Raw genomic sequence first — 61,299 nt, 5'->3', positions numbered from 1 at the left:
TATGAACAGCTTCCTTCGCAGGCGACGATCACCTCTTCAATAGTGTGAGATTCAGATAATGCATGACCCTTGTCACTCAAGGTCAAGCAACTCCCCTCAGCACTTCCCATCTTAGTAAAAGATGGCATGAACTTTGCCTGATGTGCATCCACATACATGAGTACAAAAAAATTAGAACATTGATAGAAAAAACTGGATAAATTACTCCAAATAATTACCATGTTATTCAATTGTGAATCCTAGTGTGAAAATAAGTAAAAGAAGTTATGTGTTAAGTTTAAAAGACAGCAAAACATCCGTTAATTAACAATTAACCTTATCCGGGGTAACTATGGCATCATGGTCATGGAACATTGCAATGATGTCCAGGTCAGTGCAAATCCTCAAAATCTCAAAGCAACCTTCCTTGCCATACAGCCTCCCAACTTTTTTGTGGACCTTAAAAAGCATCTCTAACCCAGCTATATGGTCTTCAATGTCATCAGGATATTCTCCTTCCGGAATCACTTTCTTCTCAAGCTAACGTGTAAACGAAACAGATTGGTTATCAATTCTTTAGCAGTTGTAGGGAAAGTGTAAATAAAGGAAGAAACACTAATCAAAATCAAGAATCATGAAGATAATACTTCAAATGAATTCATCAATTCTTCACAGGAAAAACCAGCAATCAACTCTGCCTCAGGATCATGGAGAACAAAAACAGCGCTGTCAACACCGTCATAAACTTCAACCTTGAACCGAAACCTGTAATAGGTATAGTACCAACGTGTTAAATCATTAGGTAACTAAAGCATAACGTTAACAATTGAATAAATTTAAAAAATATGAATTCTTACAACATACCTGTTAATCATTTTATCAATGGTGCGTCCACACTTAAGACAATCATATTTAACACCATTGACTCTAAGCTCACTAAAACATCTGCATGAGGGGTAAAACCACGGTCCATCCTTAAGGACTCCAACTATTCCGGCGTGAACTATGAATATCCCTCCCTGAATATTGAAGTAGTTACAGTAGATACAAAACAATTGATCTAAAGCACAAAAAATGTAGCAAATCTACATAAATATGAAGTTGATAATATGTAGCAAATTTAACACCTCTTTGTTGTCCAGCAGCTGAGTTAAAGTTTTCCTAGGGTGAGTATTCAGCATATCATCCCTAAGACTTAGATTAGGTTGATCAGATCGAATAAAACCAACAGGACCATGGTAATTAAAACCAAGAGCATCCATTCTGCAAATAGACCAGTTAAATAAAGGTCAGAGATAGTACTATAAGGGGTACTTGTAATGAAAGATTAATCATGATGTAGTATATAGTTAATGCCTTTGAGTTAACTCAATAGCTTCTTCAATATCTGGGTTGAAGAGGACTTTTGACGCAACAGGGGTACCCTCAATAAGGAATTTGTCTACATATAGAAAAAGTGTGTATAGTTATTGAGAGACAAAAGATAAATTAGATTACATAGATTACTTGAAATTATATTAGGTAGAAGAATTCTGACTACTATTCAAAAGAGTTTGCACATACCTCTGAAGCTCTTCACCTTAACAAACTGTAATACAATTACAGGCCTCATAGTCCAGTTGGAAGCCAAGTACTCAGCAACAATGTTGACCAGACTCCCAATCACCATACATCTGATATTTCCCCTGACATATGAGGTGCTTGAGATGTAAGTCATAATAATGAATATACTAAATGTAAGCCATAAATTACTTTGGCAAAGATACCTTGTATCTTGCAGATCAACATATAACATCTTAGTGAGCTGACCATCTTTTATAAATATCTTTTCCTGAGAGGCAGCCAACATAACTCCCAAACAATCTGGAAAAAAATTATAAGATTTAGAGTTGTGTTATTTCTCAAAATAATATGGAACTTGTAACACATGGATTATTGGACTCGGTTCATTTTGAATAAAATATGGCTTCTACATACCAATCAGGTGGGTGAACTCATCACTCCTGTTGCGAATTATCTGAGTGTTGCAAAGGGACCAGCCATTTCGAGGAATGCGAACATCAAAACTTTCAGCAATGATGGTGCATGCATGGAAGATCAATCTGAATTGATGTGGCGTTAGTCAAATATCATCATTCAGAACAACCTTAAAGTTAGAGATCTGGTACACTCTGCCAGTCTGCATGGCACGAATAGGAGGGTGCCTCCTGCACACAGAACCCTGTATCTTGGTCCCCTAACAAAAATAGAGGAAATTTATGAGTGAAGAAAACAGCACAATATTTACTTTTATAAACTGTCCATAAAATGTTGAAGATGGAGGGATTTGAACTTACAAATCTGTCCACCAGAATCATGTCCATGCAGGAGGGTCTTAGTGTAACATGGTCAAATGGAACTCTCCACACAGCAATAGCACGAACCTTGATACTCCAGTAGGGACCCTGTTGATGAATGGAGGTAACATGGTCAATGGCTGACAACCGAGTATCCATTAGAAGTTAAGCAAATTGATCAAAAAATCAAATTTGCAGGAAAAGGAGTTTGGAGAACTCAGAGAATTGTGAATCAATTGGGAACATATGAAAGGTTTTTATAGCCAATGAAGATGACAATTCAAATTAACAGATGCAGTAGTGTCAAAGGCTAAGTTCAGTGAGGTCTTGGCTCTGGAGGGCTTCTTGCATCATAAAGTACATGAAGATCTTCCAAAACAGTGGCAAAATCAAAATACAGCCCAGACTGAATCCAGGAAATAAGGGGGGAACAATAAAAAATGAACATAGAATGTCTAATTGAAGTAGAGGTGATGATTAATTAGCACAAGAGTCTAGAGTTATGCAGCAAAAAATAAGAAGATACAGAGCCGGCGATAGATTCGGATATTACCTGCTACGTTCTGTTAAGGACATCTTCAGAATCATGGTTCCAAACCTTTCTATTTATAGGCACAAAGTTGATGATCTTCTAACCTTATCAGTAACCAGGAGAAGTATATGAGTATCCAGCAACAAAATCTACCTTTAGGGAACAGTAGTTGTGAAGAACAGTTGTTTCCCATCATGGAGTACAGGCGTCGAATTGGGGGGGTGGGAAAGGAGATTAGGTCAATAGATTTCAGTAGATAGGGGAGATTAGCTATCATCATACGACCCAGACACACAATTGACAGAGAATTGGCTTATTTTAAACTATCAAGTACATTGGAGAGCAATGAGGTGGCTATGAGCGTTAGAGGAAGAAGAAAGTAGAACACATAAGAAATCAACGCGTTCTAATTTTATTAAATATGTAATACGTTTTTTTTTCTTAACTTTCTTAATACATTTGTTTTGATTTACAAACAAATTACTTCAAAGATTGGATCTTTTAACAAATGTCAGGTACAATTAAATCACATAATATAAAGAAAAATAGATACTCTTAAATAACAAAAAAGAATTTCGTTATTTTAAAACTCATATTGATTTATTATTGAAACTAAATTAGTTTTGATTTGAAAACAAAATACTATAAAGATTGTATCTTTTAGCAGGATGTCAGTTACTATTAAATTACAAAAGAAAAAGAAAAATAGATAATCCTAAATACTAAAACAGATTTACAAAAAAATTAAGTTCACAAATACTTTAATTGTTGTTTATTTTGCTAAACTTAATAAACTTAAACGTGTGCTAGATCAAACTAATATTTGATTTGTTATTTGGATTTAATACAATTTTGGTTATAGTAAAAAATTAACATCTGTAATATGAATTGAAAACAAATATAAAATGTGGAAAAAAAAAAGATTTCATCATCTTACATGTATTTGAAAATGAATTAGTATTTCACACATGTCTTTATGAGAGCAATCCAAGATAGTAATTTTTATCTAGCCTAATTATTTTAAGTAATAGAGTTATACAAATATATCAATACATGTATATATAACATTAAAAGGCTTTAAAAACAACATATGAAAAGTGATTTTTTTTTTGCATATGAGCATTATGGTACATAGTTTAAGAGCACCGTCTTATGTAGAGATAAAATGGGAGATGCTTTTAAAAATGATAAGAGATGAAACATAGATTTTGTGGTAAATCTACAAAATAGCAATGGGATAGCCAAAATAGCAATGTTATAGTAATCATAGGTTGTTATATTGTAATCAACAAAGAATAAAGTTAACTAATAGATGAAAGAATAATCTGAAGAGTAACTTCATAGTTACAAATCTGCCAAAATATGTCAAAAAAATAATGGTTTTCCAAACATAGAACGAAACAAATTGAAGTTTGTGACAATGGACAAAAATAATTAAAAAGTCATGAGGAGGTAGTGAGTTACTAACTTACGAAGTAAATATCATCAAGCAGATCATTTAATTCAAGTACTTGAATGAAAACTACTGAAAGTATGGAACAATTGAAGATAGATAAAAAACAGCACTATGCATCTGGAAGGAAGATGAAGCAGATTTTGGGAAATAGCAGGAAGAAAGGAAATGGTTGGATGAAGAATGGGGTTGGAAGGAAGCAGCAGGGGGGAACTGATAGCTTTATGTCATTTAAAAGGTGATACATTAAATGCTATACCAAATGTTAGATGAGCTGAAGAGAGATAAATTTTATGGTAGGCAACAACACTGAATGTATACATTAATTAATGAAGCTTACTATTGGAAAAACTCAACCAAGAAATTTATAATTGAAATGTTAAAGAAACAATTGTGATAAAAGTATTTTGACAAATAATAGACAATGTTTGGACTTGATGTCTTTAACAAAGAAAGATGTCTTCAACAAAGATACATTCAATAGACTTCAACCCATTGTATAAAATAGGAGACTCTAACAACTGACCTTACAAACCACAACGTCTTAGATCTATGATAACAAAATGAAATACTACTAATATATTAAGAGTGCAACTTAACCAATCTTCCTACAGTAAATACATTACAAAAAGACTCCAATTAGACACATTGTTGGAAATTGCATCTCATATTATAATTATAACTATCTTATTCAGCTACAGTGCGTAGTCCTTCTCCAACTTCACAGGCCTGATCCTCAATCTCTTAGCAGGTTTGTTAGAACTCAGGTCACTACCAGCACTCTGAACAGAAGAGCAGATAACAGATCCATCAGTGGGAGAAATTTCATCAAGGGATACAACACTAGGGCCTATTTCAGATAGTTTTGCAGAAGAGTCACCGTTGTTATCAAGTTCCGCACCAGAAAACTTAGAAAATTTGGGGCTGCTGATCATCTAGAACAAAAGGAAAAGAATATCAAGATTTTGATATATATAGTCTATAACATTAAAAGTAACAAATACATACCTTGGTGGGAGTTTGAACTCTGGAATTGTCTTTGAAATTCTCAACCATAACGACATCAGTACATATTTTCTTCACTTTGTAGGAGTCATCAAAATTGGTACCATGGCCATTTGATTTCTGCACCTTAAATAAAATCTGTCTTCCAATGATGGACTTAATCTCATTTGGGTAATCTTTTGCAGCCTTCCCCTTCAAACAGATTTGTAAGCAGCAAAGAATCAATTATCACACAAAAAAAATCAGCTACATACTTTAATTTAGATCATGTAAAGAAAAGTTAGCAGGTGAACTACATTCACCTTGGAAGCCATGATCAGTTCCTTGCAGGTCTTGCTCAGCAATTGTTGGCAATCTGTGTCAAAAACAACAAATACACCGCAGCCAAGACCATCATCAACTTCTAACTTGATTCTGAATCTGCAATAAGATGCAACGAAATAAAAAATTACAGTTTCAAAGCAGTACATTATATTGCAAAATGGGCTTACAACTACCTTGGAGTAACACTTAGCACAACTTTGGAACAGCCAGGACAATAAGAGATTCCATCTTCCACAGTCACAGCCTTATGACAACTACAGGCAGAGTACCACCACTTTTCCCCTTCAACCAGACCAGATATATTCGCCATAACAATAAAAATACCATCCTACCAAATTAAAGAAGGAGGACATAAGAAAGAGGGGTGAATACATAAGATCCGTGCAGTGTATAAGAAGTGGTTTAAGGTATACCTCAGCAGTATCATTGAGTTCCCTTATGTCTTTCCTAGGATAAAGCTTTAGAAATTCATCCTCTAAGGTGATCACTGGTACATGATCAGAATCAACAGCTTCAGCTAGAGGCAAATCGGCATCGATTCCATGAAGGGCCAACCTAGAAGTGGAATAGTTACCATAAAAATAAATTAGAGGCAGCATATCATTAGCAATATCAATATAAGTTAGTAGTCATAAATAATACTAAATTATTCAATGTTAAAATGACATGAGATAAGTACAAATATCTCACCCATTATGAAATGAGACAGCTTCAGGTATAGCTGGATTCCATAATAGGACAGTAGCATTCATGACATTCTGAATTACAACATGGCCTACAAAATGAAAGAAATATAATTTCAACTAAAACACACCATGCAAATAAATCTACTAACAATAAGAATCTGACCTGTTTTACTTAATGAGGATTGTTAAAAAAAATGTCATGTGAATGATATCTGATATTAAGAAAATAGATAGCATAACCAACCCATGAATGTCTTGATCTTCATAAATTGAAGAACTACAACAGGCATTTGGCGATCAGCAGCAAGATGTTGTTTTACAACATCAACAAAGTGGCCAAATAGAGCACACTTAATCTTCCCTCTACAAAAAAAGGAAAGCTAATGTAAATACGAAGCCTCTCAGCAGAAAGATAAGATAATATGTACACTAAACAGTTTTGTAACCTCTCATTTATATCAAGCAACACTTTCAACAAAATGTATACATGATCCTTCAAATCAACACTTTATCTCCGTAGTAAATAAGTTAAAAGTTCACCTATCCTCGACATGCAGTTTTGCTACTAATGCCTCATGTCTCTCAAAACACAACTTCAATTTCATGGCATGATAAAAATTAAAGATCTCAACGAAAACTTGCATATGTTGACTGAACAGTTTTTGTGACATCTCACATATATCAAGCAACATTTCAAACCAAATATATATATGACCATTCAAATTAGAGCATGATTTCCAGCCTTAAGGTATACTCAGTGTAAGACCCAAGTTTTTAAGCTTATGTTAAGCGAATAAACTTCTTATTCACGATTAGGGTTGATGTAATGTGAAGGGAAACCTGAACGAAAGTTTATTAAATGAAATATATTTATGAAGGAGAAAGTTCAGGAAAAGTTCAAGGATTGCATTATGATCGATAAAAGTTATAGCACGAACGTTTTACGCTTAAACCTAGGTCAGAAACCCTAGTATATAGCTAATTTTCACTTTTAGGCACGCTGGCAGTTAATTCCAAAAATCTTCAGAGAAATGTTAGAATTTCTCTTCTTCCATATATAACAATCGTTTCGAGGCGAAACTCTAGGATCTACGAACGTCCGATTCCAATCATCGGAAGTTTGCCGAAACCGAATCCCTGGTATTTCAAAACCCTAGAATTTCCCGACTTTGAGGACTTTATCTATTCAGAGCTTCAAATGAATATTCCACACGCGTACACCCATTTCTCTTGATGATTTCAATCTTTCTTCAGAAGGAAGTTTTCCATTCCGACATTCGAGGCAAAAAGCAACTTATCGGGTAAAATAGTTTTACACCGACTTTGCACCGACTTTGCATTAGTTGCCAAAAATACAAGGAGACATCTTCTTAGCTTGGGAATTCCTTTGCCAAAACCTATCTTAGAATTCATGGTGAATGACGCCGGAAAAATCGGATTCGCGGAACTTTCATTTTCCCGCGAATTTCCACCTTCTATATATAGCAAACAAAGGAAGAAAAAACACAAATTTCCTCCATTTTCTCTCCTCTAAACCGCAGCCAAGAACAAGGAAGAAGGAAGAAGAGTTTTTCTTCATCGTTTGCTTGATCGTCGATCAATCAGTTGCTACTTCAAGGTTTCGAGGTATAGTCGCTAATCCTTACCTCCGATCGCTTTTTCCATAGCTTTTCTGTAGAGTTTTCTGAGCGGATAGTTTATGGGTTTTTGCAAAACTATCCTGAATCTTTCATTTCTGATTCTAAACCTCTTCTATGTATGCCCAAGATCACTTCTGCCGGATTAGATTTTCCGTTATGTCACCGGAATTCCGCCGGAATCAATTTGAACCTAAAATACCCATTTTATGTAGTTTTTGAGTAAAGTTCCAACCTCTAGGCTGAAAACTATCGCCTTAGCTTAGTGCTAGTAGGATTAGTTGTCATAAACGTCGTTGGTGACGTCCCTGCAAAATTTTATTTTTGGGATTTCAGTTTTGAAAATCCTAAGTTAAAAATCATGACCAAAATACCCCTGCGACAGTTTTTGATCCGATAATTTTTCCGAGTTCAGAATACCCTTAGTTACGGCTTATGAAAGCATAGGAACCAAGTTTGATCGAAGAAAAATCGAACCCTACAATTACCTATAGTGGCCGAGAGCTATAAGGGGGGAGGAGGAAATTTCCTTTTCCGAAAACTTGTCTTTTCGCGCTAGATTATCGTACCTTAGAGTATAGATTACTTCGAGTAACCTTAGTAAGTATCGATAGCTTAGTTTCCGATAGATTCTGATTGATTTTTGTGGTTTTGTTCTAAAGGTGATTTTGAGGAATTTCCTGAGGATCAACACCTTGCTTGTGAAGAAGAGTTTGAAGTTTTTGCTGGAGAACCTTCAGGTGAGGGCTTCTCACTGAATCTCTAGTTAATGCTTAGGGTCGATATTTCGACATTGTTTACTGTTTATGCACTGAGATTGTGTGTGATTGAAAATGTTTTCTGAGGCTTCGGCTGACAATGTAGATGATTCATCTACTGAATGTTTTTGAAGATTGACTTACATGCTATGTGCTATGTGGGTAATCTAGGATGTGTGGTGCATGCTTTATATGCTAAGTGCTAAGTGTTTATGATGCGATTTATTGATATATGACATGTTGTTGATTGTGATGATTTAAATATGCTTTACACTGAAAATCTGAGATTCTGAATGGTGAGAATAGCGGGCAGGTCATGCCGATTTTATTTTGAGAGTTTTGAGAAAGTTTGATAGGACGAACGAGGTTCGGGCCTTGTATAGGGTTTATGGATCGAGACATTCTCTGGAGTCATTTGGGGATTCGAAGATCCCGAGAACTTATAGGAATTGCGATAAGACTAAAAATGATATTATTTTGAAAAGAAAATTCATAAGACATTAAACAACCTCTAAATCTTTAAGTAAGGGTAATAATCTCGAAAGGAGGCTTTGGATGAAAATCATAGTTTGGAAAACGAGAAGTGTCGTCGGATCCAAGTGTTGAGTCTGTTGTTGTTGTGCTGTTGGAGCAGCGTTGGTTGTTGTGCTGTTGGAGCAGCGTTGGTTGTTGTGCTGTTGGAGCAGCGTTGGTTGTTGTGCTGTTGGAGCAGCGATGTTGTTGGGCTATCCTGGGGATAAGTCCGGGGAACCGTTAGTTCTCGAGTATGTGATACTCTTGTGCTGTTGGAGCAGCGATGTGTGTTGTGAAGTGTGTCTTTTGTCGCAGAATCGACTTTACCTTAGGGTAAGCTTTTAGAGACTTTAACTTCCCTAGAACACGTGGCGACGTGTCGAGTGAGGACGGAGACGTTGTTTGACTAATCATTTTGCATACATGCAACATTAATGAGGTATTAACACAGGACGTACTCTGGACCTCGTCGGTTTCCAAAATGGTCATAAGACCCGGAATGCCGTGAAAGAGCGTTTGTAGACGTCTCTTGTAGCAGACCGAAATGGCAGACCTACGGGTTACGGCTGATCTGGCTACCTTGGTTTGGTGTAAGAGACACGCGGGCAGAAATGGTCCCACCGTTGCTGGTGCTAGGATTGATCCGTTGATGTCCATCCCAGAGGCACGCGAGCGGAAATGGTCCCACCGTTGCTGGTGCTAGGATTGACTCGTTGTTGTCCATACCTTTGCTTGGTGTAAGAGGCACGCGGGCAGAAATGGTCCCACCGTTGCTGGTGCTAGGATTGATCCGTTTTGATGCCCATCCGTTTCCGGATTGCATATTGGTTGACTGGGTTAACCTGCATACATATCACGCAACATGCATACTGACTTAGTTGATGAGTGTGGTTGCTATTTGATAAACTTACTTGGAACATGCTAAATGTTATTATTGTCATTATGATTTGGTGGAACATGCAACCCTAGGAATGATATCTCTAGTTATAAGCCTAAGTGGCTATATATTATTTGTACCTATTGGGTTTATTATCTACATAGTTCTTTAGAGTTGACCCTCGCGTCTTCTGTGTGTGTTTTGGCGGACAACGCCTTTTGTCAGATGAGTATTGCGGACTGGTTCACCATGGTTTACCCTTCGGGGGAAACTAGGTTGGGATGCTGGAACAGGAGCGCGTCGCGGTAGCGAGAGGATGACGGATGGTGTACATAGACTAGGTCGTTCTGGATTTCGAATTCGGACGACGATCATGCTAGCATGTAGGTTTTGGTGCTGGTGTGAGCTCCTCAAGATGGGATTAGTGTAGGAGTAGAGTCTTAGCTCTGAACATCATTTGTTTCTTTTGGGACAGGGTAGCTTCCCACCTATAGCTTTTGTGTGGTTTCTTAACAGGAATCACAGAGAGTTGGTTGGACTTAGGAGGTCTTGCTTCAGGCCGATGGGCCAGCTGATTTTCAGTTTTGAGGGATGGTGTTGCGGACACTTCACCTTTATTTTCAGTCTGTACATATTGCCTTCGGGCGCTACACTTTTCTTTCCGTCACTGGAGGTTTACTCGTGACGAGGTTAGTACTACAGCGGGGGCTGTTTATGTATTATATATTAGTTCTGATTTTGTTATTGTTGGGTTTTATTTAATTCAGTCTCGTCTTAGTTATTATCAAAAAAAAATATTCACGTTTTTCCGCATTAAGTTTACTTTTGGTTACTAAAGTGACGCCACCGAAATCGGGGTGTTACATTGTGGTATCAGAGCACGGTCGAGTCTTTCGGGAGTTGTTGGGGAATAGGTCTTCTGTGCTAGGTTGTGTGACTCTGCAAAGAGTGAAAATTGATTGTCTGCAAGCGATTTTTCGCTTAAAAATTGATTGAAGTTATTGCTTAATCATATTGTATAGTTAAGCTAGATGCTATCTCATGATGAGTACTAACTGTTTGTTTAACTTAACAGAACATGGTGAATACTAACCAACTAGCTGCGATGATGGCCACTATGGCCCAAGCGGTAACAGCGCAGGCCCAAGCGGTAACGGCACAGGCAAACGATAATGCCATGAGGCGTGCTACTGAAGAAGCACGTGAACAGCATCAGCGCCAGAGGGAAGTCACTCTGGACCAGAACAAAGGCCTCAATGACTTCAGGAAGCAAAACCCACCAAAGTTCTCTGGTGGTACTAATCCAGACGCAGCGGATCTCTGGATCCAGGAAATCGAGAAGATTTTCGGCGTTCTGCAGACTGTAGAGGGTGCCAAGGTGGGCATGGCGACTTATCTTCTGCTGGGAGATGCTGAATACTGGTGGAAGGGCACCAGGGGAATCATGGAAGCCAACCATGAAGAGATCAACTGGGACTCGTTCCGGACCGCATTCTTGGAAAAGTATTTTCCAACAAGTGCCCGGGATGAGAGGGAGGCGCAGTTTCTGACACTCCGTCAGGGAGGTATGTCTGTACCGGAATTTGCTTCGAAGCTGGAGTCTTTGGCGAAGCATTTCCAATTCTTTAATGATCATGTTGACGAGCGCTACATGTGCAAGCGCTTCGTGAATGGACTGAGGCCCGATATTGAGGACTCAGTGAGGCCACTGGGAATCATGCGATTCCAATCATTGGTGGAGAAAGCCACGGAAGTGGAGCTGATGAAGAACCGGAGGTTGAACCGGGCTGGAACTGGAGGGCCGATGAGATCAGGTTCTCAAAATTTTCAAGACAAGGGGAAGTTTCAGAGCAGGAAACCATATCTGCGTCCTGCTGGAGGAGGGATTACTTTAGGATCTTACAGACCCATGACGGGTACTGCTGGTGGTTCTGGAGATCGGACTTTGAACAGGGAGGTGACCTGTTTCAGATGTGAGAAGCCGGGGCACTATGCTAATGCTTGTCCCGACAAGAGGCCCAAATGCTTTAATTGTAACAGAATGGGGCATAATGCCGATCAGTGTAGAGCACCCAAGACGGAGCCAACCGTGAACACTGCTCGTGGAAAACGTTCTGCTGCTAAAGCAAGAGTTTACACCATGGACGGTGAGAGAGCTGAAGGATTTGTCAGAGGAGAGCGCAAGAACGATGGTAACCTTCTAACCAATCTTTCTTATTTCAGTATAATATTGTTCCATTTCTCTCGTAACGTGTGCAAACACACCTATCTTGCTTACATCGTTTAAGCTTTGACCTTACAGTTAGTACGCCTATTAATACCTTACTTGACCGTAGCTCGTATTTTAACTATAGAAGTACACGAGGTTTAGGATAACATGCTAAGCCTAGGAAGTAGTCTTCCACCGGTGCGTTTAAACGGAAGTATATTGCGGATCTGACACATGCTATCGAGCTGGATGACAGTAAGTTGAAGTATAGTTATGATTGGATTCCTAGGGGATAAATCTCATTTTATGCGAAGTGTTAGGGATTTCAGTAAGTCTGAGTTGGTTTGAGCGAGGAGGGTTTTGAGGACGAAGACGATAATAATGAATTGTAGATATTAAGATGAAGGTTAGCTTATAAGTTATTGATAAGTTAATGTTAAAGGGGATGAGTCTTGTGATGCACAAGGTATTAAGACTCAAGTTGAGCATTCACTCCGGAGCATAGAGATGTACCGAGTTTCTAATCAACATTTTGGACGAACAAAAGCAAAGGAACGAGTGGTTAATGTTGTGCAATTGCACGAATGCCAACAAGTATTACTTCAAACGGAGACTCAACGCAAGTGGTCGAACCGGACAACATAGAGTTGGAAGATGATATGTCTTTTGAGACGCCGTCGAATCAACATTGGGACTAGAAGAGTGAAACAATCGAAGGGAAAGTAGAGTGCTTTAGTAAGAGTTATTTGGAACAAAGACACGGACGGTGCTATATGGGTATTAGAAGAAAAGATCAAGGAATAATATCCAGAACTTTTACGGACCCTTAAGTTTCGAGGACGAAACTTTCTTTTTGGAGGGTAGTAATGTAAGACCCAAGTTTTTAAGCTTATGTTAAGCGAATAAACTTCTTATTCACGATTAGGGTTGATGTAATGTGAAGGGAAACCTGAACGAAAGTTTATTAAATGAAACCTGAACGATCATGCTAGCATGTAGGTTTTGGTGCTGGTGTGAGCTCCTCAAGATGGGATTAGTGTAGGAGTAGAGTCTTAGCTCTGAACATCATTTGTTTCTTTTGGGACAGGGTAGCTTCCCACCTATAGCTTTTGTGTGGTTTCTTAACAGGAATCACAGAGAGTTGGTTGGACTTAGGAGGTCTTGCTTCAGGCCGATGGGCCAGCTGATTTTCAGTTTTGAGGGATGGTGTTGCGGACACTTCACCTTTATTTTCAGTCTGTACATATTGCCTTCGGGCGCTACACTTTTCTTTCCGTCACTGGAGGTTTACTCGTGACGAGGTTAGTACTACAGCGGGGGCTGTTTATGTATTATATATTAGTTCTGATTTTGTTATTGTTGGGTTTTATTTAATTCAGTCTCGTCTTAGTTATTATCAAAAAAAAATATTCACGTTTTTCCGCATTAAGTTTACTTTTGGTTACTAAAGTGACGCCACCGAAATCGGGGTGTTACACTCAGAAACATAGTTTACATCCTTCACAACTAATTATTCTTGAAACATTCAAATTAGAGCATAAAATTTGTAATGTGCTCATAGTCATTTAGAAATCAATCATAATTGTAAAATCTTGACATGAATATGTTACGTAAGATAGGGATTAACTTGTCATCTGTCAGCTCCAGCTCTATCATCCGTGTTACATTGCCAGCCTTAGGATATTTCTTCTCACTTGATACATTGGTAACTAATCCAATCACATCTACTAAACATGATTCATTACAAAAATTAGGATTCAACATTCGAAACTGAACAATAAACATCTTAACATATGAGCTGATAAAACAATAAAAGTAGCTGATGTAGTTGATGGTAGCATACCAATTAAAAAGTCAGAATCACCACCAGTAGCCAATATCTGATCAGTGTCCTTGAAGGAGTATTTAGTCATTGGGATTCCAATTGCTTCTTCAACTGCAGCCCTAGTTTTTTCATTGAACATAATCTTGTAATCATGCTCAGAAGCCATAAAACCGCCACTGTTTGAAAGAACTGAGAAATAAGTGATGGTGTAAACTTTTCCTTCACGGAGTTCGCTCTTGAATTTGGACATCAGACCCTTCCGAGCAATGGCTTCAATTTTGTCACCCTCGAAATAAAAACAACAATTATCAGAACATGAATAAACCAACATTTCATTCAAATAAAGAAGAAAAACTACAATTTAAATAACCACTGCAATGTAGTAAACATTCAGAAGAAAGGTATAAACCTCAGCATCAATTAGAACTATATGCAAGTCATAGGGACTCAAGGAATCGTTCACAGGGCATGCTTCCCACATCCGGATAACCCTAGTCCTAATTCTCAAAAAACTCTTCCCAGGGCAAAGACTCTTGACTGGAGTCACACCACCACCCATGGATCAAACACAAACTTTGAAAAAGTTGATCAAGTTTGAGAAAAAAAATGGTTGGGAAGAAGAACAAAAAACTGGCACACAATGTGGAAATTTGAGGAGAAGATGGCTCAATTTATAGAAAAACCCTCAGCAGTTTCGTAAACCAATTCAAATTGGAAATAAAAAACAGAAATTTAACATTTCAAATCATAACAGCTGTAAAGACAATAGAGGATACATTAGGGGATAGGAAAATTACTTGTAAAGTGATCTCCATAGGGTAGAGCAGAGATGAGAAAACCGAATAGCCCAGGGAAGGAGTAGAGGATTGTTGCACAGGCTACACGGTAGAGGCAATGAAGGGGGACGAGCGTTCGTACAAGGGAGACGGCCATGGTGCAGAGGCTACACGGTATAGGGAGCAGAGGGTCGAAAGTTCGTCCAAGATAGAAATCCATGGTTTGGGGAAATATTAGGCCCTTAGGGATCGGACATCGATAAATGAACGCTGGGACAGCTGGCGGGTGAGAGGGGTGAGCTCCTACCTATAAGCCTGACGGAGAAAGGCACAAAAGCTTCATTGGCGACGGCGGCGGCCGGAAAAGACGGAAAGAGGGAGGTAGGATACTGAACAACCTAAACCCTGACCCTAACTGAAGTGGAGATGCTCCAAGCAGCCCAATACTCCAACAGGCCCAAAAGCAAGAGATTTGTAACAAAAAAAAAAATTGGCTCTGATGAACAGTGACATTTCCTCTTGCTTTTTAAGTTAGTAGATTCTTGCAAGTTTAAGCTTCTAGCTTAGGTTTTCACTTAGGATAAATACAACACTTGGTTTGGGGTGGGTATTAGAATTCTTTGTAAGCCTCCTTGAAAATACCCTCTTGACTTTTCAAACTTTGTACTCTTTTTCCTTGCTAGGTTTTCCCAAGGGGGTTTTATCCTAGCAAGGTTTTAATGAGGCCTGTTTTGTTAAGTCTATTTTCAAGGAGGTATTAGGTGGGGTAGTTTTGTCATATTTAGGTTCTTTGTTTTTGTACTTGTTAGCTCTTAGCTTGTATATTTCTTCTTTTTCTCTCTATTTGTATTGGGTTGAAGTACCCCTTGTACTTCTATTCAATATAATTCTTATTGCCTATAAAAAAAAACATAAGATTTAATAGAAACTAAAGTGTCTAGAAGAATGTTTTCATAATTAAAAGAATTAAAAGGCCTAGGAAAATGATTTAAAATTAAGTTTTAAAGGAATTTTCATAGAAAAGACGAAAAATGTGGTTAATAAATTAGTAGATTCACGTGTCTTGTTAACTTTACATGAGTAAATCGCTTTTCACGGTCCCTTACATAAGTCACTTTATAGTGTCTATGGAGCATTATTTTTTTTATTTTCAAATTTACCTTATATTTATTGGTTCATCTTTAACATTTTAACACACAATAATTTTTTTTTCGGTTTTCCCATAAGGGGGGGGGTAATTTAAGAAAGTTCACATTTATTTATAACTTTGAGATTAATAGCTATTCTTAACGAATTCTATTAAATATGACTTATAAATCTATATATATAAGTAAAGCACACTTGAACCATTACATTAAATACATTAGTAAAGATTGCATGTATTATAATGCATTAAGTAATAACAAATTATCTTTGTCATAAATATATTAAATAATAAGATTAAAAACTGAAAGAGAAATTGTATTGTCAAAAGCTATTCAACTACCTACATTAAATATTCACAAAAATACATATACTAAATAATAATAGTTATAATTTAAAAAAAATAACTTGAGTTGACAAATATTAAGAATTAAAATTAATTAATTATAAATAATATTATAATTAACTAATTTAGATAAAATAGATTTAAAATTAATAAATATTTGTTATTAAATAATTATTGATAATTAAATTATTGTCAAAAGCTATTTTAACTACAAATATGATGATAAATAAATTAAACATATTAAAAACTAAGTTAATTAAATTATGAGATATATATTAAATATGTTATGCATGTCATGTTAGTTATAAAAAATAATAGAATAATTTAATTAAATTTATTTTCAAAATATTTTAATTTAATTTTTTTGGCTGATAATAGTTATAACTTTGATTTAAAATATGTTTTCTAATAATATTTAATATGAGTTTATAACCTCCTATGATGTTTATCATTGTTGCACTACAATTGACTAAAAATGTAGTATACAATGCATTAAGTAATAACAAATTATCTTTGTCATAAATATATTAAATAATAAGATTAAAAACTGAAAGAAAAATTGTATTGTCAAAAGTTATTCAACTACCTACATTAAATATTCACAAAAATACATATACTAAATAATAATAGTTATAATTAAAAAAATAACTTGAGTTGACAAATATTAAGACTTAAAATTAATTGAATATAAATAATATTATAATTAATTAATTTAGATAAAATAGATTTAAAATTAATAAATATTTTTTATTAAATAATTATTGATAATTAAATTATCGTCAAAAGCTATTTTAACTACATATATGATGATAAATAAATTAAACATATTAAAAACTAAGTTAATTAAATTAGGAGATATATATTAAATATGTTATGCATGTCATGTTAGTTATAAAAAATAATAGAATAATTTAATTAAATTTATTTTTCAAAATATTTTAATTTAATTTTTTTGGCTGATAATAGTTATAACTTTGATTTAAAATATGTTTTCTAATAATATTTAATATGAGTTTATAACCTCCTATGATGTTTATCATTGTTGCACTACAATTGACTAAAAATGTAGTATACAATGAAGTATTTAATAAACTTCCTAAATGAAATTATATTTGATATAGCTACAATATTTCTTCATTCTTAACTTTCACTTTTGCACATTATTATGGTACACGAGTTTAAGAATCTTTTTAACTAAGTCCTTATAACTTATTTATGTTAACCACACGTATCCTCTACTAAGGGAATATGTTCTGCTCAAGTAGTGAAAGTTAAAGGTCTATCATAAAGTGCATTTCTTAAGGATGAAATATCAGGGATCTAAAGAGTTAATTTTAACCATTGTAATAGACATTCATTAGGTTGAACGATTTGTGTTTGCAAATGTCTTATGAGGTTTTATATTTTTTTACTTTCTATGAAACTATAAAAATTTATCGAATAAGATAAATTATTATCTTAAATCATAATTAAGTTAAAAAATATATGCTCTTACAAACTGCATATTAACTAATTAAATACTCATTATGCAATAAATAATATAATTTTTATATGTGTCACTAAGAATATGTTTCGACATTAAACTTTCATTAGCACACTTCCCATAAAGTTTCAACTGAAAACACTACTTTTATTGCCAAAACATGAAAGCAAGAGATCTCACTATTAGAGACTCTCAATTACCGACTCTTAACTAATTAAGAAGATCGACACCATCAATTTCTGACAGCCCAGGCCATTGGAAACTAATCAAAATCCACATTAATGATATCGTTTAAGTTACCGAAGGTCTTGACAATTAGTTATCTGAAATATTTATAGATACCGATGACTTTATCCAAAAAAAAAAGACCATTGCTAATTGTAAATATTCGCCTATACGTCGTGATCTTCACAGCCTGCTTCTTTCTTTCTCTTTGCTTGTCATATACTATCTTGTTTTGAGTTATTTCTTTGAGCCTTTTGCTTAGGTTTTATTCTAAGTTTTTGTTTGATTGTTTTTTAGTTTAAATGCGTTTGGTTAATATGAGGTCGCATATATAGCGTTTTGCATGTCACCGAGACTAGTAAGAAATATATGTTTATTAACTTTTTTTACTATAATTAGGAAAACTGAGCATGTATAATCTATCTCAATCCATCCCAAATTTCATATCAACACGATGAACTGCTCTCATACGATACCTACTGTACTGTTAGCGGGCTTACAGCCTTTGTATTATGTGGGCTTACCTAATTTGTACTATTGGGCCAGGCGACCCATGACCCGAACGGGTCAAAACTCCATAATATATAAGGAGGACACCGCCCATGCGGTGGGGGATCCAACACTTTTTTACTCATTTTGCTATCTTGTCATTTTCTACCTTTGTTGCCTAATCGCTTAGCCCTGACCGGAGATTTAGACCGGAACATTGGCGCCCACCGTGGGGCCGAGGAATTCAATCCTAGGCTTCAAACTCACTGAAAATGGTGAATCGATCTGGAGCAAACGGAAGGGACAATCATGTTAACCATGAAAATGTTCCGCCCGACATTTTGCAACAGATCATGGCGGATCTAACTGATCTTCGTCAACACAATCAACAACTGCAAACTCAACTTGCTGAGATCAACCAAGATCGGGGCTTGCATGAGGGCGATCGTAGAATGGTAGAGATGGTGGTAGATTTCCAACCGTTCACAGAAGACATTGCAAACACAACCGTTCCAGATAATTTGAAGACTTTGGTTCTTGATTCTTACTACGGAGATTCTGACCCCAAGGATCATTTGGTGTATTTCAACACCAAGATGGTTATTGTGGGCGCTTCAGATGCTCTGAAGTGTAAAATGCTTCCTTCAACTCTTAAGAAGTCAGCAATGACTTGGTTTACAACGCTCCCACCGCGTTCAATTGCAGGGTTCATGGATTTATCCGCGAAATTCTTGTCCCAATTTTCAACAAGTCGCGCCCAGAAAGTGACTCCAGCAGCCTTGTTTAATTTGCAACAGAGGCATAATGAAAGCCTTCAATCCTTTATGGGGCGTTTTAATCAATTGTCCGTGCATTTGGAGGATAAAATGCCCGAAATTTGCATTGCGGCTTTTGAATTGGGTCTTCAATCAGGAAGTTTGAACAGCAGTTGGAGTCGTAAGCCCGTGGAGACAATGGCGGAGTTGCGAAGCAGGGTACAGGGTTTCATTCGGGAGGAGCAAAGTGATCGCATAAAGAGAAACCGTAAAAGTGCGGCGGTAACTGGCCAACAACAGCAGTTAGATTCGAAAAAGGCGGTGGTTAATGATCAGCGTTCGGGCGGAGCGGTTACAAAAGGAGAGAGAGGTTACAATAATTCAAGTCGTTTTGATAACCGCTCTAATTTTCGCAATCGCGCTCAGCCTTATGGAAATCGTGGTTATGGATCGATGACGTGGACCAGAAACCAACAAGACAGGTCGATCCCACTCGCAGTTAATTTAACTGAAGCATTGCACATGTGTCTGGAGGGGAACACAATTCGTTTTCCTAAACAACCAAAACGCCCATCAGGCAACGTGGACAGGAGTAAGTGGTGTGAGTACCACCGAATCGCGGGACACAATACAGATGATTGTTTTACCCTAAAGAAAGAGATTGAGGCATTAATAAAAGCAGGCTACATGCGTCAACTGGATGGGCGAAAGGAGTCGGACGGAGCTGGAACCTCAACGAAGCGTGATGATACAGGGAAGGAAATTGAAGAGTCTGAACCAAAGAAGCAAGCTGGCGCTGAAACTAAAGGGCGCATTCATTCTATATTTGGGGGATTTCGAGGAGGAGGTATGACTAATTCTTCAAGGAAAAGGTATGTTCATTCCATTAATGCTGTCTATACAAACGATTGGGGAAGTTGGGGAGTCAGTCAGCCCGATATTACATTCACTGTTAGAGATTTTGAGGGAGTACAACCTCATGAAGATGATCCCATTGTGGTGATGTTAAAAGTTGCTGATTACGAAATTGAGAGGGTACTGTTGGATCAAGGGAGTTCTGCAGATTTGATATATGGAGATGCATTTGAAAAGTTAGGGCTTACGGAAACTAATCTGTTACCGTACGATGGGGCATTAGTTGGTTTTTCTGGTGAAAAAGTATTTGTTAGAGGATATGTGGAGCTGAATACTGTGTTTGGTGAAGGTAAAAATGAGAAAGCCTTTGCCATTAAGTTTCTTGTGGTACAGTGCACATCGCCGTATAATGTGCTTATTGGAAGACCATCGCTTAACAAGCTTGGGGCGATTATTTCAACAAGGCATTTAACAGTTAAGTATCCACTGGATAAGGGCGGAGTTGGAACTTTGAAGGCTGATTAGGTGGTTGCTAGGAAGTGCTATTCTGACAGTTTCAAACAGTATGGTCACATGGGAAAAAGAGCAGTAAAGGAGGGACATAGAGTTTTTGGAGTTGATGTTGATCAAAATGAGGTTAGTTTGGACCCAAGAGAGGGCTTTTCAGATTTTAAGGTGACTCCAGAAGAGGAAACAAAGACAGTGAAGGTGGGCGAAAGGAATTTGAAGGTTGGGGTAAACTTAACTCCAATCCAGGAAAGCAGACTGGTGCAATTGCTAGCTGAGAACATGGACTTGTTTGCTTGGAGTGCCCAAGATCTTCCAGGAATTGATCCAGAGTTCATTTGCCACAAATTGGCATTGAACCCTGGAGTGAAGCCGATCGCCCAGTTGAAGCGTAAAATGGGCGAAGAGAAAGCATTGGCGGTGAAAACAGAGACTAATAAGTTAATTGATGCAGGTTTTATAAGGGAAGTGAAGTATCCTACTTGGTTGGCTAACGTTGTCATGGTCAAGAAGAGTAATGGAAAATGGCGAATGTGCACAGATTATACGGATATAAACAAGCATTGTCCAAAGGATTCATATCCATTGCCGAACATAGATAAGTTGGTGGATCGGGCTTCGGGATTTGGAATGTTGAGTTTGATGGACGCGTACTCGGGCTATCATCAAATTCGAATGTATGCGCCAGATGAAGAGAAAACAGCATTTATGACGAACCAAGCGAATTATTGTTATCAAACCATGCCGTTTGGGCTTAAGAATGCAGGAGCAACTTATCAGCGATTGATGGACAGAGTTTTTGAAAAGCAAGTGGGGCGTAACATGGAAATTTATGTGGATGATATGGTGGTCAAGTCAGAAGAAATGGGCGGTCATTGTACGGATTTGGCTGAGGCTTTTGGAGAAATCAGGAAGCATAACATGCGTTTGAATCCGGAAAAATGCTCTTTTGGAATTCAGAGTGGAAAATTTTTAGGCTTTATGATTACTCGGAGGGGAATTGAAGTTAATCCGGATAAATGCAAAGCAATTCTAGAAATGCAGAGCCCAACATCGGTGAAAGAAGTACAGAAGTTAACAGGAAGGATTGCGGCCTTATCACGGTTTTTACCATGCTCAGGGAGTAAGGCGGCTCCATTCTTTCAGTAATTGAGGAAGAACAAAGCTTTTCAATGGACAGATGAGTGCGAGCGGGCTTTCCAAACTCTAAAGGAGCATCTAGCTAAGCCTCCCATATTGTCAAAACCAATTCCAGGTATTCCGTTGTCAATTTTCATTTCCATATCAGATAATGCTGTGAGTTCTGTTTTATTGCAAGAATGTAAAGAGGAGTTGAGAATCATATATTTTGTGAGCCATGCTTTACAAGGGGCTGAGACAAGGTATCAAAAAATAGAAAAAGCTGCATTAGCTTTGATTATCACCGCCCGAAAGTTGAGGCCTTATTTTCAAGGTTTTCAAATCAAAGTCAAAACTGACTTTCCCTTACGTCAAGTACTTCAAAAGCCTGATTTAGCAGGGCGTATGGTTTCTTGGGCTGTTGAATTGTCAGAATTTGGTATAGTATTTGAGAAGAAGGGACAAATAAAGGCACAGGGCTTGATAGATTTTGTGAATGAGATGTCTCCGGAAGAAAAAGTACCAGAAGAAGTGGAATGGTTCTTGTCTGTTGATGGGTCATCAAATCTGAAAGGAAGTGGAGCTGGTATAGTTTTGGAGGGACCAGGTGGAGTAATTATAGAGCAATCTCTTAAGTTTGACTTCAAGGCGAGCAACAATCAGGCAGAATATGAAGCAATAATAGCTGGGGTGAGGCTTGCTTTGGAGATGAATGTACGTTGTATTGTAATAAAAACTGATTCTCAGCTTGTGGCGAATCAGATAAAGGGAGATTATCAGGCGAAGGATGTTCAGTTGGCTAAGTATTTAGTAAAGGTTCAAGAATTGTTGAAGCAGATGGACAAATTTCAGGTAAATCATGTTCCGAGGGAGGAAAATACAAGGGCTGACATATTATCCAAACTTGCAAGCACGAAGAAACCAGGTAACAACAAGTCTGTAATTCAAGAGACTTTGAAGGGTCCAAGTGTGAAGGAGGATGATGTTATGGTGGTTACGGGCGGAGCAGCATTAGATTGGATGGATAGAATTCGAATGTGCTTGGAAGCGGATGGGTCAGATTTAGCTCTGTTTTCAAAGGACCAAATACGAGAGGCGAGTCGTTATACTATGATGGGCGGACAACTTTACAGGAGGGGCGTAGGAGTACCGTTGTTAAGGTGTGTTAGCAAAGAGGATGCAGAAAGGATTATGTTTGAGGTGCATGAAGGGGTCTGTGCCAGTCATGTAGGAGGAAGATCTTTGGCTTCGAAGGTGTTGAGGGCAGGATTTTATTGGCCAACTTTAAAGGGCGATTGTATGGAGTATGTTAAGAAATGTGAAAAGTGCCAAGTTTTTGCTGATCTTCACAGGGAACCTCCTGAAGTTTTAAGTTCAATGAGTTCTTCATGGCCATTTGCAATGTGGGGCGTAGATATTCTGGGTCCATTCACTCCAGCAGGGGCGCAAGTCAAGTTTGTTTTGGTGGCGGTGGATTATTTCACAAAGTGGATTGAAGCAGAGTCAATGGCGAAGATAACAGCTGAGAAGGTTAAAAAATTTTATTGGAGGAAGATAATCTGCAGGTTTGGAGTGCCAGCAACCGTTGTTTCTGATAATGGAACACAGTTTACAAGCAAGAAGGTCAGGGATTTTTGTGCAGAGATGGGAATTGAAAACAGGTTCGCCTCAGTGGAACACCCACAATCTAATGGGCAGGTTGAAGCAGCAAACAAGGTGATTTTGAATGGCGTGAAGAAGAGATTGGGCGAAGCAAAAGGATTATGGGCTGATGAATTGATCACAGTGGTTTGGGCTTACAACACAACACCCCAATCCACTACTGGAGAAACACCTTTCAAGCTTGCTTACGGAGTTGATGCAATGATTCCAGTGGAGATACAAGACATGACTTTTCGAGTGACTACATATGAAGAAAACCAGAATCGGGAAAATGTTCTAGTGGACTTGAACTTGGCAGATGAGGTAAAAGCAGAAGTCCGTTTAAGGGAGGTTGCAGTCAAACAAAGGTCAGAAAGGCGTTATAATACACGAGTGGTGCCTAGGAGCATGAAAGTGGGCGATTTGGTATTGCGAAGAAAGGCAAAAAGTCCAACCGATTCAAAGCTGACACCTAACTGGGAAGGTCCCTATAGAATTCTGAGAGATTTGGGGCAGGGGGCTTACCACTTGGAGGAGTTATCTGGGCGCAGGGTTCCAAGGGCATGGAATGCACAACACTTGCGTTATTACTACAGTTGAAGTTGTGTTCTGTTTGTTTCGTTTCAGTGTGTTTTATTCTGTTCAAAGACTACGTCGTGTTCGTTGTTTGTGGTTTCTGTATTTGTTTAAGTGTCAAGACTATGTGGTTTGTCTATTAAGACTTGGTAGCATGCACTCTTTTCTCTACCCATTAGGGAGAGTTTTTAACGAGGCATGACGTTAATTGTTAATGAAAAAACAGGTATGCACTCTTTTCTCTACCCCAGGCGGGAGAGTTTTTAACGAGGCATAACCTTTAAAAATTTCTTTAGTGCTTTGTTAGCATTTAAGTTACTTTTCAACTTAGGTCTATCAATTGGGCGATTCCAGACAATTGAGAAAGAGTAAGTCTCTTAAAACTAGAGCGTTTGGCCACGAATTCATAAGCATAGCCTTAACTTGGATTAAGCTTGTCCAACTTAAGCACAAAGTTTCCAAGCGAGCAAGTTTCTATATCAGAACAAATTGCGCTTCTGATCTTTTTATTTTTGATTCACTTCAAAATGCAAAGGCCTTATGAATTCAAAGAATAGTTGTTAAAGAGAAATCAATTTTTTCTTGAAACAGAAAATTTTGAATAAGCCCAGGGCTTCGAGTTTTGTAGGAATTTGTCAAAGCCTTCTTCATAAGGTAGACAACTTGTTAAGATCAACGCCTTTGTGGATAAACGAATCCAGAAGAAAGGTATTTTCGCAGTACATTATTTTCATATTCTTATACTGTTAGAGCAGTACTTTAAGTTTAGAGAACACAATAACTTTCGAGTTAGATTACTGAGTTATTACTTTTTAAGAAGGAATGGGAGATTTTAGAAGAAGATAAGTGATTTTAAAACATAGTATAGGGGTGATTCTTAGATTTTGAACTTAAACTTTGTTGCATTAATATTAGAGGGGGGCGTTACATTTAATTAAAAACGGGAGATGCAGGAAATAAAAAGCAGGAAACTAAGTCAACCGTTTGGTATAAGACCAACGGGAACAAAACATCATTTCAACTTTTCTCAGGAAGGGTCAATTGCTTTCCCCTTCGCCCTCTTTGTTGTTGTTGTTGTTGTTGTTGTTGTTGTTGTTGTCTTTGTCTTCTTCTTCTTCTTCTTCTTGTTCTTGTTCTTCTTCTTCCTCATCAAAGTTGGGCGTGATTAACTTTCCTTCAATGATCCTAGCATAAGGATCAGCGCCTTCAGTCTTGATAGGCACGTCGGGATTTAGGAACAAGATTTGCTCTTTAGCTTTGTTAAAGCCAGCTTCAAGTTGGGAAAGAATGGAGGTTTTCAAAGATGCCGCTTCGGCAGAGAGATCATCAACAGTCTTGCTCAAAATTTGTTTTTCTGAGGCCAAGGAGTTCGCCTCTTCCTTCATTTTTTGTGTTTCTTCTTCTTTCGCCTTCAGTAAGGCTTCACCTTCTTCCAGAGTCTTTTTCAATTTTTCAAGTTCTAAAGCCAGATCCGCGGCTTTCTTCTCATTGGCCTTGTTGGATTTTTCTAACAGCTTCATGGTGGACTTCAATTTCTCATTCTCTTTTTCTTTGTCTTCAAGTTTTTTAGCGCTAGAAAGTCCATCAAAGCCGTTGGACTCAATTTCTATCATTTTGGAAATTGCAGCAATTTCCAAGCTCTTGGTCATGACAGCTTGACATGCCTCCTGAAGCCCAATTTTTCTTATCTTTTCCTTATCAGCTTCAAACACAAGGTTTGTTTCCACAAGGGAGTTGAAGTTGATTCGGGAATCCCATAAGGAAGTAACTTCCTCAGAAGTCATGTCCTCAAATTCTTTCAGTTCGTACTTCCACGAGGGCGGTGGAGTGCTGGAAGAACCATACTGATTCGCCCCTTTGGTGGCGAATTTCTCCAGTGAAGTTTGTATGGCGATTTTCTCGGCAGACTTCTCAGAATTCTGATTTCTTTTTCTTCTTTTCTGGGCTGGATTCTTCTCAGTTTCAGAGTGGCTTCCTTCAGGTTCGGTCAGGGACTTAGCAGGGGATTGCTTCTTCTTCAATGCCTGTTGCTCGCGGCGGAAGCGGAGAATGTCATCTTCGGAAAGGCGAGACATCTTCGCTGAAGAATACAAAAGAAAAAAAAAAAAAAAAAAAAAGCAGTTAGGATTTTGCATAAACTTTTGGGTGAGTCAAGATAAGAAGAAAAAATGTTCTTACCAACAAAACGGGCTAAGTTTCTTTTCTTGAATGCTTCATAGAAATCATAAAGGTTCAAGTGAATCGTGGACAAGAAATCAACTTCATATTTTTCATCAGGGCTAAGAGAGGATTCGGGAACATTGTGGATAAGTTGGGGCTTATCAGTCCAATAGAAAGGGAATCGTGGGGTTCCATCATCAAAGTAGAAAACATCTTTACTTTCTTCGGATTCTTTTAATTTGAAAAATTTAGATTTCCAGTGTTTAAAATTACTCCTAAAGAGAGTAAATACCCCACGCCCCCTGGCAGAGGATAGTGAAATATATTCGCCCTTTACCTTCATGCCGGAAGTTTCGAAAAAGAAGAAAAACTTCTTGCAGGTTGGTATTATGCCTAGGCAGACGCATAATAATTCAAAAGCTCGAAGGTAAGCCCAACCATTAGCATAAAGTTGGGTAGGGGCGATGTTCATTAAGGTTAAGCTGGAACAGGTAAAGTCAGGAAGGGGGAGTTTGTATTCAAGGTCTTGGAACAGGGTTTTAAAGAAGTAAGTGTGATTTTTACCATTAGGGTCAGGTTTACCGAAGCAACAGGGTTCATCAGGGGCGCAGGCGACTATGTCTAAATGTGCGTCATTACCATCAGCCCTAAAATTATATTGGGTTATCAGATCCATCACTTTGGGAATAGTGCAGAAGTCGCTGTATCTAGTAGCAATTGATCGTGAGATCCATAGGGAGTCGGCAACAGGAAGTTCTTTACGTTTCTTAGGTGATTTACGAGGATTTTTTGCAACCATTTTTGAGAGCGAAGTTTCCTGAAAATTAAGAGGAAATGGGGTTTGTCAGGCAGGAGTTTCCTGTGAGTAAGTGGTGAAGTAGGTTGGGTAAACAGGCTCTAAGTTTTGAGGAAAATTATTTATCTTTATAGAAGTGATAAAGTGATTTTAAGTTTAAACAGGGAAAAGGCTTAAAAGAAACGGGGGTGGACAGGATAGAGAAATAGAAAAGATGAATAAAAGTTGAAGGGAGGAAGAGATTACCAGGGAGAGGGATGACAAGACCTGGAAGGAGTTGGGAAGTGTTTCTGGCGAAATTCCCAGAAATTCTTCAAGCACTTGAGGCAGAGCAGCGAATGTTTTTTAGAGAAAGTTACTGAGAAATAAGAAGAGTGGAGAATGGTAAGAAAAAAGGTTTTTAGGGTCAAGCTTTATAGTGGGGTGAAGAGCAGGCGCGTCGATTCGCCCTGTAATGGAGGATGTAAGTTCCAAGACGTGTCTCTTGATGGTCCATCAATTTTTACCTATGAAACGTTTTCTGAAAATGAATGGGCGTGAAGGGTTTGAGTTAGATAATTATTACTTTTGTACCGTTTGATACAGAAATGTCAGTGGGAATTAAATGCTGAGTGGATATGGGTTTTGGGAAACTGTCAGGCGCCGTTTCATCATGAGGTATAATGGATAGTTTCAAGTTTCAAAATATTTGCATATCTTGTTTGTGATTATGACAGGAGTATGGTGGTGAAGTGACGGGAAAAGATCTCAATCAGAGTCTTAAAAAAGAGAGCAAGTGAAGTAACTTCAATAATTGACAAGGGCGAAGCTTCTTTGTGCTTATTGAAAAAGGCGAAGCGTCTTTTACTTGTTACAAGGACGAAGCTTATGTCGTTTTTTATGTGTCATCTTTTGCATGTAATAGTTATCTAAGTTTAGCGTTATTGACTTTATATGTTAAAGGGCTTTGAGTATTGTATTGTGGGCTTATCTAAAAGACACGTTGCACCTTAAAATGGCTTTTAAGATTAGGTGTCTTGTGGGCTTGTGTACTGTTAGCGGGCTTACAGCCTTTGTATTATGTGGGCTTACCTAATTTGTACTATTGGGCCAGGCGACCCATGACCCGAACGGGTCAAAACTCCATAATATATAAGGAGGACACCGCCCATGCGGTGGGGGATCCAACACTTTTTTACTCATTTTGCTATCTTGTCATTTTCTACCTTTGTTGCCTAATCGCTTAGCCCTGACCGGAGATTTAGACCGGAACACCTACCAGTTTCAGATGCCTTAAACGTCGAGCAAAAGACTATAAGCTTATACAGTAAGTATTTAGGTTGAAGCTCTTTCAAAATTGAATTTATTAGCTGTTAAATAATTTTCATCTATTTTATTGGTGAAAGACAATTGTTTTGTGGTGGTTCCTTGGATAAAGATAGAAAAAATGAGAGGATCACAATATCTCACTCATTTGTCAATGGGTTTCTTCTTTTAATTTACGTTATCTTCCTCTAATGAGAGGATGATGCTTCGGCTATTTGGAAGAAGGTTTGGAATCATGGATCCCTACCTCTCTGTAAAGAGCTTCTTCGGAGCCTGTGTATGGGCAATGTGTTGGTTCGTGCTAGTCTTCGGAAGTGGGATGTGGAATTTGATCTTTCATGCATTTTATGCGTTGTGGAACTGGAATCATTGGAACATATTTTCTTTGATTATGTCCATGATAAGCAGCTCTGGTCCGTGTTAGCCTTGGGATTACGTTTTGAGCCAAGGAAAGGGCAGTATATGTTATTCGCAAGTAGTAATTAGTGGTCTTTGTTATGGAAGGTGCCCGACATTTTTCCATTGTGATGTTCTACATATGAGAAGCTTGTACGTCACCGTATCTTTTTGTCAAGGTAGATTTCGATGCTTCTGTGATGGATACAAGACTGGCTGGGTTTGGGGCAATGCTAAGGATCATAACAGAATTGTGTTAGTTGCGACCTCTTATGCTCTTGTCGATGTTAAGTAGTGGTTGATGAAGCATTGGCTTGTAGATGGAACATGTCACTAGTTTTGGATCTTTGTTTCTATAGTGCTTGCTTCGAAACTAATTGCATGCAACTATATGATCTTTGTTTTGATTTATTTGATATTTCTTTCGTTCATAGGTGTGACAATGATGCCGTTAAAATTTCCTCGCTAAGGGGACTCACCCATCCTCAAACTCTATATAATGGTCTTGGTATCTACTTTTTTTTCTTAGTTAATGCAAAATCCTTAAAAACAATGATAATGAAAGTATCCATGTATATTATTTTTTAATTCCTCTATAATAATTTGTTTTACAGATATATAGATTTGAAAAATATTGTACTTATTTATTGACATTGCAAAATATTAATCGAAATTCAAAATGAGGGAAAATTACTACAATGTGGGCGGACAGAGAATATTGTATATAAAGAGATTTGCAGTTGAACGCCCAAAGATTTTGACACAGGCACCCACAGTTTTAGTTAGGGACTCAAAACTGTTACACTACCCAATGCAAGCTAATTCATTCACTGGTGTTCTTGAATCTTCATCCAACTGGTTCGAAAGCAATTTTTTAGACATATTATCATTGTGTGTTACATTTAACAATTGATATTCTGGATAGCATAATTGTTATTCATGTGATTGCTATAAGAGGGAGAAAAAAAGAGAGAAGACACGTGAAGAAAAAAAATATGAAAATACACATATCAAATGCTCCTTAATTTTTATTTCCTTTCTGCTTCAATTTTGTTGTTTTAAAGTATTTTTGTGTTGTTTCTCATTTCGAAAGTATTATTGTGTTGTTTCTTCATTTAATTCCTTTAGTTTTATAAAAATAATAAAGACATTATATCAACAAGCTATTAGGGTCGTTCAAAAAAAAAAAGCTATTAGGGAGCTTTTACTTCGTCCATGAAAGGTAGAGGTGAGTGACATCTTGCACGAAGCGAATATTTATCTTTGTTCTGACTTTTTGACGATGCTCATTATGACTCTTTTTATTAGTTGTTGTCTCGGTTACTTCTATAAGGAATTGGGTCTTTACTGCTTGCTGATGCGATGAGTGTCTCCTTCGTAAGATCTTAATTTTCGAGCTTCGCCTTTTTTTTTGTCCTTTTCCCTCTTGTATAAGTGGAAATTGGAATGTATAAGTGTTATCTATATGATTAACTTTAAAAATATAATTAAAATTAAAATATATTGGTAATTTTTTAAAATTCTGTCTTCCATAGATAATGGATTTAATAATAATTTTTAAATATATCAATTTGTTTAATATTGATCTGTATGAAAACATTTTAAACATATCAATTTGGTAGGCTACGAGGAATATGAAGAAGAACAAAGGTGGAGTGGAGGATTGTGTAGCGGCACTGGAGAGAGGGGAGAAGGGGCATAGGGTTTGGGAGATGGGTTTTTCTGAATTATTGCTGTGTTTTGGTTTTTTGTGTTGCGGTTCTACTTAAGTAGCAACTATTTAGAATGGTGATTCTAGCTCCACATTTTTTTTATTCTAGTTCTTAATTTCTTTTTCTTTCTTGTTGAATATGATTTTAGCTTATTTTGAAGGTGAGGGGTTAGTATAAGTCAAATTAGGGAGGGTATGATTTGGTAGGAGGACAAAATCTAATTCTATAGATCAAACAAGTTTTTCATCTCTCTAAAATTAGAAAGATAGACTTACTTCATCACTTAATACCACGTGCCACATTATCTCCACATGGTGTGGAGGATGATGGGGGCGTGTGTTCATTTCACCTTTTCTAATCATAAGCGTACAAATATAATTTTATCCTTTCAATTGATTAAACTCAATCGTTACCATAGTTATGCGGATCATAATCTTATTTAGCAACTACTTTTTTACAATTAAAATGATTTGTTATCATTTTATTTTTATAAGTTGATGTGATATGAAATAAATAGATTTTAATGTAAAACTGATGGTGCATCAAAATTAAACTCTTTCAAGATGTTATATAAAGTTATTAACCATGAGTATTAAAGTTGCTCTAAGTTATAGAGTTATAGGTCATGCAACATGGATCTTGTTATAGTCAGCAAATCACTACTTGGTTACTACCCACCTTCCATTAATATGCTTTAAAAACCGCAGACAGTCGTTGGTAATTATCTCCAAACCCCAAGGGCATTTCCCTAACCTTCCCCTATAAATTCACACCCTCCACCACACTTGAAAGCCCCTCCAACTCTCACTTCTTCTCTCGTCAATCTCTCTCTAGTGCAAAACAACACAAACACAACAAAACAAAAAATGTCATCGAAATGCAGCAAGATCCGCCACATTGTCCGGCTCCGCCAGATGCTACGGCGGTGGCGCAACAAAGCCCGCATGTCCTCCGCCACCCGCGCCGCGCCATCCGATGTGCCTGCAGGACACGTGGCAGTTTGCGTGGGCGCAAGCTACACCCGATTTGTGGTGCGCGCGACACACCTGAACCACCCTGTCTTCAAGAAGCTTCTGGTCCAAGCTGAGGAAGAGTACGGCTTCTCCAACTCCGGTCCGTTAACAATCCCCTGCGATGAAACCCTCTTCCAAGAGATCCTCCGGTTCATTTCCCGGTCTGACTCAGACAAATCGAACCGGTTCATCAACTTTGATGTTGAGGATTTTCAGCGGTACTGCCACGTGGGATTCATGAACAACCTTGATTTCTGGCCAGAGTCTCGACCGCTACTCACTGATAAAACCATCTGGTAGCTTGCAGCTTCCGGACCGGATGGTTCGACCTGGTTCTGTTCGTTTAGCCGCTTTGATTCTAACCAACCCGGGTAAAATGTTGGAAATTTTTGCCTCAAAGGGGGCAGAGCGAGTTGGGCTTTATGGTGACTCGGGTGAGTTTACTTGACCGAGTTGAGTAATTTTGGGAAGCAAGTGAGAACTTTGCGATTTGTGTTTTTGAGATTGATGTGACCATTGTCACAATGCTGAGCTGATCGGAGATGGCAAGAGGGTGGCAGAGTATATGCATCGTCCACCGAGTCGTCCCGGGTTCGGATCGGAGCGGAGGCGGTGAGTTGATGATTATTTTCGAGCTGAGTTACGAGTCTCTGACTCGACTCGGGGCAACAATTTCTGTAAACTATGTATGTATATGTATGTATTTTTTTAAGTCATTATTATTCTTCATGAGAAATGAAATGAAACTGTAGAGAAGTTTGAGATTTGAAATTTCACTGCTAGCTATTTGAATAATATAAACTGTAATTATAGAGATTTAAATTGTATTTAATCATGTTGTTTAAAAATAAATAATAATATTTGAAGCTGAAAATACTAGATGATAGTTACGAGAAAGAAAAAAGTGAGTGTATAGTTGAATATGACACTTCATTCGGTGCCTCGAAGTTTATATTATATATATGGTTCTTTGTTTGAGTGGACGTTACAATCAGCTGGGTAGCAGTTTGTGGGAGTTATAATGACCTCAACCCATGTGAAAGGAGAACAAATAAGTCTCTTTCTCTCTCTCCCTCACTTGCTCTTATTTTTTCACCTGATATTCTTCTGGCTTGTCCCAAGCCCCAACCATTCACTTTGATTTTTGCAAGGGTATACAAACATCTCATCTCTCAATATAGCTCTTTGTTTCTTCTCAATCTGTAATTTTTTTATTGTGCTTTTAATGGGTTATTTCAGGTATATGACTGTCAATCAATAATCATTTCTTTAGAAGCATGTATATATCAACTTTTTTGTTAAAATTTATTTTACCAAAATCAATTGTAATACTTCGAAACTACACACAAATAATTTTTTTTATAATTGGTTCTGACTTAAAAGGATTTCCAAACATATAAAATGATTACATACCAAATTGATGATCCTTTGACCTGATTATGACGTTTGCATTCCTCAAATTGGTGCTACAACTCATAACTCATTGTTGGAGTACCTCTTTTATTGCTTAATTACTATAATATTACAACAATCAATATCACTGGATTAGGCTGTCACGGAGCATTAAAAAAATAAGTATCATTAAAATTTTGATACTAAAAGTTTTTATTTTTAAATCATATCACCCCATGGGCTGATTCAACATTTCAAATAATGCATGAATTAATTGATTAATTAGATAATCATATGATTAGTAACATGTATTTTTCAATAAATATATAAATTCCACAATATGATTCAATTATCTTTATCCATATTTTAAAGAGTTTAATGGTTGTGTACTGTCGTCTGTCGGTGTAAAAATGTTTTACACATACATCCAATAATTGAGTGTCAGGTATTCAAAAGCATTTATGTTCTTTTTTATTTTAATAAAATTAAAATCTTATTTTCTGATTTGGCAACCTATCATTGGATGTCTGTGTAAAAAATGTTTACACCGACGATACATTTCCATTAAATTCTATTTTAAATAAAAGGACATTTCCATATTTTTTTCAATGTGCTTGTTGTGGTACTTTAAGCTTAATTAGAGTGTGGTACCCAAAATGAGTTGGTTCAATAATAAAGACTCATGTATCGATTAAAATTTTGATTTTGTTATATCATAGTAATGCAGTGTTCAATTCTTAGGGACATGAGATATACGAGTTGTGTTTTCTGAGCTTTGTTCATGCATTAACCATGATTATTTTACGCGCATTTCCAACACCATTATTCGTTTTCACCCCTCGTTCATTTTTCATTAAAAAATAAATTTGATGAGATAAAGTCAATTGACAAATGAAGTAAAATCTAAAAATGTAGTATTTACCTTAAATAATATTATAATAATCTATTAAATTATCTAATCCAGGTACCACACCCCAAAAAATTCAAGTACCACAAAATTTACCTTTTTTTCAATTTCATTTGTACTTCATCATGAAGGTTACCGAGAATTATGAGTTTTGCTAAAAGGACCAATCTCTAGAAGATAAGGGATTTGTGAATCCTCTTGGATATCATTTCTCTGCAAGAATGACGAAGTAGCTCGACTCCCTTCTCAGTTGCTTGGCTCGGCAAGAATTTTATGATGAATATATAGGTTTGTATTCATTTTCCATCCGAATTTTATGCAAGCAAATTGTGGAACTAATTCCCTTTATGTCACTTATAGTCCAATCTAAAGCATATTTATACTCTTTCAAAACTCTTAACAATTTCTTTTCCTCTAAAGGAGAAAGAAAAATACTTAAGATTGCAGGATGTATCTCTCCCTCCTCAAGATAAGCATATTTGAGGGTAGGAGATAGATGTTTCAGTTCCAATTTTTCAAATTTCATCCCCCAATTCACTCTTCTGCTATGTGAAATTGACTTCCATGAATTCAACACTCGGTCGAGCTAAGGATTCATGGATGAATGATTTATGATTCTCTAGTCTTTTTATACTTGCCAATTTTGATGGTAGATCAGCCCTAATGCCCATTTCCCTACGAACATTTTTTTTTGATAGGCAATAGGAATTATATTGTATAGAAGCACAAGGGGTACTTCAACCCAATACAGAAGAGAAAAGAGACTGACTAAGAACTAACACGTACAAAACAAAACCCTAAAGTGACGAAACTACCCCACATAATTTCGCTACGAACATGCTCCACTTCTATCTTTGCAAACTAGTCATCATCAGACCATAAACTTTGTCCATATATTTTGCCAGTTGACCATCTTTGGCTTGATAATCTCATTTTACATGGTTGGTCACAAGTTGATAATCACTCTTTACCACCAATTGCAGCAGCTTTATATCCATCTCCAAGGACAATTTCAAACTTGCAATCAAGGTCTTGTATTAGGACTGATTATTATTGGCATAAAATTCAAATATTAGAGATCATTCAATCACTATCTCGTTCGGCCCCTTCAAAATCAGATTCGCTTTGCTCCCTTTTGTGTTTGACGAGTCATCAACAAATAGTATATATCCACGTCGTATGAACCTCCTCTTTCAAGGGGTTTGGTTTGGTAACTCGACCAAGAAATTCAACAGAGCTTGGGCTTTGACCACCCCTTGGCTCGGAAAGCAAACAAATTAAAAATCCGATATCTCGACCAACCAAGCCATGCACCATTCTACGGACGAGATCTAATTTTTGAAGAACTCATTTCAAGGATAGGTACATCCTCACAATCGCCTTATGGCTTTGTATTAGTCACTTAGTTTCAGCTTAGTATTGTCACAACGAAAAAGCATTGATAGTGATGGACCGATTTAATGGGCTTTGATAACCCTCTTTAATTAGTGGTCCATAATCCATGGTGGAGAGAAATCTCTCTAAAAAAGAACTGAGAAGAAATTATAAATGTAGAAGTATTTTTTATTGAGTTTAATGGATATGTACCGTTAGTGTAAAATAGTTTTATATTGACATCCAATCAATATTTGACGCACATAGGAGAGAGTTACATTCATTTTTAATTATAATTAAAATTAAAACATATTTACTTATTTGTCGGAATTCAATTGAATGTATTTTACACTGACAATACATATTCATTAAATTCTTTTTTATTGACAAAAAAAAAAACTTTTCAAGACATAATAACAGAAAGTTTCATTGCTAATCAATGCGATGAAATTAATAGTTGGTAAGGAATTTGTGATGAATAATTATCCATCATTGATGATAATTTTCTGACATAAAAATCTAAAATTGTATCCGGAGATATCCATCACTAATTTGTGACATTTTGTTAATAAACAATGACGGTATATATGTCCGTCACAAAATTTTATTTTATTTAGTTTTGTTCCATGTTTAGAACAGATAGAGAACTTCATAAATAATAAAACTTAAAATAAATATGATAAAACTTTATAATATATTTTAAGAATAAGATAAGGAAATAGCAAATTAAAGGAGAAGTCATATACTCCTAAAAATTAACTTGATGTGTTGGTTGATTGATGTTAATTTACTTTTTCCTTTCAAATGAATAAAGGATATCTGCACCATGCATGTTCCAAGTACGGCGTTCATTCGAATCCTTTGACAAAAATAAGGTATTGGTGTCACAATCATGATAGCTTCTGTATATATGAGCAAGTCTATAAACCTAAGCACTCGGCTTAAGATATGAAAAGAAAAAAGAACAGTTTCACCTATTCGCACAGTACTTGTTTTCTGGTATACTAGAGAAATTCAACATAGAGTACTAGAACTATTGAGAAACATTGATAGGTAGTGAAAGTGGAGAACCTTGTCACATGTTTAAAACAGGTGAGGTATATAAAAAGATAGCTAGATGGCGAAAATCCAACGGTTCAGGAAAGCTTTCTGTTGTAAGAAGCCTGAAAAGGTGTGGCGATCCAAATCAGCATTCCAATTTCCAGACGACAAGGTCTACATCAGTAACTAGGATAATCGATGAATATTTCTAGAAAGTGATTTTTCTATAGAACTATAGAAGTGCATTTAATAACTTTACAAGGGACTACATCAATTATATTATATGACATGAGTCAACACCGGTTAAAATCTTCCACAAGCATATTTCATAAGTGTGAATTAAGGTTATATTTAGATTGGTAGAGGATATTCTTTATACTTGTGCATTTGGTGTGTTATGATATGTACAATACTTGATATAGCTCGTGCAGTGAGTACAATCCGTTGCTTTCTCTCTAATCCATGTAAATTAAAGAGCATTAGAATATGCGGTTGTTGAGAATTTAAGTGTGAGTTGAAGTTACACGTTGGTTAAATGTAGATGAGGAGAAGACTTTATAAGAGATGTGACGCATAAACCTAATGCCTTAAAGTTTGGGTTAAGATCTGGCGTCGATATCTCTTGATGTCTTGCCCATCGACCCATGGGCTCCCCTTTCTCCCCTAACAAGTGGTATTAGAGCCGATGGTTCGAGGGACTATGATAACGGCTCCTTGTGTCGAAAGTCTTCCTAGCAGTGTGGCTAGGCGGCGGGTTTCGTTTACGCAGCCAACGGTGGTACAAGGGTGCATAAGCTTCTGCTGAGGGGGGCCATGATAATGTGGTAGTGAATCGCACTTGAGGTAGAGATTGTTGAGAATTTAAGTGTGAGTTGAAGTTCTACATTGGTTACGTATGGATGAGGAGAAGACTTTATAAGAGGTGTGACTCATAAACCTATGCCTTAAGGTTTTGGGTTAAGACGTGGCATCGATATCTCTATGTGTTTTGCTCCTCCGCCCATGAGCTTCCCTGTCTCCCCCAACTTCAGTAAAGTTTATTTATGAGATATTTGTGACGATTCATGAATTTGAAACTTAGTTTAAGCGGTAAAGAACCTGCAATTATTGAATTTACAGATTCCGACATAAGGGAAGATGACTGATCTTCCAAATCTACTTCGGATTCCTAGATTACTTTTACAAGGTAGTTGACAGCAAAGATTGTAGAAGTGTACACCTCTATGTACCACATAGATAAAATTTATTGCCGCAGTAGAAACTTGTAAGGAGTTGATACATATGGATGAAGAATTTTCTTCAGAGTTTGGTTTTACTCAAACACCTATGATATATGTTCTATTGTGTGAAAACTAAAGTACATCTACCTTTGTAAGAATTGCACCTTCCATGTGAGATTCAACCAGATTGATGTTCAGTATCATTGGGTACGTGATGTATTGAACTCCAAGTTGTTTGAGTTTAAAAATGTTCATACAAGTGATAATATATAGGATTGTTATGGGCATATCCCTGATGAAGAAGCTTGAGACTTAAAACATAATAGTCAATAGGATAAAATTTGGCCCTATTTAAAGAATGAGTGAAAGATTGGGCAAGTGGATCCTTCATAAGTGGAGCCTACGCTGATTTTAAAAGGAAAAAAAAAGTTTTTGCTGGGCCATAACCCATGTTTCAATTTAAAGGAAATAGTAAACTCTTTGTTTTAAAAGTGATACACAATATATAGAAAAATGTGAATTGTTTCTCGTACAGGAAGAGGCGTGCCACGCCCAATAGAAGAAAAAGAGAAGGTTTGATCTCCAAGGGGGATGAGTAGTATATTAGATGTACTCTGTTTTAGCCGAAGTTTAAGTTCTGATAAGTAAAGATGCGTTTTTTTTTTTCAAATTTCACTTGTGCTCCATGTTTCCAACTAAACTAAGTATGAAACTTATTACCCTAAGTTGCTAGTTATATTCCTACCTATATAACAACTAACTTGATAATATAATTAGCTAGAAAAGAATTTATTAGGATCCTGTCATATTACATGAGATTGTAAAGTTAAATAGTATTCAAAGGTTCGACTTTTTTATGGTTATACTTATACATATACATATGAAAAAAGAGAGAAACACACATCAAATTTCAACATGATGAAGAAGTTTTCAGTGATACATCTTAACTCATACTAAGCGTGCTAAGTTTTTCCTTCATAAATTGATGTTTGTTCGGACAGTGCGCGTGCCTTTGCAAGACAATATCTTTCAAGGAATATTGGTCTACAGCACATGGGATTCTTTTCCCTGTTTATGTCACATGCATTCGAATTCAACACTTGGTCAATAAAAGTTCCTGCTCAATTCTATAGCTAGAAGAGACCACTGATTTCCTTTTAAGGTTTCACCAATTTTGAAGAAAAATAGTAGATGTCTCTTTATTCCTTCACTAAAAACAAGCAACTTCCACAATTTTATAAAACTTTCATGCATTCATGCTTAAAATTATACAATGTACATTTTTTTAAGAATTTTTTTTTTGAAATTAAATGTATGAGTAAAATTCAATTAAATTTGGATTAAATAAATTTTCAAAACTAGAACTAAAAGTGGACTCAACCTTTATATTCTTTTCAAATTTTAATTTATTTTAGGGTTTTGCTTTTCCATTTAACTTTTTCGATTCTCATTAAAAATTTGATCAGTTTATCAGTATCCTGAATGTAACACTTTTCTTTTGGAGTGGTAACCCAGCTGTTTACACACCAACCAAAATGGCCTTTCTTTCTTGTCCGTGATGCTTAGAAACCTGGGATAACGGGGAACCATGGATCAGAGTGATACCTCATTGGGCTTTGTCTGAGAAATCAACAAATTTTGAAGTGTTAGTTATCCCAAAACAGCACCTGTGGTGGGCCAAAAAGAAAACGAATTTGACAATAGCCTCCTATTCAGGTTTTGACAAAAAAGAAAAGGTTTTGACAAAAATAATTGTTTTTAATTACTTTTACTTTTTTAAAAATATTTGTCGTATACTAAAGAAAATCTAGCTTTAGAATATTTCTACAATAATTTTAAAATGTTAAATAGTTTCACTTGTAGAAATATTTTATTAAATTATTTTATCTTGATGATTAAATCATTGAATACTATTGTTCTCTTCAAACTCCATTAGATCAGACTCGGTGACAAGCACTCCTAGGATTAGCGATAGCTGCTTATGTTTATTTCCCCCTTACAGGCCTTAGATTTGTCTTTCGGGTTATTAGTAATTATTTTGTAAATTCCTTATTTACGCAATATTATTGAATGTGTCATGAATAGTTGACCTAATTTGGGTGTTTAGGGTTTCCCTAATTAACTCATAATATCTCATTAGCTCGACCATAACTCATCATTTGGGTCAAACTGTCGTACGCGATAGCCCAGTAGGTACAAAGCCCCTAGGGTTCTAAACACTATGCTTAGTGGACTTATAATAGTTAAGCTACTAGGCTATGCAGACGAAAGCTCGACAAGTACACATCTCTCCAAGCCCTAACCATTTTGCTTCGTGGACTTGCAATAATTAAACTCATCATTTGGGTTGGGCTATCATAGAGATAGCTTGGTAGGAACAAAGTCGCGCAAGTCCTGGGCTTTTGTCTAATAGGTCGGCTTGTAATATTTAAGCCCATCCTCCGAGTCGGGCTATCGTGAGAATTTGGATTAGAATTCCTACATTGACTAAAGATATGACATGAATAGCCTTATAATGTTAGAACAACCATCAACTCTTGACCTAGCTTTTCGTTTGAGTTAGGCCCCAAATTCTAATATGGTATCAGAGTCTATCATAAATTCGTTTGTTGGTGGAGACCTACCATATTTGTGCAACCCTACAGTGGTCCAGTCTTGCAAATTTCACGCTTCAGATGTTAAGTTCTGGGTATGAGGGAGTGTGTTAGAAGTCTCACATTAGCTAGAGATATGACATAGAGTTTATTTCACTCACATAACCCGAGAGTGTGTTAGAAGTCTCACATTAATTAGCTAGAGATATGACATAGAGTTTATTTCACTCACATAACCCGAATGTGTGTTAGAAGTCTCACATTAACTATATATATAGTTTTTTTTATTTCACTTAATCAGTTAATCTACTTGGAAAAAGTTATCTTTCTCAATTTCGGAAGAACACTTGGTATTAGGATTAATTAGAAGGTGAACAAAACCATAGTTGTAAAATGCAATTAATTTGATTGAGCTCATGAAAAGGCCAGAATCAGAGGAGGTAATTAAAGAGAACAAGGTTAAGGTAGGTTAGGTCTAGAGAGAGACATTTATAGGGAGAGTCGCATGTGATCCTTGAAAACGTGCGTTTGCAGTGTCAAGTCCAAGAGTTTGCAGCTGCAAATTAAAGGCAGGGCACTGAACAAGTATGTGGACATGACCTCAACCCTTCCTTCTACTGTTCTTATTGCCAAAACACAAACACAACCCAACAATTGACATTAATTGATCAGGCACACTTTCTATGGCACTTTGTGAAAGTGCACCATCTCACCACTCATAGTCTTCATGGTTCTAAATTCATACAATTACTAAAGCCACTCCAATACATGGACCACTGTGTGGAGCTTTTTTGTAAAGCTACATTGTACTACACCATCTACAATGTTGTTATACCTATCCTTAAATGTTGTTTAAAAGAGGAAGCACTATATATCAAAATGATCGAAATTAACTTTAGAAACTCGAAGTTACTCATGAATTTTTCCTCATAATTAAGTTCAATTTTAGAATCAATAATTAACAAGCACTTAATTTGATGAGTGCATGCTTTAAAATTAAAAAATTAACATCTATATAATTATGCATCCATAGACTTTTTTTAAGTCACAAGTATCACCTATTGGGGTAACTATATTTGACTTGGATATGATAAATGTCAAATCAAACTTTTGATCTAAAGATTTAAACTCAACTTTTAACCATTACGACCGGCATTTATTAAATTATCATAGTCTAAGGGATCATTATGTTAATTTCCATCTGCAATGCATGGACAACCCATAACCTCTAGATAGTAAAAGTTTTAGAGCATGGAAATGGAATATCTTAGCGTTTGTTTAAAAATCTAGACCAGACATGTGTCGTTCTTTTACCCTTCGTCGTTTACTTTGGCTTGGCCTTTTTGTGCAGCATGTGGAAAACAGAAGCAACGGTACCATGAATAAAGTGACTATAACAAAAATGTAAAAATCTCCTCTAATTAATATGTATGTTGTGGCGATCGATGATCTAGACCATACATGATTGATCTGTCATCGTGGACAAAGTAGCATGCATGCGTTGACAACAACAAAATTGGTTTGAAACAATTACAAAGAATGGTGTAATCCGTGAAGGTAGTGGCGGAACTAGAAATTTTAGAAAGTCTAGGCAAATTTTATGATTAAGTTCCTAAACTTTGCATTTCCTTATAAATTTGTCTTTTCTCTAATATTTTTTTGGACCAAAAAACCTACCTAGTCCAAAGAAATTTATATTTTTTTTACTTTGAGCCAGGGCATTGGACCTACCAAGCCCTGTGGTAGGTCCGTCACTGCGTGAAGGGATGTCAAACAATATTACTCATTGTTTATGAACTTATTCATGACTTATACTTATAAGTCCTTTTGTTTATGGAAAAGATCTTTCAAAACATGAGAGCCACGGTTAGCACTAGTCATCGTACTAACTACTCAGCAAGAGGCTTTCTTCAGGATTAAGAAAAGCATTCTCGCTTAGCAAGAATTTCAGGTGCTAAGCGAGAATCAATCAATATTTTTACTATTCTTAACCTTACGGATTACTCTCGCTTAACATTATTCTTCTTGTTAAGGGAGACTTGATTTGTTCAAGAGAGGGTTTCCTACTCTCACCTTAACACCAAAACTCTTTACTCTTGCTAAACTAGGCCCCATCGACAGAGAATAAAGAGGTAGAAAGGAAGAACGAGACATGTTTACTTAACCACATAGAACCATAACAATATATAGCTATTTAGACTTCTCTCAGGCCATGTGCCCTTGTAAGCACAAACTGACCATTGATCAACCCCAAACAAATCCATCCAAACAAAACGCTCATATTTATGTTTCGTTTGTTGTTTTACATTTATTTATTTTTGTTCAAGGATGCTCGTCAGCTCTTGTAGTCTTGTTCCACCTGCCGATTTCAAAGCAACACAACAGCCGCCACGAGGAAGCATCTTTTTTATTCTTTCTTTCCTTTGAAAAAAATATATTGAATTTCTTACCCAACAAATTTTGTATACTCTATTTCTACCAGCATCTTGTTCCTTCCTCTTTTTGTCTATTTGAATTTAATAATTCAATCAATATATTTTTCAAATACGTATGGATTAAAGAACATTTAATTTGCATTTTTTTATAAATTTAGTTTATATTAGAAATAGTGAGTTACTAAACGACGAGAGAACAACAAAACAAAACAAATGGAACAACATCAACATTTTTTTATTCTGATTTCGGCGTCTTAAAATGATGATTTGGCAGGTACCGAACATGAAACAGAACACATTATAAGCAAAATGACCTATAGCATATTCAAAGTCCTGTTTGGGCACCTAATAATAATGTGTTTGGATTAAGGAAAACATTACATCCATATCTCTGAATTCTATATCACACACCTAAAGAGACATGAGTAGAAGAGAGGGAATTGATAGATATCATGCATGATTGACATGGCCGGCCCAGACATTTTAGAGGCCCTGCGTAAATAATAAAAATGGACTCCTAATAAATTTTTTTTAAAGAACATTATCTATTTAAATTGTAAATAACATCAACAACTTCAAAAATATGTGACTAACATAAACAAAATGTCATATTCTAGTCAATATTATCCACAAAATATTGGTTCCACATTAATATCCACTTATCTAGTGAATTAGGTAGAAGAACACAAGGAAACCTTCCACATTCCAATGCTAATTAAGCTCTTATCTATCTATCTATCTATCTATCTATCTATAAACTATATAAAGGGAGAGTTTTTGCAACCTTGAGGGTAAAATTGTAATTTAACATTTTAATGCATATGCGTGGAAAACTTTCCATGGTCAAATAGGTAAATTTGTGAGTAATTCAATATGAAATCAATCTTGACCATTCATTTCTTCTAATCCTAACCATTGATCCTTTTCTTATGAAATTTTTTGTACAACATTTTCATATTCTTGGTCGTTTTATTTGTTGCTTTTGTAACTCATGATCATGGATTATGGTTACAAAATCACCAAGAGTCTCTTCCTTCTTCTCTCATGTATAAAACATCTTTCCATTCATCTTTCAACTTATTTTCATCTCTCTCATTTTGATATTCAACATCTCCGTTCATGTGCAGGAAATCTGTCTAATTTGGATTCTCTAACAGCATCATTTCAGCACAAGAATATCTTCCATCAGGTTAGAAAATTTTCTTTTGCATCTTTTTCCTCTCCACCTGTCACTTCTTCTTAATCACTTTTCATTCTCAGGCATTGAGTTTTACTTCATCATCATCTTCCATCCGGTAAGTGCCCTTTTTTCTTCGCCTTATTTATCCCTTTTGATTTATTTGTTCTGATTTCGCCATCATTTCTTCTGCAGATTTTATTCTCATGCTATGGTTCTTCCCAAACGGTCTTATTTTTTCTCATTCTTCATCCTCCACTCCTGTAAGATTTAGTCTTTATTCGCAATATGCATTTTGTTATCACTTATTCAATAGATGAAAGTTACGCATTTTATTTTACTTTTGTAATTTATGCATGTTTTTGTTCTTTGCTATTGATTATCAATATTATTATGATATGTTCATAACTTCTATTTCGTTTCAAAAATATTTTTTTTGCATAAACCGTTAAAGTCATCTTCTTGGTTATTTCTCTAATTGTGTTTCATTATTTTTCTTGAACAATTTTATGATGTTTGCTTCCATTTTTTTTGACAATTTAATCTTCAACCAATGTTGTAAGTTTCTTGCTTTTTTTTTAATTTTGATTAATTTATTATGAACTTAGTTGACCAAATGACAATCTTTTCTTCTAATGTGGTACAACGAAGCTTTTTCTCTCCTTTTACATTTCATTGATTTAGTTTCAATTTGTTTTTTCTTTCAGGTTTTTTCAATGTTGTTTTCCATTCTTCCAATGTTACATCTTGAAATCATGTAAGTTTCTTGCATTTTTCGTAATCTTTATTGTTTCATTATGAACTTAATCGACTAAATGAGAGTCACCTTTATTTTATTTTACAACATGATGTGGTGTTGTCATCTTCATCGTCTACCTTAAGTTTAACTCAATTTATATCATTTTATTTATTTCATATGAGTTATGAAATTCGAAAAGTTATTTATATTTATTTATTTATATTTATATTTATATATAATATAGAGGAGAAGTTTAGCAACCTCGAGGGTAAAATAGTCTATCAATAAACAATGTTTCATATATTTATTTTTATCTATGAGCTTTTAAGTATTTATACATATTATTTCATGTGTGATTTTTAAGAACCGTTCGAAATTCAGCAGACTTTTAATCTCAACTATTTGATATTCCTCTTGAATTTTCTCCATCACTGTAAGTATATAACTGGCTACTATTAAGCTCAAAATTATGTTAAATAAATTTATTATTATTTAATTTATATGAGTTATGGAATGCCATAGGTCAAAATTAATATTAAATATGATATAAGTTATGAATTTCATAAGACACATATTATTAGTTTAAGTATGTTGAAGTATTAATCAACTAATAATTAATATTAATAATAAATCTTGAAAGTTAAAAGTCACTCGATAAAAAAAACTTTTATCTCTTCCTCTTGAATTTCATTCATCAATGTCATTTTATAGACTTCTACTATTAATTTTTTTAGAAAATAAATTCTACTATTAATTGAAAATTACTTAAAAATTAAAAATTTATTATTATTTATTTTATATGAATTATGAAATTCAAAAATTTATGCTTAATACTAAATAAGATCTTACCATAAGAAAAAAAGACTATCTCTAACCCTTTTTTCTACAACTATATAAAGTAATAAGTGTCAATACTCATTTAACATATGCATTTTACATAAGCTTTGTTGAGGTATTTGCCTTTTTCTTTTCAAAGGCTCACGCTTCAAGACATTTTTTAAGGTACATATATCCAACGACTAACTATTGATGGACTAGCCTATAATGTTTACGTGTGTTCTAACATGGTTTTTATTTCATGATGATCTTCAACTTGATTTCATCATGTCAAGTTGAAACACCTAAAAAATTATTTTCCTTTTAATTTTCTCAAATTTTTATTTTGTAGGATGACTCAAACAGTTTGTGTACTTTATGGGTGGAAAACAAGAGATTTCAAAAAATCTCAAATTGTTAATAGTATTGAACTGCTCTTAATCGTTGAAAATGTATTAAATTTCTTTGTTTTTCCCACTTTCATGGTACCTAAACCAAACTATTTATTGTTACCATAATTAAGTGAATTTTTAAAATTGTAGTTTTTCAAATGCTACAGTTTAGTGACACACTTTATGTATGACAAGTTTATGCGATTCAACATTTTATGGTTCAAGATCTGCTATAAAATATAGAGTCACAAAGCACAAATATAAGATTACTTGAATGAGCATCTCAAAAACTGAAGAGGTTACAAGTGACACTACTCCTACTGCAAAATATGATTTTGTACAATTTAATATAGTTGGCATCATTTTGATGTAATCGATCATGTCTGAAGAAATCAAGGTTTATAGTGATAATATAATATGGACTTATAATGTTAACTTCAAATTATTTTAAATAAATTTATTATTATTTATTTAGTATGCGTTATAAACCTCAAAAAGAAAAACTTAACATTAAATAAGATCTTACAAACAAATCCTATTTCTATCTGTAAAGTACAATAAAATTGTTATATCAAAAGAATAAATCAAAAGTATCAATTAGATAAACAAGGACAAACAACACAAATTAAAAAGTAAATACTCATAAAAAATCTACGACAAAAAAAAACATAAATTAACACTTCGACAAAAAAACCTATTTATAAAAAAAATATTTTTTCACCTTTTCATACAAATAAATAATTTTAAAAAAATCATAAAAAAAACAAAATACAAAATAAAATAGAAGGCCTCGTGCAACGCATGAGTAAAAAATATTAGTAACCAATAAATATCAATTTACTTGTATCTGAATGCTTCTCTTATTAATTGTGAACACCTTCAATACATAAGTACATAACTGATCTTAAATGCAACTACTAAATTTTTTTTTTGGAAAAATTTAATGAGAATTTTTTTTTGGGGCTCCTTCTTTTTTGAGGTCCTGGGTTGTGGGTCTGCCTGCACAAACCCAAGGCCGGCCCTGATGATTGAGTAATTTTAATTATTTATTACATTCTTAGGTAATTATAATGTTTTTATTATTATTATTGTTTAATTAAGTGGCTAGTTTGGGTAATTAAATGAATTCACGAGCAAATTAGGATTGGATTCAAATCATTTTTAGTTCTTTAGGAAAAATTCTAAGTGCCAATTCAGATTAAAACAAGTGATAAGAAAAATTTCACACAAATTGGTCTAAACTTGAAGAACTTTGAAGAATTTAAGGGGAAAATAGAAGTAAAAAAGAATTTGGAAAGTAAATTAAAGGAAAACGACACATGAAAGCAAAGAAGTTGCATTAAATTAATAGAAAAATGTTACTTACACACCTCAAAAAGAGGTGGAATGAGGTGAGAGATAGGAAAAAAAGAAAAAATAAGAGAGAGAAAGTATGAGATGTGATAGATAATAAAAGGAGAGAGGTAGAAACAAAAATAGGTAGAAATAAAATGTTTAAAAAATGAGGTGTGTATATATCATTGGTTTTTTTGAACTCGTGTATATATCATTGTTGAAATTAATACGAGGACCACATGTTCAATTTCCCTGGATCGCTTGTTGTCACTCAGGTTGCATATATAAGCTAGTCACAACTTTGAGCAGTAATACCTGCCTACTACATGAACTAAATTTGATTCTCATGTTTATAGTCTAAGTTATAAACTAGGTTTAAATTGCACATTTGCCCCCTAATCTTTCATCTACGTGCAATTTGCATCCCCAATGTTTAAAACAAGCAAATTTACTCCCTCATGTTTCAATTTGTGCAAAATCGGGTCCCTCCGTTAAATTGTCGTCCAAAATTAAACGAAACTTGCTTATGTGGCACTGCTATTTACACCACTTGACCTTTCTTTGCACCATTTTACTACTTATACCACCTATTATGACACATAAGTAAATAAAAAAAAGAAATAAAAATTTTAATTCAACAACCAAATTAAAATTAAATCACAACTGAATATAACTTAAAAAAATCTCAAATCAAATTCATGATGTTCCCCTAATCTGATCTAACTGCAATCTCATTATTCACTTCACCATAGCCAACCCCAAACCAACACAATCACTCCCACGACTGCATCACATCCACTCCCTTCTCAACCTCTTTGTAAGAGAATGATATGATTTCAATGCGTGCCTTTCATTGATAAAATACATTGTATATATAGATACAATAGAGTTGACCTAGGCTAGTAATTACAGATAAATCTAAGCCTAATTACAGGAAAATCATAATGACATAATATTCTATCACACCCCCGCAGTCGAAGCGGGAGGTTCACTGACGCTGAGACTGGAGCGAAAGTCATCAAATAGAACCCGAGGAAGGCCTTTGGTGAAGATGTCTGCAATCTGGTGACGAGAAGGAACATGAAGGATACGTGCCTGACCACGGGCGACCTTCTCGCGAACAAAGTGAATGTCCATCTCAATGTGTTTAGTGCGCTGATGCTGGACAGGATTGCCGGATAGGTAGATGGCACTAACATTATCACAATAGACCAAAGTAGCCTGAGAATGAGGAATGTGAAGCTCTAAAAGCAAGTTGCGTAGCCAACATGATTCAGAAACCACATTAGCGACGCCTCGGTACTCAGCCTCAGCACTAGATCGAGAAAGCGTGGGTTGTCTCTTGGACGACCAGGAAATGAGCTTGTCGCCGAGAAACACACAGTAGCCAGAAGTAGACCGACGAGTGTCGGGACATCCACCCCAATCTGCATCGGTGTATGAAATAAGCTTCTCGATAGGAGAAGGATAGAGATGCAAGCCAAACTGTAAGGTGCCCTGAACATAACGCAGGATGCGCTTCAGTGCAAGCATATGCTCGGTGCGGGGGGCATGCATGTGAAGGCACACCTGCTGAACAGCATAAGAGATGTCAGGACGGGTAAATGTGAGATACTGTAAAGCCCCAGCAAGACTCCGATATAAAGTAGGGTCATCACACGGAGTACCAGCAGAAGTACTGAGTTTCTGCTTGGTGTCAACTGGAGTGGCAGAAGGATTGCACGAGGTCATACCGGCCCGAGCAATAATGTCACGTGCATATGTACTCTGACTGAGAAAAAGTCCACCTGCATGTCTGGTGACAGCAATGCCCAAGAAATAACTCAACGGTCCCAGATCCTTCATAGCAAACTCAGAGGCAAGAAGAGCCATGATAGATTTGCGAAGGTCATGAGAAGAGCTGATGAGTATGATGTCATCAACATAAAGCAGGAGGTAAGCCATGTCAGAGCCGCGTCTGTAGACGAAAAGAGAGTGATCAGAGGTGCTATGCTGAAACCCAATGGTGGAGACATAATCTGCAAAACGCTGGTACCAAGCGCGAGGCGCTTGCTTCAACCCATAAAGAGATTTCCGCAGGCGACACACATAATCAGGATGAGTACGGTCACGAAAACCCAATGGCTGATGCATATAAACTGTCTCATGTAGATCACCATGGAGGAAGGCATTCTGAACATCTAGTTGGTGAATGGGCCAAGACCTGGAGAGGGCAATGGTGAGAACTGTGCGAATGGTCGCTGGTTTCACCACAGGACTGAAAGTCTCATCACAATCAACACCTACAATCTGTGACCTGCCATCACCTACAAGACGAGCTTTATAACGCTCAAAACAACCATTAGCTTTCGTCTTATGACGAAAAATCCACATGCAGCGAATGATATTAACATCACGAGGACGAGGTACCAAATCCCAAGTATTATTTCTAATTAAAGCATCAAATTCAGACTGCATGGCGGATTTCCAATTTGGGTCTGACAGAGCTAGCTTCGGGTTTTTGGGAAGAGGTGAGATGGTGGGATCATCAATGGTGACAAAAAGGTTGAAGAGCTTTCTGGGTTTGTAGATACCTCGCATGCTGCGAGTGGCCATGGTACGGATAGGGGGTACAGGTAGAGTCGGCAAGGGTGGTGACGGAGAGGATGGTAGGGAGTCAGAAGAGGAGGAAGATGGCGTATGGGGTGGGGGTGTGGTCACGGGAGAAGGGACTGCAGGAGTAGGGCTAGGCGCAGGTAAGGTGGATGGATGAGTCCATTGGTGAAGAAAAGAGGGATGTATAGTATCGGAGAAGCAGTCATATGTGGAGGGAGGAGAGGTAGGCATGGTGGCAAAGGGAAACTGAGTCTCATCAAAGATGACATGTCGGGAGATAATGATTTTTCTGTGCGACAAATCAAAACACTTATAACCTCTGTGATGAAGTGGGTACCCTAGGAAGACACACGGGGAGGAGCGGGGTTGTAATTTGTTAATGGTAGTGGAAGGAACTAAGGGGTAACAAAGACAACCAAAAACTCGCAGATGTGTGTAAGACGGGTCACGACGATACAGAAGTTGAGTAGGAGAGAGATGAGACAGAGATTTCCGAGGAATGATATTAAGGAGATAGGTAGCCATTTGAAGGGCATGATGCCAAAAAGACGGAGGAACAGACGCATGAGCGAGAAGAGTACGAATCAGGTTGTTAATGGTGCGTATTTTGCGCTCCGCCTTACCATTTTGAGATGATGTATGCGGGCAGGAGAAGCGAAAAATAAGACCATGAGCAACACAATAATCATGAAAAGATTTATTGTCAAATTCTCGCCCATTGTCACATTGAAGACATTTTACAGAATGAGAAAAATGCGTGCGGATTTGATTCGACAGAGAGGTGAACATTTCAAAAACTTGAGATTTATTACTTAAAGGAAACGTCCACAAGAAATCTGTGAAATCATCCAAGAATAAGACATAATACCGATGACCGGCGGAAGATAAAACAGGCGAAGTCCATAAGTCACTGTGCAAAATGTCAAAAGGCATCACAGTAACATTATTAGAAGAAACAAATGGCAACCTAACATGCTTGCCAAACACACAAGACTCACAAACTGCGCAAGAATTTAAATGCTCATAACTAATGAACTTATTACTACGAAGAGACTGCAAGGCAGTAGAACTGGGATGGCCAAGACGACTGTGCCAGAGACTCTGAGCTAGACCAGCAAAAGGAAAGGACGGAGTGACTGGGTATAGGTCGCCAAAGCTGTTACATCTCATGAGTGGAATCCCCGTCTGAAAATCATTAACCGAGAAGCCAAATGGGTCAAAACAAACAGAAACATTGTTATCAGTAGTAAGTTGTCGCACAGAAATCAAGTTTTTAACAATTTGTGGTGTGTGCAAGACATGAGACAGGGTTAAAGGCTTGTGTTTTTGGGAGGTGGTTAGGGTGGTGTGTCCAGAACCCTGAATGGGAATACCCTGTCCGCTACCGACATACAGTTCCTGATTAAGATGACTCAAATTAGAATAAGACGTGAGATTACCTTGGGAAGCCGCTACATGAGATGATGCTCCAGTGTCCATGTACCAAGTGCTGTCTGGAGGAGCAAGCGTCACAGTGTGCATGGCAGTGGCAATGTCAGTGGGCACAGGGGAGGCCGAAGCAGCATAAGCCTGAGGACGCTGGCCCAGAATGCCTGGTTGCCGTGGAGGAGCAGAGGGACGAGTCCACTGAGAAGTTGGGTATGGGCACGGAGGCACAGCCCATGGAGGTGGGGCCCATCCCCAATGCTGGTACGGGAAGTACTGTGGCATCGGTGGCATCGGAGGATAGGAGCCCTGAGAGGTGCCACTGCGGGATCCGCCACTGTTACCGCGATTCCCACCACGACCCTTAGAATTGTGGGAACGAGAGCGGTTGGAGGACCGACGATCAGAGCTCTGGGAGGAGACATCAGAGGCACGCGACTGAGTAGCAACATAGGCAGCAAGAGGCTCAATGGGCTTCATTTTAGCCAAACCTGCTTCCTCTAGGGTAAGCATGGAGCGAGCCTGATGAAAAGTGGGGAGTGGATTGCTCTGGCGGATCAATGTAGCGACGCCCTTGTAGGCATCAGTGAGACCTGAGATAAGCTGCAAGACCAGACGATGGTTGTTGACAGGAGCACCCACATCCCGAAGCAGGTCAGAAAGCGTCTTCAGACGTTGACAGTAAGCAGTGACGTTCGGGAAAGCATCCATACGCACGCCGGAGAATTCCTGTTCCAAAGCAACAGCACGTGCGTTCTGATTGTCGTGGAAGATATCAGCCAGACGCTCCCAAGTAGCCAAAGCTGTGGAGTTGGGTTCCATGACGGTGGACAGCAAGTCAAGAGAAATAGTGGAATAGATCCACTGTAGGACTGTGGCATCCAAAGTAGCCCACTGCTCATAGGTGGGGTCAGTGACTGCTGGGGTTGGTTTGTCTGTGGAGGGAACAATATGATGCAAGACCCGATGGGAGCGGGCATGAATGCGGAAGAGTTCTGCCCATGTGCCATAACGATCAGTCTCCATGTCAAGTACAAGAGGAATATGATTCCTAATGTTTGAAACAGCGAGGGCGGGATGGAAATCCGGCTTTGTAGTTTGAGGTGTCGGCGAAAGATCGACCTTGGGAGGAGGAGTTGCATTGCTGTCATTGTTGGATGTGGAAGACATAGTGCAATTTTTTATTTATTTTTTTTTTTTTGGTAAGAGGTGACCAGCAGGTTCAACCGGTGCAGAAACCGGTTCAGGTGAACCGGGTTGAGAAAGGAAACCGGGAAGGGTGCAGTTCACGTGACTTGGGGTTATGTCACGGGTAGGAGACCCGGTTGCAGAAACACGGGTCTGAGAAGTGAGAAGGTGATTGCAGAGGGGCTGGCTGCTCTAGAGGTTGTGGGCGGCGGCTGTGGAGTGAGCGGCGGCCAGAAAGAGCAGACGGCAGTGCTGGTGGCTGGCTGGTGAGCTGAAGGGGAAGAGCGGAAGCGGCGCGGGTGTGTGCGCGCGAGAGAGAGAAGGCGCGGTGGGGAGTTCACGCGCAGGAGCGGCGGTGCGGCGCGGTGGCAAGGATGGCTGCAGGAAGGTCCTGCAACGCTGGCACGGGCACGGCGGCTGGAGAGGCGGCGGCTGCAGGGGGAAGGCAGCGGCGGCTCAAGGTTGAAGAAGGGAATAAGGGAAAAAATTGAAGAAAGCTAGGTCAAAGGATCTGAGCTGCTCTTGATACCATGTAAGAGAATGATATGATTTCAATGCGTGCCTTTCATTGATAAAATACATTGTATATATAGATACAATAGAGTTGACCTAGGCTAGTAATTACAGATAAATCTAAGCCTAATTACAGGAAAATCATAATGACATAATATTCTATCACTCTTATCTTCTTCTTCTTCTCCTCCTTAGATCTGAGATGAGTGAACATTCTCTCCCTGAGTTGTACTAGCTGCGCTTGAGTGTGTGTAGTTTGTTCTTGGTTTTCTTTCATCGCTTCTTCTCTGGGAACTGGGTTTCGATGGTGGTGGCTTGGTGGGTGTGGTCTAGATCTAATGGAGGAAGGCTCAAAACCGAGATTGAAGGTAGAGGCAGTGAATTGAAGACAAGGAAGGAGATCTGCTGCATACTCCACATTTCCCCTTTTCTTTCTTCCCCTTTATACGGGAATCCCTTCAATAAAATTGTGAATTACCAAACAGGAAAAATTGCACAAGGATTCCCACAGCAAGACTTATGGGTTTTTGGATTTTTATGCCCTCCCCTATTTCTGGATTTATGGATTCCTTGCAGGATTTCTGGGTTCTTTGTGGTGGGTGCGAGTTTCTTTTTCCTTTATTGGTGGGAGGAGGTCTTGATTTTTTCATGGAAGATGGGGCTGTGTGGGTTGTTGACGGAATGGGGATATTTTTTTGTTTACGGAGATGGCCAGATGGAGATTAATGATTTGAAGTTAAATAACTTATAATTCTTCTTTAAATAAAAACTTATAATTCTTTATATCTTAAAATTTAAATTTTTTACTTATTTATTTATTTACATGGCATCCAATGGCATATGTGATCAGAAGCATATTCTCTTAGCAATTGGATGTCCTTCTAACGGAATGACCTAATTTTCACAAATTAAAACTTGAGGGATCAAAATTGCTCGTTTTAAACATGAAGGAGTCAAATCACACAATGGCTATACATGAGGGATCAAAACTGCAATTAAGCCTACAAACTAACTTACACTAATTTCATCCAACCCTTATATCCATAATTTTTACCACTTAAATTAACCATTGAGAACGATAAAAACATATGATAATAATTTTACGCACATATTGGCTGACTTCTTACCGGCCCATCATCTCTAATTGTCAATATGTACATATATTATCATTTGGCTACTATGTACCTATACTAGATACAAGGCACAAGCCTTTAACAACGACAAAAATCCAACTGTCACTCTCTAAGCATTGCTCCAGGTGTCAATTTCTCAGGCCTTTTTATTTGGGATGCCTTTAAACTATTCAGCTTAGCCGCAGAAGCTTCTCGCCGATTCCGCTGTTGCGTTGGCCATAGATTGTCTCAAATGTCTATTACGGGTCTCGCTGGTACATATGTTGGGGAAGGATTTGAATTTCAAATTTCAAATATATTGGTTGTACCCATGTTTTCGACGACATTTCACTTCAAAACGCGCTTCAGTCACAAATCGAGTCATTTCGTAGAAACGGATGTTGTTTTCCATGACGTTTTCCCCCTGTCTCCGACTTCACTCCCTTCGATCAACACGCAGAACTCACCGTCACCGGCGACCTGTTCCGGCATTCACCTCACCTTCCTTCTCTGCTAATGGTGGCGCCAGATCATAAACGGTGCTTCCAAAAAATCCATGGGTAAGATCTTCTCCTCCTCCTCCCTTTTGACAATTTTCTTCTTTCAATCATTTTTTTGTTTCATAGATCAGAACAATAGATAGAGAGAGTCGCAATGGCCCGTGCAAACATGTTTCTTGAATTGATCCTGATTTTTGGTGCTGTTATTGTTACACGAATATGATAAATCATGAGGGTTTTGTATGTATTATTTGGTATTGATATTGTTCATTCTTTTCACCAGAGACCTTCACTCTGTTACTTGGAGTTGGAGGTTTGCAAGTTTTGTCTGTATCAGATTTGGGTTTATTCCTCCTCTCTTTTGCACATTTATCTTTGGTCATTTACTTCTTTCAACCCTGTTTGTTCTTATTTTTCAGAGATCAGAACGAGAGAGAAAAAAAAGGGCTTGAAGATGGAAGATGGTGAATTGTGAAACCTTCCCATGAACTGTAATGTCCTTTTTGTTGTTGAACAATCCATTTTTCTCAACCTTTCTGATTTCTTTCGTTCTAATCTTGTAGGGCTTTTCCATATGATTGAGATGCACAGATTGAAAGCATTGTAATAAAACATTGCAGATCAATAAACTCTTACCTGTCAATGAAGGCTCTGAATATACCTGTATAAGTCTCACTTCTTTTTACTCTTGATGGTAGAGAATATACGCAAAGTGAATATATATATATTGTACTTGGATTTCAACTTTCTATGCTCAAGATACTGGTTTATTTTATCATCACATGATTCTCTGAACTGTAGACAGAAAATGCTTATCACTGTACATTGAATTCCTCAATGGTGAGATTTCTATGTTCTATTTCTTTGACTGTCGTCCATTCTATTTCTTTTTTCTCTGTAAATACTGATTGAACACCTCCCCTTTTCTTTTAGTGCTTTTTGTTTTCAGATCCATGTCTGCGGTTTTGGAGGAGCCCTAATTGACCCCATTTCGTCTTCTCAAGGATTTGATTAGGAGCTTCCATTCTCAGGTACGAATTTCATTTACTTCGGTTTCATGATGTTTAGGGCTAATGAGATTTAGGGTTTTCATGAGCGTTGTCGCTTAGGCCCAAATAATTTTTTGAATTCTGTTGAGCCGCCAAATCATTGTATGTACCATGTCCTGATTTTCTTCTAATGTTGTCGTGTCTGTATTTTATAACAGCGTTCTTTGTGTGTGAAACCCTCACTGTTGCAATTTTAAACTAAAACTGATGAAATCATCTAACATTTCTGCAGTCAAGCGATGGTATTTATCATCTAGAGTCTAGAGGATTGGATGTTTGTCATATCTCAGCATTCATCTCATCACAAGGAGGATTGGTAAGCTATTTTTCTATGAAACTACTAAATGAATTATATTTTCTCCTTCACCCTTCATAAGTTTATTAAGTCAGCCCCTAGAAGGCATTTTATGTGTGAGGTCTTAACCAAACTCTTTAACTTGACAGTAGCAAGGAGCTTTTGGGTCCTCCCAAGTTTTACTTTTCCAGTAATGCTTCCAATTATGCCTTCTGCAATATAAAAAGTTGCTTCTATTAATCAGAGATTTGAAGGGCTTGATCGAGTCTGAATCAACAATGGCGTGGTTAGTGCTCCTTTCCAAAAAATTTGCTGATTTAAATCAAACTTCATTATTTGTCATGGCTGCATCTTGAAAGGATCTTTGATTGTATTCTAACAATATAATGTTGTTTGATACTGATATGTTGATACTCTTGGTTTTGTATCAACACTTTTTTCAATTTCTTATGCAGGTTTTTTAGTGCAGGATTAGTCTTGGTGAGTGATAGCTATTAGGGGAAGATTGGCGTCTTGTGTTGGTGATTCCAAAGTGGGTGCTAAGATGGGGAGGGCGAATTCTAATGGGGTTCCTGAAACTCCAGAGATTGTTAATCTCAGAAAGCCCACCCCTGTTAAGTAGATTTGCAAGTGTCAATGTCTCTCTCCATCATTTGTATTTCCTGCCATGTCTTCATCCCCATTTTCCTTTTAATCCACCCGTTAGATCTGAAGCTTTTTTGTTAACTATTATTAAATTGTGTGCTTCTTCAATTGCAGGTGATGACTACAATATCAAGGAATTTAATTGGTAATTTGTCGTGATTTCTTCTTTCTAATTCAATTTGCACATCACATAAAATGCCCGAGTTAATGTTAAACAGTTTTTTTAGATGTTCTCTTTATTTAACCACATGTAGAACTCTGTGCAGAAAAGCCGTGAGGAAATGGAAAGGACTTGAAAAGGAGAGACAATCAGACCTTAGAAGCTACAATGACTTGATGGTCGCTGAAAATATGACATCCAAGTTCCAACAAAGACATTGCATCAGGAAGCAAATCATTGCAGGAACTGGAGGAGGATTTCATGTAAGCATTGATCATTGGATTACAGGCAGATGATTGAGGTCAGCTTGCTGCCATGCAGATTTATGATGATGAAACTGCATTCTCTTGGTTAAGGATGAAGGAGTGTGTGCACCACTGTGATTGAGGGATGAAAGAGAAGGGAAGAAAATCTTGGGGGGGTATAAGATTGTTTTTGTACCTCATGATAGAAGTACACCTTGCTTGAGACCATGAGTTTTACATTAATGTTCTCACTGTTGAGTGTTGAGCCAAAAACTCAAGTTTCTTGCTATGATTATCACAAAAATCTTGCAAGGCACAGGTGTTTCGCAATTTCCTCGGGCCTTTCTTCATCCTCCTTATTTTTACTACTGCTCTCACTATTTGTGTTGACTGGCCAAGATGTTTTGTTTAATGTATGGAAGAGGTTCATTTTCATTTCAATTATTTTATCTTAATTCAAAGATTTTGGTCTGCAATGACAGATACAAATATATGTATTACTTCTGTTCATCAACACTTATTTGTAGTTGCTTTAATCTGGAAACAAGAAACTTTATCAACGCGTTATTTTTGTGTTATATTCTTTCAAGATATAAATATGCTGTAAATGCCACCCAATTGACTGTGTAGAGAAAGGCTTTCGATATCAGCTGGCTTTTGCCTTTCCTCATCATCCCTTTTTTAGCCTACTATTCTGGCTATTCTTTTTGTCTCATGTCCTTCGTGTCTGTAAATTTATTGGCGCCAATTTACTTCACTTCACCCATGTAAATTTACCGAACAAGTTTCATCAATGAAGTTGCTGAGGTAATATTTTCCTACATAAGAATGGCGGCCAAATTAAATAAATGCATGTTTGGGTTAATCTGAAATTTTGACTCTTGACAGGTAATGAACAAGAAACATGTTTCCTCCCAATTTAGTTAAGGTGTTCGAAATGTCAGAATTAAAACATTAATTGTTCCATCGGGACATACCCGTTTATATGATATCACAAGTCTGACAACACGTTTACTCATATTTTCAGCAAGGGAAAAGTAGAAAAGATGTGCAAAGCCTATGGATATACATATATTTGTACATCAATTGCTATAGACATGATAAACATGATTCCTTGCTGGGTGATAAACATGATTTCAAGTCAAAATTGTGCTCATATGATTCCTATAGATTTTGTAATTACAATGACTTATGTGGAATGTGCAAGAAGTAGCGTTGGTGTCACGCCAATTTGCACTTGAATATGATCATGAACTTAGCTAGGAGTGGAAGTTGTTTAATCCCCTTGAAAAGGTTCATTTGGTATCACATGAAAGAAATTTCGAAAAGCCATTTTTGTTTAAAGGGTTGATGGAGATCTGCAAGTATTATTCGTTGGATGGGTTGAACTGATGCACTTTGGTTTGCATCTCTTGGTTTTTATCATGCATTGGACACTGCTTACTGTGTTAATTAAAATGCAATGACATGTGTTGGAAAATTCCTTTTATGTGTCATATTATATATTATATATGTAGGAAACCTGTTGTTTTAAAAAAATTCTGGTGACATACTAACCGTGTATATACTAGTATTTGACAATTGACATGATGTTGATGCCTTGGTGTTATGTTTTACTTGTACTGTGCAGGCATGATGAATAACAATAACAATAATAATAATCATGGTAATAAAAGACAAAGAGGGTAAGTTAAAATAACATGAACACTTGTAGTAAATATTTTGACCAAAAATATCAAAATGGTACGTGTGACTATGTAGTTGAAAGTTGAAATCGATCTATATATGGGGGGGCCTCTGACATAAAATCATTAACAAATGTACGGCTATGATAAGATTGATCTTGCTCCTTTTCAGCACAGAAAACCTGGTTGGTGTGTTAATTTGTTATTCCCATTGAAAACAATATATCCCTTCACTTTGAATATGACAAGGCCCTGTGATTAGGATTTGTGTTTGGTCAGTGGATAACAATGCACTTCTAATCAGGTTGTTAGCTTGTTTGCTTCACCAGTCCTTTCTTTATAGTAGGTGTGATTCAAGGTTTAGCTTCTTAATTAATCAGTGATTATACTTCTCATTGATTCATTGAATAGTGATAATACTCCAATTACAAGAAAGAATAAATCAAGATTTTTTAAGGAATCAATTAGGAAGAGATGGATGTCTGCTGAAATAAACAAAGTTTGGAGAGAAGAACATTAAACATTGAATAATGACGCGTTTACATTACACGTACGTTTTTTAAGATGGGTATATAATGTGTCATTTTGAAGAAGGCTCCAAAGACTGGACATGTTACTATATAGTATATACATACAATAAAACAAACTCTCAAATATATATATACAACAAATTCATTGTATCCAAATTTTGAGAGCACGTATCAAAATTAAAAGATTGATTAATTTCTTGAAGTTGATTTTAAAACCTGGATACCTTTAATACAAGATCGGGTGATACCCGTAATTGTATAAGTTGCACATAATTTGGCAACAAATTGCAAATTCTAGCTTTTAACTGTGGCTTGCTGTTTGTCGTTAGTTCCTAAAAAGAAAATGAGCATGTGTTTTTAATTTAAAAGATCAAATTTTGATGTTTACTATATAATAAATTCTGATGCAGAGGGTGACCCAGAAATTTTGTGAAACCTGAGCAAAATTTGAGTAGAAAATTTGTTGTTATAAAATAGTCCCTCAATTTTACCCCAACCTTTAAATTTTGCCCTTTTTTTTTGGGGCCCAAAAGATGATGTGGTCTTTTTTTTGGCTAGAGCTTGGGCATTTGCCCTAGGTGGTCAGGCGCTCAATCCGCCTCTAATCTGATGGATGGACAAGTGCCTTACTTCTTTTACTATATTATATTAGACATGATAGCTAGTATATGCTTATAATACACTATGAGTTTAATCATTGTTTGATGCTAACATTGTATTGTATAAGTTTATCTATTAATTCACTTTTATATATTAAAATGATGGAGCTTATAGAGGTGAACATTGTGGATAAGATTATAACATATAAACTACTTTAATATATTTGATTCACTGCCGCGCGCCACCACCTTTGTCACAATTTTTGTTGCTACTTCTGCCACCTTTCACCATTCTCGTCATTGTTGTTGTCGCCATCACTCCCGCCGTTTGCTGCCACCTCTCTTCACCATCGTCACTGCAGCTACCACCGCCCTACAAATTGCCACCACCACCATAACTATTGCTATCAGCGCCATCACCGCCATCGCTACTGTCATTACCTTCATTATCACCACCCACCATCGACACCAGTGCTGCCATTACCACCATTGTTGCCGCTACTATTTGATAAAGATAAATGCTATTTGATAATGTTATCAAGTTTTTTTTTTTTGAACAAACAATAATATTATCAATGAATTAATCCAGATACAAGATATGTCAATTTTAAGAAAGGCCCAAGGAGAGTTCTCACGAGTGCGTCCATGTTTTGCCAAAGCATCGGCAAAAACATTGGCCTCTAAAAAAATATGGAAAATGCCTAAAAAATTTACCTCTTGACGTAAGATGTCAATAAGGTTCAATTCATTTGCAGGTTTCTAAAGCCTTGGAGTTGAATTACTCACCACCCCACAACCACCATTGAATAACTCTTTATTATGGTAAGGTTTTTGACATTAAACTTCTTACAAAATTTCAGCGCGCCTAGAATGGCTTCTACTTCCGCCTTGAAAGCCCACTTTCTACCCATTGGAATCGAGAAACATCCTAGGGTTTTCCTTCACAGTTTCTTAGCATCCCACCCACTCCACTTTCACTCGGGTACGGTTCCCTCTTGATACTCAATCTACATTAAACTTTAGCATGCTTCCAATGGGAGGTTCTCATTCCACATATTTGGATTTGCGCATGGAGAGAGACCATTTGATTGATTCCAGATTCTTAGTCAGCTGGAACACCTTATAAGGGTACGATGGCCATTTGCTTTTATCCACGTACCATGCCATCCTTGATTTCTCATAGGTCAATAACCAAGGACAGATTTGCAGATTTCTCTTCAAAAGCAATTTCATTCCTTTCCTTCCAAATGGCCCAACAAATAGAGAAAGGTATTGATAAAGTTAATTATTTAATCGGTTGAAAATAAAATTTTCAAAACCTTTTTTAAAGATGTTTCGAAACTTTATTTGATAATAATTTTTAAAAATAGTTTCTGTTGAGTTTCTACCAATGCTTTCAAAAACTATTTCTTTTCGTTTACTAATATCTATAACTTTTTATGAAATTGATATTTGTGTATATAGACTAATACCTCAAAAATAACAAATAATGCATTTTTAAGTAAATATAATTTTTGTTAAAATATTTATTTTTATTCTATTTATCATTATTCAATAATTCTCAAAATATAAGATTTATTAATTTAAACAATATGATAATTAGTTATATAGTGTTGGACAATACTCATGATAGTATATATTAAAATTTATAAGGTCTCATCTTATCATACTTAATATATACTAACATGTATCAAATTAAACCTTATACTATAAAAGGAGCCATAAATACAATTTAGTATTGATACAATTTTTTAATATAATTTAATTAATCATTTTATGAACATTTAAATAGAACTAGCATAGTTTGTTTTGCTTTTCAAAAAAAACATAGTTTGTTTTGTTCGTCTTTCATTTAGCCAAAAAGATTTTTTTTGGGTACAAGGCTAAGATAAAAAAAAAAAGAGA

General features: G+C 36.7%; 4 protein-coding genes across 4 annotated transcripts; 2 read left to right on the top strand and 2 right to left on the bottom strand.

The window, feature by feature from the left end:
• Positions 1-4,995: 4,995 nt before the first annotated feature.
• LOC130717364 (uncharacterized) lies at positions 4,996-6,384 on the bottom strand. The gene is made up of 5 exons (XM_057567571.1): positions 6,043-6,384; positions 5,803-5,957; positions 5,608-5,725; positions 5,309-5,497; positions 4,996-5,235 (listed from the first exon to the last, which is right to left on the bottom strand). The coding sequence occupies exons 1-5, from the start codon at positions 6,226-6,228 to the stop codon at positions 4,996-4,998; spliced, it is 888 nt and encodes a 295-aa protein (XP_057423554.1). The 5' UTR covers positions 6,229-6,384.
• LOC130717362 (replication protein A 70 kDa DNA-binding subunit C-like) lies at positions 6,316-14,693 on the bottom strand. Its single transcript, XM_057567570.1, has 5 exons — positions 14,505-14,693; positions 14,153-14,420; positions 13,937-14,033; positions 6,560-6,678; positions 6,316-6,404 (listed from the first exon to the last, which is right to left on the bottom strand). Exons 1-5 carry the CDS (start codon positions 14,691-14,693, stop codon positions 6,316-6,318), a joined length of 762 nt encoding a protein of 253 aa, XP_057423553.1.
• A 4,355-nt stretch (positions 14,694-19,048) lies between these two features.
• On the top strand, positions 19,049-20,731 carry LOC130717361 (uncharacterized). Its single transcript, XM_057567569.1, has 2 exons — positions 19,049-20,198; positions 20,403-20,731. Exons 1-2 carry the CDS (start codon positions 19,049-19,051, stop codon positions 20,729-20,731), a joined length of 1,479 nt encoding a protein of 492 aa, XP_057423552.1.
• A 10,486-nt stretch (positions 20,732-31,217) lies between these two features.
• On the top strand, positions 31,218-32,202 carry LOC130718191 (protein SMALL AUXIN UP-REGULATED RNA 12). Its single transcript, XM_057568706.1, has one exon. The coding sequence runs from the start codon at positions 31,285-31,287 to the stop codon at positions 31,729-31,731; it is 447 nt and encodes a 148-aa protein (XP_057424689.1). The 5' UTR covers positions 31,218-31,284; the 3' UTR covers positions 31,732-32,202.
• Positions 32,203-61,299: the final 29,097 nt, after the last annotated feature.

This window comes from Lotus japonicus, chromosome 5, assembly GCF_012489685.1.
Source record: "Lotus japonicus ecotype B-129 chromosome 5, LjGifu_v1.2".
Classification (NCBI taxonomy): Eukaryota; Viridiplantae; Streptophyta; class Magnoliopsida; order Fabales; family Fabaceae; genus Lotus; species Lotus japonicus.
Note: the sequence above shows the minus strand (reverse complement) of the source record. Positions and strands in the feature narration are given on the sequence as shown.

Coding starts and splice junctions, on each gene's coding strand:
- LOC130717361 (XM_057567569.1), top strand. CDS start 19,049: ATGGTAGAGATGGTGGTAGATTTCCAACCGTTCACAGAAGACATTGCA. Junction 20,199..20,402: donor TGGGGGATTTCGAGGAGGAG/GTATGACTAATT, acceptor TGTTGGATCAAG/GGAGTTCTGCAGATTTGATA.
- LOC130717364 (XM_057567571.1), bottom strand. CDS start 6,228: ATGCTGCCTCTAATTTATTTTTATGGTAACTATTCCACTTCTAGGTTG. Junction 5,726..5,802: donor GTGCTAAGTGTTACTCCAAG/GTAGTTGTAAGC, acceptor ATCTTATTGCAG/ATTCAGAATCAAGTTAGAAG. Junction 5,498..5,607: donor AACTGATCATGGCTTCCAAG/GTGAATGTAGTT, acceptor ATCTGTTTGAAG/GGGAAGGCTGCAAAAGATTA.
- LOC130717362 (XM_057567570.1), bottom strand. CDS start 14,693: ATGGGTGGTGGTGTGACTCCAGTCAAGAGTCTTTGCCCTGGGAAGAGT. Junction 14,421..14,504: donor ATGTTTACTACATTGCAGTG/GTTATTTAAATT, acceptor TTTTATTTCGAG/GGTGACAAAATTGAAGCCAT. Junction 14,034..14,152: donor TGATTCTGACTTTTTAATTG/GTATGCTACCAT, acceptor CATGTTTAGTAG/ATGTGATTGGATTAGTTACC.
- LOC130718191 (XM_057568706.1), top strand. CDS start 31,285: ATGTCATCGAAATGCAGCAAGATCCGCCACATTGTCCGGCTCCGCCAG.